At 45.4% G+C, this 70,936-nt stretch overlaps 3 protein-coding genes and 1 pseudogene across 8 annotated transcripts in view; 2 read left to right on the top strand and 2 right to left on the bottom strand.

The window, feature by feature from the left end:
* The first annotated feature begins 18,988 nt into the window (after nt 1-18,988).
* Nucleotides 18,989-20,376, top strand: TBCC (tubulin folding cofactor C). Its single transcript, XM_028097788.2, has one exon. It carries the CDS (start codon nt 19,025-19,027, stop codon nt 20,186-20,188), a length of 1,164 nt encoding a protein of 387 aa, XP_027953589.1. The 5' UTR covers nt 18,989-19,024; the 3' UTR covers nt 20,189-20,376.
* A 10,247-nt stretch (nt 20,377-30,623) lies between these two features.
* LOC114204376 (importin subunit alpha-1 pseudogene) lies at nt 30,624-32,482 on the bottom strand (annotated as a pseudogene).
* An 8,537-nt stretch (nt 32,483-41,019) lies between these two features.
* On the top strand, nt 41,020-56,887 carry PRPH2 (peripherin 2). The gene is made up of 3 exons (XM_028097889.2): nt 41,020-41,634; nt 53,599-53,845; nt 56,675-56,887. Exons 1-3 carry the CDS (start codon nt 41,054-41,056, stop codon nt 56,885-56,887), a joined length of 1,041 nt encoding a protein of 346 aa, XP_027953690.1. The 5' UTR covers nt 41,020-41,053.
* Nucleotides 56,888-61,000: 4,113 nt separating this feature from the next.
* UBR2 (ubiquitin protein ligase E3 component n-recognin 2) overlaps nt 61,001-70,936 on the bottom strand; it is a 117,904-nt gene continuing 107,968 nt past the window's right edge. For 5 of the 6 annotated variants that reach the window (XM_028097730.2, XM_028097731.2, XM_028097728.2 and 2 more), the window contains 5 exons: nt 70,432-70,488; nt 68,256-68,333; nt 67,220-67,390; nt 65,091-65,192; nt 61,001-63,221 (listed from right to left, as the gene is read on the bottom strand). In XM_028097730.2, the coding sequence (XP_027953531.1) occupies nt 63,080-63,221; nt 65,091-65,192; nt 67,220-67,390; nt 68,256-68,333; nt 70,432-70,488 (550 nt within the window). In that variant the 3' untranslated portion in view covers nt 61,001-63,079. Of the gene's footprint in view, nt 63,222-65,090; nt 65,193-67,219; nt 67,391-68,255; nt 68,334-70,431; nt 70,489-70,936 lie in introns of those variants that run through there. The other variant, XR_015768354.1, reaches the window with a different exon arrangement.

Genomic DNA, 70,936 nt, shown 5'->3' on the forward strand with positions numbered 1-70,936 from the left:
GTGGTCTGTGGCTAATAGAACAGGGCACAAGGGATTGTTTACCACTTCTGCGGGTAGGTTATAAAGGCTGCAGATTCCACCTGAGGTGCTGTCTCTGGATCACTCACTCTGGGGAGAGCCAGCTGCCCCGTCCTAAGGACACTTGGTCTGTGGAGAGACCCACTGGCCAGGAAATGAGGTCTCTAGCCAATAGAGAGGCCCCGAGGCTTTCTGCCTATTGTGTAAGCACATCACCCACTCCTCCCCGCCCCTCAGGTTACTGCAACCCCAGAGAACAGCTGGATTACAACCTCCTGAGGGACCCTGAGGCAGAAACTCCCAGCTAAACTGTTCCTGGGTTCCTGGCCCACATAACTGTGATACAATAAATGCTTTTGCTTTAAACTGCTAAATTTCGGGGGTGCCTGGCTGGCTCAGTAGGTAGAGCGTGGGACTCTTGATCTCAGGGTTGTGAGTTCCAGCCCCATGGTGGGCGTAGAGATTACTTAAAAAATAAATAAAAATAGAAATTAAACTGCTAGGGGCACTTGGGTGGCTAGTCAGTTAAGCGTCTACCTTCAGCTCAGATCGTGATCCCAGGGTCCTGGGAATCAGTCCCACATCAGGCTCCATGCTCAGCAGGGAGTCTGCTTCTCCCTCTGCCTCTGCCCCTGCCCTTGCTTGTGCTCTCTTTCTCTCCGTCAATTAAATAAATAAAATCTTTTTAAAAAAATTAAACTGCTGGGGTGCCTGGGTGGCTCAGTTGGTTGGGCGACTGCCTTCGGCTCAGGTCATGATCCTGGAGTTCCGGGATCGAGTCCTGCATCAGGCTCCCTGCTCAGCAGGGAGTCTGCTTCTCCCTCTGACCCTCCCCCCTCTCATGCTCTATCTCATTCCCTCTCTCAAATAAATAAATAAAATCTTTTAAAAAATTTAAAACAATTAAACTGCTGAATTTTAAAAAAAGATTTTATTTATTTATTTGTCAGAGAGAGACAGCACAAGCAGGGAGAGTGGCAGGCAGAGGGAGAAGCAGGCTCCCTGCTGAGCAAGGAGCCAGATGTGGGACTCGATCCCAGGACCAAGGGATCATGATCTGAGCTGAAGGCAGACGCTTAACCGACTAAGCGACCCAGGCGTCCCAAACTGCTAAATTTTGAGGCACTTTGCTATATAGCCATACATGACTCATATACTGGGTTATTCATAGTCTGGAAGAGCTGAACATTAATACCAGCATAGTAGAGTTATCCATTGTTTACCATCATTTTGTTTTTTTTCCTCAATCTATCACGTCCCATCTTCAACCTAACTAGATTAGGTAAAGGTCCATGACCTGGACCAATTGGATCCTCTCTGCTTGTGTTAGTACTTGGGACACAGAAACTGGCTCAGCTGTGGGGAGGAGACAATATGGATGGAAAGCCTAAGGGTCAAGGCTGCCATTTTGGAGCAGTTATAATGGGGTCCATGCAAGTGGATGGGAACAGGAAGGCCAGGGTGTCAGGGAGAAGAGATTCTCGTTGGGTGTGGAGGGAGGGAAGAGGGGTGGAGAAAGTGCCTGATGATATTTAAGCCCCATGAGGCCTGGCTGCCTTTCTAGCATTTGGATTGGAAGACTCTCCTTCCTTAGAACTATTCCCTATTTTACTTGCTCTCCTATGCGTGAGTTCCCTCTCTTGCAACCAAAAGAGGCTCGAATATGCTGCCCACCAGCCTCTCTCTAGCGCTGGCCTGGGGAGCAGCTCCTCCATCTGCGGCAGGCCAAGTATCCCACCAGAGACTAAGCTTTATTATTACTGCTCTACAAAAACGGCTACAGATTGAGTAAAAGGTCCTTTCAGACCATCCAACTCCTTCTGCCTTAGCTCCATTTTCACCAAGTAATCTTTTGATTATTAATGTACTTCAATTTTAAAAGTTGTGTTCTGGCCAGCTGACCTAATCACTCCAGTGGTTGGGTAGGTTCATGCCCATTATAAATTCACAGACTGGCTCTCGGGTACAAATCATTCTGGAGTAACCTCCACTTCATTTCCACTGGCCTCGTTCAAGCCCTGTCACTTAGCCAATGAACCATTGCAGCGGCTTCCAGAAGGCAACCTCCCCGGCTCCAATCCATTCTCTTCAACTTCTCTTCTTAATACACAAATCTCGTGCCTCGCTCCCTGCTCAAAACCTCTGAGGGGGCCCCCGTGCCTTTGGAATGATGACGCTGGGCCCCTCGTCCACCACATCCGTTTCTGTTCCCTCTGACTACTCTCTGCTCTTCCCACATAGTGTTGCTCCGGGTTCCTCAAATGCTACTGGTGTCGCCCCAGCTCTGCTCATGTTCTTGCCACGCCCTGGCATTCCTTTCCCCTGGGTACCTCTCCTTCCTGCTCACTTTCCCTTGGCCCTCTCTTTGGCCCCCTCCCTCTTCCCTTTGTACTTCCAAAGAACTTCCTCCCTCCTTTATAACACACACTGCAGTTGGCTTGACTTATAATTAGTCATCTTCATTTCCACCCCTGGATCATGAGCCTCAAGAAGGCGAGGACTATGCTTTGCTCATATTTATAGCCCCGCTCACCCCAGGACCAACTATAGCATCTTCCATCAATGTTCCATGCCAAAGGAACATGTCAAGGCACTTAGCTGGTTGTTGGGAGGTAGCAGGCACTCGACAAATGGCCACCAAATTGATTACAGTCGGTTGGGGCTGTAGGGACAAATTCTCCCTGGACCTAACCACTGGTAAGATGCGCACCTAGCCTCTGCTATGCAGAGCTGAGAGAGTGGAGGCAGGCTCCTGGTGACATCTGTAGTGCAGCAATGAATGAATCCCAGCCCAACTTTTTTTTAATAAAAAAGGAGGCACAATTTCTCGCATCCTGATAAACTAACGTGCCTCTCCCCTTTTCCCGTCTTTCCCCCTGTTTCTACATTGCAACTGTGACTTACAGGCACATTACAGAATGCTCACTTCAGGTCAAAAACACTGGAGAATGTGGAGGGGCTGAACCCTCCCCCCTCCAGCTATTCAGTTTATGTCTTTTAGAGAAAGGGCACATGAGTCAACCCATCAGTGACTTTATTGTAATTCTTTCAAAAGAGTCAGCACCCACATGTGAAGGCGGAAGCAGAACCTGGTCCTGATTTGTCCACTGACAATCCCTGTCCTGTCCCCAACTGTCCTTCCCTCCAGAGTTGTGTGAAGGCCTCAACTCGCAGCAAACCAGAGACAGACAACACGGAATCCTAAAGAGCAAAACCACTTCAGGTAATCTCAGAGAACTTTACACAGTCGTTCCCAAAGCCATTGAGGAAGGAGCACTGATCAATAAGCAAAAACCAAACACAGCCCATAGATAGAACAAATAATTTCTCCTCTTTTTAAGCAAACATGAAAATTTCTACACACTAACTTTCTGTCTTTCAGAGGCTATACAGTGAATGAATATGGCCTCAAAACAATACTCACCCCACAGGCTCTACAAAGGCAGCAAAGCACAGGGCACAGACCCCTAACCGCCAACGAGAGCGACCTACAGAGACCTCCAGGAGCCGCCAGATTGTGGAACGCGAGGATCTGCAGTGACTCTGGCTTTCTGGGGGAGTCACACCTTTGTCAAGAAGCTGTCTTTCTTGGTGGGGCTTCACCTTTCACTTCATGGTCATTCTTCAGATGGGAACAAACTTTTTATTACCTTACGGGAGTTATGTTCTTAAAACAAAGAATAGAGGGGCACCTGGGTGGCTCAGTCGGTGACGCATCGGACTCTTGGTTTCGGCTCAGGTCACGATCTCAGGATCGTCCCACATCAGGCTCCTGGCTCAGCAGGGAGTCTGCTTCAGATTCTCTCCTTCTGCCCCTCCCCCCAAATAAAAATAAATCTTTAAAAAAACCCCAACGAATAGAAAAAAATGGAGATGGAGGGCAGGGGGCGTGGCTCACTCATGAGCTAAAGGACTGTTTTCCTACCCACAGGCCAACTAGGATGTACTCAGCAGATTCGTGCCTCAGCACATTTCAAGTTACTACATGAGAGGGACCACTGGGGACCCTTCCAGAGAGTAGAACTCAACAACTGTAAGAGGCAGAAATGCTTCACACTGTAGCCTGTTACACACGCACATTCCGAAACTTTATGTGCCATTATTCCCTTCTCCAAATTTTTCACTTTTTATGAGCAAGCCTTCAGTATTTTTACAAATGAAAGGAATAGGAAGTACGTGCAGCACAAACAGGTTCCCACCTGACAAGGCATTTTGCAGGAATTAGCTCAGCATCCATTTTTCCTTATTGCTATCTCTTCATAATGACACAAAATATGTCCCTTCATCCATGCCGATGTATAATTTGAATACCATAATGTCAAGGCATCATTCACAAAACCATCTTATCTTTCCCTCTTTTTTAATATTTTTTTTTTAAAGGCTCCACACCCAATGTGGGGCTCAAACTCACCACCGCAAGATCAAGAGTTGCAAGGTCTACTGACTGAGCCAGCCAGGCGCCCCAACAAAACCATCTTTTCAAAGTTTTTTGACTGTAACCTATAAAAAGAAATACATTTTATCTTGCAAGTCATGTATGTGTATCCATAAAACATATGCATGTAATATAAACTCATTTATGCAACACAATGCATTCTGACATCTTTTTGACATTTTTTAAAAGATTATTTATTTATTTGAGAGACCATGAGCAGGGGGAGGGGTAGAGGGAGAAGCAGACTTCCCGCTGAGCAGGGAGCCTCACACTGGACTCGATCCCAGGACTCTGGGATCATGATCTGAGCCACAGGCAGATGCTTAACCAACCTCTGAGCCACCCAAGCACCCAACATTTCTAAAAAATATTTTATTTTTAAGTAATCTCTACACCCAGCATGGGGCTCGAACTTACAACCCCAAGATCAAGACTCAGAAGGCCTACCAACTGAGCCAGCCAGGTGCCCCTCTTTTGCCACTTTTTTAAAAAGATTCTATTTATTTATTTGACAGAGAGATAGCGAGAGCAGGAACACAAGCAGGGGGAGTGGGAGAGGGAGAAGCAGGCTTCCTGCTGAGCAGGGAGCCCGATGCAGGGCTTGATCCCAGGACCACAGGATCATGACCTGAGCTGAAGGCAGATGCTTAACGACAGAACCACCCAGGCGCCCCTCTTTTGCCATTTTTTAAAAAGATTTTATTTATTTATTTTACAGAGCGCACAAGCAAGCAGAATGGCAAGCAGAAGGAGAGGAAGAAGCAGGCTCCCCGCCAAGCAGGGAGCCCAACGCAGGGCTCGATCCCAGGACCCCAAGATCATGACCTGACCCGAAAGCAGACGCTTAACTGACTGAGCCACCCAAGCACCCCATCTCTTTTGCCATTTTTAAAAGACCACCATCCACTAAATGGATTGCATGACCTTGTTGCATTGGAACTTATGGTGTGAAAACAGTAGTTTATAGTATTTCACAGAAAAGTAGCATTTAATGGCAAATAATGAAATCCTACCTAAAGAAGAGGACCTTAAAAATTCTAGGCAGAAGAGTTGACAGGAGTAAACTTTTTGCTTCTTATTTAACTTTCAACTGCCAGGACACTTTAAAAGCATTTTAATAAACAAGCATTTCAACAAAAGCCTTTAAACAATCTCAAAAGGTTGTGGGTCACACTATTCCCTTTACTCTGAAGAAGAAAGAAATTGAAGCAGAAAAGTTACCTCCACTTACCCTCACCCCCGCTGTTCGGAATCTATATTAAAAACTCACATCTGTTCAGGAATTAAAATTCAGCAATATCTTTTACAGAATCTTAAAATTGTTGTTGCTTCAAAGTATGATGTGCAGCACAAACAGGTCCTGGCAAGGTTACCATGGAGATTAAAGGAGGTAATATAAGGGAAGTACACGGTGGCTCCTGTTATCATTCAGGTTCCTGGGTTATCTTTTCTTGGATATGTCTGATCTCTGCATGGCTAGTGGGCTCAATCACTCGCTGAGCACCTGCCCTGCTGGGCAATAGAGAACAGAGTCCCTCAAGGAGTCTACTGGCTCCATCAATAAAAATAAATATCATTAACAACTAGGATTCTATGCAAACTGGTGCAGCTACTCTGGAAAACAGGATGGAGCTTTCTCAAAAAGTTAAAAATAGAGTGGCGCCTGAGCGGCCCAGTCGGTTAGGCTTCCGACTCTTGATTTTGGCTCAGGTCATGATCTCAGGGTCATGGGATAGAGCCCCGAGTTGGGTTCTACGCTCAGGGGGGAGTCTGCTTGAGATTCTCTCTCCCTCTCCCTGTGACCCTCCCTCTCATGTGCGTTCACCCCCCCCCTCTAAAATAAACAAATAAATCTTTTTTTAAAAAGTTAAAAGTAGAACTACCCTATGATCCAGCAATCGAACTACCAGGTATTTACCCAAAGAATACAAAAATACTAATTCAAAGGGGTACATGCACCCTGACGTTTGTAGAAGCATTATCTACAATAGCCAAAGTATGGAAACAGCCCGAGTGTAGATCACTTGATGAATGGATGAAGAAGAGGGGGTGTATATACAATGGAATAATACTCGGCCAAGTAAAAAAAAAAGAATGTAATCTTGCCATTTGCAGTGACATAGATAGAGCTAGAGAGTACAATGCTAGGTCAAATAAGTCAGCCAGAGAAAGGCAAATACCATATGATTTCACTCATATGTGGAATTTAAGAAACAAAATGAATGAGCAAAGGTCCAAAAAAAAAGAAAGAGAGAGGCAAACCAAGAAACAGACTCTTCATTATAGAGAACACACTGATGGTTACCAGGGGGCGACGTGGGGGGATGGGGGAAACTGGGGGCAGGGATTAAAGAGGGCGCTTGTTGTTATGAGCACCGGGTGTCGGCTGTTGTACGGAAATGTTGAATTGCTATATGGTACACCTGAAACTAATATTACACTGTATGCTAACTAACTAGAATTTATTTTTTTTTAAAGATTTTATTTATTTATTTGAGAGAGAGAATGAGAGATAGAAAGCACGAGAAGGAAGAGGGTCAGAGGGAGAAGCAGACTCCCTGCTGAGCAGGGAGCCCGATGCGGGACTCGATCCCGGGACTCCAGGATCCAGACCTGAGCCGAAGGCAGTCGCTTAACCAACTGAGCCACCCAGGCGCCCACTAACTAGAATTTAAATAGTAACTTTATACAGATATATGATAAAAAAATAACCTTGAAAAAACATAAAAACCTTTGAACCTTGAAAAAAACATAAAAACCCTAGAATTCTAGAGTGCCTGGGCTGAACAACTCATTTATTCCTCCAACGGATAATTATTGTGAGCATCCCATGCCAGGCATGATGCTACATTCTGGGATTACGGGGTCCAAAAAATAGGAGACACAACCACAGCCCTTATGGTGTCTACAAAGAGTTTAGTGTTTGAGAAAATACTGCACATTCCATTAATATTACATAACATACAACTGTTTTACACTCCCTTATCTGTAAAGGGAGATAAGATTAGATCAGTGGTTCCCCAAGGTAAAGATTTCACAGATAGAAAGGCTGTCATAAAAGAAATACTTAAAGGGACGCCTGGGTGGCTCAGATGGTTAAGCGTCTGCCTTCAGCTCAGGTCATGATCCCAGGGTCCTGGGTTCGAGCCCCGCATTGGGCTCCCTGCTCACCAGGGAGTCTGCTTCTCCCTCTGCCTGCCACTCCCCCTGCTTGTATGCTCACTCACTCTCTCTCTGACAAATAAATAAATAAAATCTTAAAGAAAAAGAAATACTTAAAGAAAAATGATATGATTTCTTAATATAATTCTTTAAACTGAATTAATTGTCATAAAAAAAAATCACCACAGGGGCGCCTGGTGGCTTAGTCGGTTAAGAGTCTGCCTTCGGCTCAGGTCATGATCCCAGGGTCCTGGGATCGAGCCCCGCATCGGGCTCCCTGCTCGGCGGGGAGCCTGCTTCTCCCTCTCCCACTCCCCCTGCTTGTGTTCCCTCTCCCGCTGGGTGTCTTTCTCTGTCAAATAAATAAAATCTTTAAAAAAAGAAATCACCATATATCCTTATTTTTTCCTTAAACTATAAGCCAGGTTTTGTCCTGGTATTAAAGGATTCATCAGAACTTGCCCAGGTCTCTCTTTCTAGGATTCTCTGGTTTTCTTTTATAGCACTATTTACATGTAGAATCTGCCCAAATATCCCCCAGAATTGCAGAAAGGCTGGACATTGAAGGGCCTTTTCTGAGATGGTCATAATGCACATAGCAAATTCTGCTTCCACCATTCGCCTTGAGGGCTGGGAAGTATTACGGGACAAAGGTCTAGGGACCGGCAGGCAGAAAGGGACCTGGCAACAGTTGGGGGTCTACTATAGGTCTGGCCCAATAGTTGGTACTTTTCCCACACATTACTTTATTTAACATTGCAACAATCCTGGGAGAAATACATCTTTCTTTATCCCCACTTTACAGTTGGAGGAAATTGAGCTCAGAGAGGTTATGTATCATGCTCAGTATCACACAGCTAGCAATCAGAATTTAAGCTCAGATCTGTCCTCTTATTACCATCACCCCACTTCACTGACGGGAAGAGATGTAAGAGAAAGGACAGATGCAGGAAAGTTTTAAAAGATGTATATGCCTTTGCCAGAAAAGGAATTTGAAACTATATTCAAAAGACAATTTAGATAGCTGACAATAATGTCACTCTATCTACAAGTCAACAGCTTCGGTGCCTCTCAGTCTCTTTCCTGATCAGCTCAGCAAATACCCTCCTCTGCCCCTGGACTCTGTCTGTCCCTTTCCCTAGAAATGAGAACAAGAAGCCCCGACCCACTTCTAATCACAGTCCTAGGAGAGCTCTTGTTCCCAGCCCAGGTCTTTAGCCGTTAACTTGTCTATTTAACATCATTTTATCATGCACTTCCCATGTACCAGGCACTGTGCTAAGCAGACAGCATGGAATAAGACACATCCATGCTTGGAGAAGCCCAGGCTGTAGAATAAATATCTGTAAATAGACACTGACCTCACAAACTGATAGGCGTTCACCCAGAGCCAATGGAAGGGAGAATCCAGAGAGGCTTCCCAGAAGAGGTGTATAAAACAGGTCTGGTGGGAGGCAAGGGCCATCAGGTGGAGATTAAGCAGAGGATCACAGGCAGCAGGACAAGGAAGCAAGCAGCAGGTCCCAAATGGAGCCACCAGCTCTCTCTCCAAACATGCTCTTCCTGGTTCACTGTCTCTTGCACCAGGATCACGGTGGACCCAGCTCCTCAAGCCAGAACCTCCCACAACTCTCTGCCCTCCTTTATCCCTCACTTCTAGTGAGTCAGAGTCGTGTGTAGTCTTCTAAATCTCTCACACATTAACCTTTCCTTCTCTCTCCTCACTCCTCATCCTGCCCCAGGACCTCCACTTCTCCAGTAACAGCCTCCAAACTGGTATCAGGTTACTTTTGCTCCAAGAGAATCCAATCCACACAGAGCATCCAGCCTGATCCTTTGTTAAAGGGGGGTGGTGGGGAAGGAGAAAGGAAAACTAATCTGATTCTGTCATTATCCTGCTGAAATCCTTCCCCAGTTCCTAGTGCCTTCAAGATTATGCCCAAAGTGCCTGACGGGATTGACGAGACCCTTGGTGGTCTGGCCTCTGCTCACTATGCTAACCTCAACTCTGATTACCACTTCCAGCTTCAATGTGCTACAGGTCCTCTAACAGGGTGGCTTACAACCCTGGCTGCCCACTAGGACCATATGGGGAGCTTTAGAAAACACCAGTGCCTAGGTCCCACTCCCAGGGATTCCGGCCGATGCTGGAAAGCCTCCCAGGAGTACGAATGTGTGGCCAGGGTGGAGGACATTGCTCTCGTGGAACACACCTTTTTCTCATGTCCAGGTTTACTGCCCTGTCTCTGTTGCTAGAGGCAGACACCAAAGCTCTCCTAGCTTCCTGGCCACCAAGCTGGGGACTTCTTCTCTTTCTCACTGCTGGATGTCTAGCACCTAGAACGGTGCCCAGATCATAGTTGGTGCTCCATGAATATCCACAGAAAGGAACGATGAGTGATTGCTTTCCCCCTTCTCCGGGTTAGATCTCACTCATTTTTTAGGATCCAGCTTAGATTTTCTAAAGGACACCACCTACACACCCCATTCCTCTGGTTTGGATTAGGCTACCATGGGTGATCTTAGCACCCAAGATTTCCTCCATTATAGGATATATCCCACCACATTGTCTGTATCCATCACTTAGGCTGTAAGCTCAGAGGGGGCCCCTGTCTGTGTGGCCCCTCGCAGAGTGCCTAGCATATGGTGGGTGCTGATTAAGTAAGCGCGGTATGAGTAAGTGGAAGTGGGACAGCATGCTGTGTTGGTGTGTTATGGCGAGTGTCATGTGGCGGGAGTAAAGGCTGTGGTGGGAGATGGAGCTGGGGAGGTACACTTGCAACATGCTGTGAAGGGCCTGGTATCAGCACTAAGGAATTGGAACAGTATTTAGACAACAGGGAGCCAGCAGAAGTTTTCAGTGAAGTGACATGATCAGTTGAGTTTTAGGGTAATCACTGGCTGAGGCCTGGAGGGCTGGGGGAATGCCAGGAGGCACGGGGTAGGGAATCAGGTGGGAGTCTAGAACAATAGCCCAGGGAAAAGAAGATGAGGACGGGGCCAAGGCCTGAAAAGAGGGCTCCGAACTGAGAGAGACAGAACAGCACTTGCAGACCGTGAGGGCCCGGGAGGGAGAACGAGGCACTGTCACCTTCTGCTTGGGAGCCTAGCGATGTGGGTCGGAGCACAGCTGGGTGTGGCGTCACAATCAGACAGGCGGGGTTAAAAGCTTGGACTTGGGAACCAGGCTGGCTCGATTCAAATCTCAGCTCCACCAACTTACTAGGTCTTGGTCCTGAGGAAGTCACTGTCGCTTCTTCAGTTGTTCGTCTGTTAAATGGGGATAGTAGTAGTTTCTACCTCACAGGAATGTTAAGACTGAATGAGGTAATACATGTAAATGTTCAGCCATTGCCTGGCACATGGTGAATGCCACGTCAGAGTTAGCAGAACGATTTCTATGTATATAGCATGGTGGATTATCCGCAAAGATGGCTGTCAATTCCTTCCACCTCTCTAAAGGCCTGCTGCTCCACCCATCAAGAGGTGGAGTCTCTTTCTCCTTGCCTTGAATCCGCGCTGGCTTTGTGGTTTGCTTTGACTAAGTGACCGCACCAGAAGCGACACTGTACCGATTCCCGTCCGAGCCTTAGGAGGCCTAGTGGCCTCTGCTTATGCCCGGTTGGAAACCAGTCACCACGCAAAGCTTAAGTTCAACCACCGCATGCTAAGAGACCAAGAGTGAGGGAGAGGCCACCAGGAGGAGAAGCTAGGCGCACCAGGCGACAGCCAGCACTAAGGTCCCAGACTTGCGAGGGAGGCTGTCTTGGAGGCTCCAGCCCCAGCTGAGCCCACAGAATTGTGGGAAATAATAAAGTATTGTTATTTTAAGCTGGTAAGTTTTGGGATGGTTATGCAGCAACAAAGGACTGAAACCTACATATAGGAGAAGAAGGACATCACTGGGGCACTGAGGATTTCATTTTAGGCCATCTACTTCAGATGGGGCAGTTTTTTTTTTTTTAAGATGAGGTATTTTGGGTAGAAGATAGTTCCAAGGATAGTAAATAGTTACTTGGCAATATCTAGAAAGGTGTTGGCAGTTCAGGGTCGGGCTCAGTCTCGAGAAAGGTGGAGGAGGCAGGGATTGGAGGGAGGTCAGCACAAGGACACGAGTTCTAGGAGAAGGTAAGCTGGCAGGGAGGCGAGAGGAATAGGAAGAGGGGTACCAGGAGAGAATCCTGGCCTCACAGGTGTGTCAGGGGTCGGTGGAGAGAAGTCTGTGAAGGAGCCAAGAAGCATCGGTGACCAGAGATGGGCAGAGAACTAAGAACCAGGAGCCGGGCTTCGAGAAGAGGCACCGAAAAACAGCAATGGGTTTGAAGTTAGGAGGGAAGAGAGCAACTCACTTTCAAATACAGTGGCAGAGGCAGAAGTCGTATGAGAAGGGGCTAAGGAGGGATGATAACTGAGAAACCAGACATAGCAAAGGTAGGTTACGGTTTTAAAACCCTGTGGTTAAAACCAAACTCAGAGAAACGTGGAGTAGACTGTCGGCTGCCAGGGGCAGGGGGTGGAGGGATGGGTGAAGATGGTCAAAGGGCACAGACTTCCAGTTATAAGATGAACAGGTTCTGGAGATGTGATATACTGCATGGTGACTATAGGTAACAATACTGTGTTGTGTGCTGAAAGTCGCTATGAGAGTAGACCTTAAAAGTTCTCACCAGACACACACACTATGTGAGGTGATGGATATATTAACTAACCTGGATGTGTTAACTAACTCTTGTGGTGGTCACTTTGCAATACATATATATGTATATCAAACCATCACGTTGTATATCTTAAACTCACACAATGTTATATATCAAATTAAATGTCAGTAAAGCTGGGGGGGGATTAACCTAATTACCTATACCCCCTCATTTTTTTTTTTTTAAAGATTTTATTTACTTATTTGACAGAGAGAAACACAGCGAGAACAGGAACACAAGCAAGGGGAGTAAGAGAGGGAGAAGCAGGCTTCCCGCGGAGCAGGGAGCCCAATGTTGGGCTCGGTCCCAGGACCCTGGGATCATGACCTGAGCTGAAGGTAGACGCTTAATGACTGAGCTACCCAGGCACCCCCCAAAATTGTTTTTAAAAAACAGAACAGTGTAGGGGTGCCTGGGTGGCTCAGTCAGTTAAGCATCCAACTCTTGATTTCAGCTCAGGTCACAATCTTAGGGTCGTGAGATGGAGCTCCACATCAGGCTCTGAGCTGGGTTGTTGAGCCTGCTTAAGATTCTCTCTCTCCCTCTCCCTTTGCCCCTCCCCCCCCACCTTGTGCACGCACATGCTTGGGTGTGCTCTCTCTCTCTCTAAAAAAAGAAAACAGTAAAAAAACAAAAAACAAAAAACAAAAAACGGAATGGGGCGCCTGGGTGGCTCAGTTGGTTAAGCGTCTGCCTTCGGCTCAGGTCATGATCCCAGGGTCCTCGGATCGAGTCCCGCATCCAGCTCCCTGCTCAGCAGGAAGCCTGCTTCTCCTGCCTGCTGCTCGCTCTCTCTCTCTCTCTGACAAGTGAATAAATAAAATCTTAAAAAAAATAGAATAGTGTAAAAAGTCTGTTAAAGAAGGAAGAAAGTTAGAGCATCCACTTTTGTGGATGATGGGACAAACGGAAAATTGTTTTAAGTTGAGGGAACCTACTGGCTGGGATGGGATGCTGAAGAAGAGAGAGGAAAGATCCTGAAGGAAGAGAGGATGAGTTGTGGCTGAAGGTCCTAGGAACATGAGGGGGAAGGGATACAGAACTCAGGTGGACAGCTTTGCTTTGGGTGAGAAGGGAAAGACAAAGAGGTGGATCTTCACAAGTTGTAATTGAGATGGGAGGCAAGTTCAGGTTCTCATCTGGTGGGCTTTTTCCTCTGTGAAGAGTAGGTAAGCTCATCTGCTGTCAGGCAGTGGGGCTCCTGGGAAGTGACAGAACTCTTTTTCTTTTTCTTTTTTTAAGATTTTATTTATTTGAGAGAGAGAGCAAGCAAGCACGCATGTGAGCAGGGGGAGGGGCAGAGGGAGAAGCAGACTCCCAGCTGAGCAGGGAGCCCAACATGGGGCTTGATCCTGGGATCCTGGGATCATGACCTGAGCTGAAGTCAGACACTTAACCCACAGAACCACCCAGGCGCCCTGTGAAAGAAGTTTCTGAAGAGTCTCATAAGGAATGCATGAGGGACTGCCGGTGGCAAGCCTCAGATTCTTCTGGAGAAGTTGCCTGCCTTCTCCAGGCAGGAGAAGGGGGATTCCCTGCCTTCTGAGGGTCAGGCTCTCAACACCAGCTTCTTTCCTCTGGCCTGCCCCAAACCCCATGTCCCTCCCCTGAACTGGTCTCTGGGAGGTTCTCAGTCATTCCCTCATTCATTTTCCAAGTGCGTGCTGAACATCCACACCACCCAGCCCCACTTCTCTGGGCAACATACTGATCCTCTTCCCATAGAGCTTCCAAACCTTCCCCACACTTTTAGACACCCCCATCCCTTCCCTCCCATACCCAGCAGAGGACCTCACTGCCTACTTTACAGAGCACACAGAAACCATCCGACTCTTTGTACTTCTGAAACAAATAATGCAATATATGTTAAGAAAAAAAAAAGAAGAAGAAGATAGGGGAAGAATGAAGGGGAGTAAGTCAGAGGGGGAGACGAACCATGAGACGATGGACTCTGAAAAACAAACTGAGGGTTCTAGAGGGGAGGGGGTGGGGGGATGGGTTAGCCTGGTGATGGGTATTAAAGAGGGCACGTTCTGCGTGGAGCACAGGGTGTTATGCACAAACAATGAATCATGGAACACTACATCAAAAACTAATGATGTAATGTATGGTGATTAAGAGAACAATAAAAAATTATTAAAAAAAAAAGAAACCATCCGACTCATCTGCCAATTACCAAACATACAAATTTACCTACAGCTGCACCCTCTCCTGCTGATACGGCATTTTTAAACTGCAGTTTAATTTAAGAGGGCTTGATCAGTATTTCTGAAATGCAGTAAGCAGAACAGAAAATAGTATCTAGTGAACATTTTAAGAGTATTTACTGTTTCTTATATGGCCCAGTTAGCCCTCCCCAAGGAGGAAGGAGACTCTGTCTGTCTTCATTCACCTTGGCAGCCTGAGGGCATCCGTGGGCTCAGTGGGGGAGCGCAGCAAGTGCTTCATAAACTGATGCTAGATTCATAAACGGCATCGGGTGTACAATGATGAAAATCGTTCCAGAAACCTGAAGGGGGTTGAAGGTGAGGAGAGCCGGGGGGGGGGGGGCAGCAGAGGTGGAAGGAAGGGGTTGCTCCTGTCCTGCTTCCCAGACCGACCTGGAGCCTTTCAAGGACAGCACAGCCTTCATGCTGTCCTCTTTCGGGGTCAGAAAAGTCAGCAACTAAGTTGGAAAATTTGCCCAACGTTAGATACTTGGCATGTAGAGCTCTTTAATGAATGCTTTATACCCACTATATAGGACGCCTGGGTGGCTCAGTTGGTTAAGCGACTGCCTTCGGCTCAGGTTATGACCCTGGAGTCCCTGGCTGAGTCCCACATCGGGCTCCCTGCTCGGCAGGGAGTCTGCTTTGCCCTCTGACCCTCCCCCCTCTCATGCTCTCTCTCTCTCTCATTCTCTTTCAAATCAATCAATAAATAAAATCTTTATACCCACTATATAGTCAGTGTTTGCTGAAAGATGCCACCTCCTTTTTGGAACGGAGCTACAAGAAAACAGGGTCTGGACCTCTTTATTTGCCTGGTATCTCCCATCCACACAGGGTCGCCGAAAAACTCCACAGAATGGCAAGAGGCCTTATTCCTGGCTGTCCAGCCATACCCAAAGACTGTTTTCCGTGCTAAAATTCAGCTTTCATTTCCTGTGGCATTCTAATACATAAACATTCACTTATGACACTAAAAGATCAAACGAGGGGCGCCTGGGTGGCTCAGTTGTTAAGCGTCTGCCTTTGGCTCAGGTCATGATCCCAGGGTCCTGGGATCGAGTCCTGCAGCAGGAGACCTGCTTCTCCCTCTCCCACTCCCCCTGCTTGTGTTCCCTCTCTCGCTGTCTGTCTCCCTCTGTCAAATAAAACAAAACAAAACAAAGATCAAATGAATACAACAAATACTTAACATCCAATACAGAATGGAGATGCAACCAGCAAAATCCAGACTGTGGGAAACTCTACTGAACGAATGATCAGGTTTTTCCAACAAAGTAATTGCTGGGGGGTGGGGGTGGGGATTTAAAAGCGATTAAAGTGATTGAAGGAACAGATCAGCTAGACACATTGTGGGGAACTTTTTTGGATCCTTAGTCAATAAGTAACTTAAAAAGGGGGGGGAATTATAGGATAATCAAAGAAATCTGAATATAGACTAGAACTCTGATGATAATAAGAAAATATCACTACATTTTTGGAATACTGTGATGGTATGTGGTCATGTTTTAAAAAGGCAGTCCTCATCCTTTTGAGACATACTGAAATATGTATAGATTGTAGCATATGAAGTATTACAATGTCTGGGATTTGCTGTAAAATAATCAGGGTGATGGGGTGTGTAAGTGGCCAGAGTTTTGGAAGAAACCAGTCAGTTGGTAACTGTCGAAGCCTGGGTGATGAGTACCCACCCCCTTCACTGTCCCCTTTACTATGTTTGAAATGTTCAAGATGTTAAAAAGTCAGTCTCACAGGGCGCCTGGGTGGCTCAGTTGGTTAAGCGACTGCCTTCGGCTCAGGTCATGATCCTGGAGTCCTGGGATCGAGTCCCACATCGGGCTCCCTGCTCAGCAGGGAGTCTGCTTCTCCCTCTGACCCTCTTCCCTCTTGTACTCTCTGTCTCTCATTCTCTCTCTCAAATAAATAAATAAAACTTAAAAAAAAAAAAAGTCAGTCTCACAAACGGAACCATAAACCGTAAATGTTAAATAATTTTTAAAGTCTGGAACACCTTAGGATTCTTTCAAGATGTCTAAAAGAGAGCAGCAGTCCTTGATTCACAAGCTCTTTGAAAGTAGGATTTGGAGCTCTGGCACGGCTTGCCTTTTGCCACATGTCACACTGTTGTCATGAGTTACCCTCTCTCCTTGCACTGGAACAGGCTCTTCCCTCCCAGGAGCTGGGAGCCCTTTCAAGGATGCACACTGAAGTGACTGCCCTCAATTGTCAGAAAAAAGACCCAAACAGAATCTGGCACTGCTAGAGGTTTTCCACCCTCCTATTGCTTGTGAACATAGAAATGTAGCTTCACCTTCATATCCTGACCACCTAACCTTGGCTTGCAGCTGTGCGGGCGGCTGTGGAGAACCGACAAGCCCCATGCTTCATGAGGACCGCATCACTGACCCCTGGCCATTCCCACTCAGACTCCACATCAGTCTCTGAAACTGCCTTCAACACACGGGGTCAACAGGCTGACCTGTCCTCTGTTTGTCCTTTACCTCTTTTTTCTCATAAAAGTTTGAACTACCCAACTTAAAATATTCAAAACTACCAAAATCTACTGGCCTCTATGCCAAAGCCTGTTTGGGGGCAGAAATGAACTTCTTGGGAAGGTTTAACGACGTTCAATTCCACTTCTAATAACAGACACTAACCACCACCCATAGATTCACTATGGCTAATACAAAAATGTTGCCTCACGCACCTGCAGCTCCAGTAAACCTTGTTTGGCTACAAACTTTCTTAATTTGAGTGGCACAGTTTCAATTGCTGAAAAAAACTTAAGGAAGGCAGGTCAAGTTTTTGTTTTTTGTTGTTTCCCTAGCAAAATAAATCTTCTTTAAACCTTCCTTGGTTAAATCAACTCTTTATAAAATAAAGCAGCTAATGCATTCCCCCGTATGACTTAGACAAGACAACCAGCTATATTTCATTCACCAGCCTCAGAACCAAACCTCACAAAAAGCAAAAAGCCTCATCCAGCTTGCACACGAACCAAAGCAAACCAAAACCAAGAATATATACTACAAACACAAGCACAGAAAATCTTCGGCACCCAGTTCCCGCTTCCCATCCACTGCACACACATAACACACGGGACCCCCCATCCCCTCGCGCAACTTGCCGAGCGCTGTGATCTGTACTCGCTCGCTTTCAGTGGAGAAATACAGGAATTTATGTGTTGTGCTTTGTCGTTTTAAATGGGAAGGGAAGGAGGAGAGTGGGGCGTGAAAATCTGGAAATGAGTCTTAATTCTCTCGTTTCCTCCCATCTTTCTCTGCACCAAGATGCAGATATATCAGTGAAATTTCAAGTGACAGTTTCTTGGCCAAATACCCCAATTAGAAACGGTGGAGGCAGGGAACGCGGTGGAGAGCAAAACCGAAGCCTGACAGGGCGGGCGGGGTCAAAGACGCGCCCCGCGCTCGGCGGGCTGCACGGAGCACGCGAGGCGGCCACGCGCCCGCAGCCGGCGGCGTCTCGGCTCTGAGCCCGCCGCTTGCCCGGCGTTTTGCTCGTGACTGCGCCGACTTGACTGCCCACTCACACCTCCGGCTGCTCCGGACTTTCGGGTAGCCTCATTCACTTCCGGTGACAAATCCCTCCCACCACCTCTAGAAATAATGTAACATTTCCCCCTAAGGCTCTCCTAAAGACAGACGGCCCCACGGAGAGCCGCAGAGCCCGGGGCTGGGGTCTCACCCCCTCAGCTGCGGAGGGAGTGACCGCGAAGGCGGCGGGGCGGGGGGGGAGGACGTGGGAGGAAGAGGAAGGGGGTGTTGAATCGCACCTTCCCCCGCCCCCACCCCTCCGACTGCAGCAATTGGCCAAAAAAATAGTAATCCGTTTTTAGACAGCCCCTGGGCCCCCGGAACCCGGTTCCAGTGAGAAACCCAGTCTCTCCCATTCCGGTGCCCCTCGCCTACTCCCGCCCCCGTAAGTGCCTGCGGGAATCCAGGAGAGCCCAGGCCACGCCGAACTGCAGCGGCTGAGAGGGGAAGGCGGGTAGAACGAGGGTTTGGGGGCGGCAGGAATGGGTTGGGGAAGGGGGTGGTGGAAGGGAAAAGAAAAAACTAGAGGCATGCAAGCGGCTCCCTAGCCAGCTGTTCCAGCTGCCGCTTCCTCCAGCGCGGGCCGGGCGGTGCAATATTCCCCCCCCCGTCCATCTTTCTCACCACTACCTGTCCCCCCACCCACGATACGCACACATTCCCCCCACCAGTAGCGGATCTCCGGCCTGTAAGGGGGTAGTAGGGAGGAGTTGGGGGGAGGGGGAGGCCTGCGAGTTTCTAACCTTGTTCTTATAAACAAACCCACATGTGCAGCTGCCGCTGCTGCAACTCACCCCACAATCCCGGATATAAGTCCTGCCCCTTTAAGAGGAAAAAAAGCTTCCCCCTCCTGTCTCCCACCCCACCCACCCACAAGGACCTTTGTCTCCCCACCCCCCTTGTCACTCGGCCCCGCCTCATATCCCCGCCCTCTCCGACGCGGAGGAACCAATGGGCGAAGAAAATAAGGCCGGGGCTGACGTAAGCGTGTCCGGCCAATCAGAGGACGCGTTGGTGGGAGGCCTCACGGAGGGCGCGCCCGGAGGAAGCAAGGTAGGAGAAAGGAAGATTGACGTCAAGATGGAGAGTGCTGGTTGCTCCGCCGCCGCGGCAAACGGGGCCATGGGTTCGCAGCGGGACCGGAGCCTGGTGCCTGAACGGCTTCAGAGACGAGAACAAGAGCGGCAGCTGGAGGTGGAAAGGCGGAAGCAGAAGCGGCAGAACCAGGAGGTGGAGGAGGAGAAGAGCGACTTTTTCGCCGCCGCCTTCGCTCGGGAGCGAGCGGCCGTAGAAGAGCTTCTGGAGAGCGGGGAATCCGCGGAGCAGCTGGAGGAGACGGCCGCTCGGCTCCAGGGCCTGCAGAAACTTCTCAACGACTCGGTTTTGTTCCTGGCCGCCTACGACCTGCGGCAGGGACAAGAGACGGTGACGCGGCTGCAGGCGACCCTGGCCGAGCGGCGCCAGGAGCTGCAGCCCAAGAAGCGTTTCGCTTTCAAGACCCGGAGGAAGGACGCTGCTTCGGCCACCAAAGTCGACGCAGCTCCTGGCGCCCCGGCCGCGGAAGGCATCCTGGCCTCCCCACCGCCATTGAATGAGGAGGGAGGCATCGGCTCCAGCTTTGTCTTCGGCTTCTCCAATGTGGAGTCCCAAGTCTTGGAGAAGCGGGCGGAGGAACTGCACCAGCGCGACGTCCTTTTGACCGAACTGAGCAAATGCACCATCAAACTGTATGGCAATCCCAACACCCTGCGGCTGGCCAAAGCCCGAAGTTGCACGCTGCTCTGCGGCCCGGTGTCCACCTCGGTGTTCCTGGAGGACTGCAGTGATTGCGTGCTGGCCGTGGCCTGCCAACAGCTCCGCGTACACACTACGAGAGACACCCGCATCTTCTTGCAGGTGACCAGCAGGGCCATCGTGGAGGACTGCAGCGGGATCCAGTTCGCCCCTTACACCTGGACCTACCCGGGCATCGACAAGGACTTCGAGGGCTCTGGTTTAGATAGAAGCAAAAATAACTGGAACATCGTCGACGATTTCAACTGGCTGGCCCGGGATATGGCCTCCCCAAACTGGAGTATTCTTCCTGAAGAAGAGCGAGTGATCCAGTGGGACTAAGCAGTTGTCACTGTGTTCTTCACTCCTACCAAATACTTCCCGTGTGGGACCGACTCCTGCTAATGGGACCTCGGAGTTTACTTAATTGTTTTCATACTTTGTATGTTTTCAGTATTTTAAGGCTTGAGATTGTAATAAGCTCCTACTTGTGATTCCCATTAAATTCGCGAGAGGTCTAACACTTTCAAGCATTTTTGCTATTCTGGTAACGTGTAGTAGCTTTGATTTGACTATGATAGTTTGAAGCAGTAAGAGGAAAAGTGTGGGTGTTTGTTATTAGTGATTTGTGGTATTGAAAACAATGATAACTGTAAATATTTAATAAGTGAACTTAGTAGTGCTCTAGTAGGAGCCAGTTAATGTAAAGTATGGTATCAAACCTGTGCAAAATACTAGTAATTGAGAGCTCTTGAATTGAAGGTTTGACTTCCATAGGTACTACTTAGCAGGGCGGTGGAAAGACTCTGGTCTTCAGGTACGCATTAGCTTGGGCTTCTGGAATCCAGCTACTCATGGACTTGTTTGGATCCAAAGTTTTGGCATCGACCCCAGGAGGCTCATGAGTCTTACCAACTGTAAAGCCAAAATAATTATAGCTACCAGCTTTTTTTTGTGCCCTTAGAAGGTCATAGACACTGTTCTAAACACCTTACTCATGTAAAAATGACTAAGTCCAAAAAATCTTAGGAGGTAGGTTCTTTTAGCACCATTTTTCATGTGAGGTAGGTGAGTCGCCTGAGTCACACAGCTCAAGTGGACTGGGATTTGAAACCAGGTTAGTCTGGCTCCAGAGCCCACTATGTAACATAGTGATTTTGAATAGTGTTAGTTGAGTTAGAGAGCTTCCAAAGTCGTTAAAGAGGGCAAATTGCTCTTCCTAAATTCCCAGGAATAAATACGCTACATATCCTCACAAAAACATCTAGCCGAATCTTCATTTTTTCCACTCATTTTGCTATAAATTTCCACTATTAAAAATTTGGCATTCCACTCAATGTTATCACCCGTTATTCTTAAGTGGAAAGTTCTAAGTTGCAAAAAGCTTTTTTGGGTCTAGTGACGTTGTAACTGCAGACATGATTTTAATAATGACCATAAGTATTAAGGTGCTTGTAATACCTTAAGTATTTCTATGTTCTATCTTGTTCCAGAAAAGAACTTAAGGTGGCTTTTAGGGTATGTGAACAAGTGTAGAGTCACCCAGGCATAATTGAGGCCGGTGAAAAATGTGGCCTGCCAAGCTCTATTCCTTAGCTGGAGGTGAATCTGGAATTTTTTTTCCTCAACTATTGGCTGACTTGAAGCAATCCTAATCATTTCACAATTTGCAACATCTACAAAGAAAAGGGGTAAAAAATCTGTTGCTTAGGAGAGTGAATTCTGGTAATAAAAAGAGACAACGTGGAATGAAATTCTCAACCACTTGGTCACATAAGAAACTAGGACTGGTATTGTAAGGCTATTCTCCTAAAGACTGATAGTTTAACACCAAGGAGAAACACTTCAGGAAAAAAACCATGCTTACGGCACTGATGGGCTTGCAATTCCTATTTGTGGACTGAACTTTCACAGGACAGTTAAGTAGTTGCATCCAAAAAATCCCTGCAGTTTGTACTAGATAATAAAAGCACAGAATCATGGCAGTTTGAACCATTGTTGATGCTTGCTCATCTCAGCGGAGCCTTCCTCTCTCTTGAAGTTCTCTCTTCGACCATAGCTTGCTCTACCCGGTTTCTCCTATAACAGCTTTTTCCCTTTCAGTTATGATTCCAGTGATTCACAGCCCTTAAATGTGCGTGATGCCCAAGGTTTTGCCTTTAGCTTCTTTGTATGCATGTTCTCCAAAGCTGCAACTCTGAACCTATGTGTACAGTTCTGTAGCAGTGGGCTCACTTGCCTGTCAAATTCATACATTCTTAAAATCTCCATTTTCACTTCGTTCCCTCCCAAGTTCCATATTTCTTTCAAAGCTGTCACTCTTCTCCAGGCATTACGAGTGCCAAGCAGGTAACGTCAGTTAGGCTGTTGGGAGAAAGTCATTAGGGAGTGGGGGACCAGGTGACTTGGCAGACAAATTTAAGCATTTTAAAAACATTGTATGAGCCAAACAAAACATTTTTTTGTGGTCTGCATCTGGTCCCTGAGCTGGCCAATTTGTAACATCAGACTTCCAAATCATGTCAGTTCTGTCCTCAGCAGATCTTTCCTATTCATCCTGTCCTCTCAAGGCTTTCTGCCATTTCAGAAAGTTAGACATTATTATGTTTTCCCTAGACTTAAACTGTGATGGGGTTTTTTTGACCAAAAAAAAAAAAAAAAATCACACCCCTGAATTAAAAGCATTGATGGGGGGTGGGGAGGGTGCTTGGCTAGCCCAGCTGGTAAAACATGCGACTCTTGACTATTGATCTCAGGTTATGAGTTTAAGCCCCATGCTGGGCATAGAGATAACTTAAAGAAGTATTGATTAGAGTTAGTAAGTTTTTATTAAGCAAATTTCATAATAATGGTCATTACAATGCTAGCATAGTGTACCAATAATAACCATATGTTTTCATAAAAAATAAACACAGGGTGCCTGGGTGGCTCAGATGGTTAAGCGTCTGCCTTCGGCTCGGGTCATGATCCCGGGGTCCTGGGATCGAGTCCCACATTGGGCTCACTCCTCGGTGGGGGGGGCCTGCTTCTCCCTCTCTCGCTCCCCCCTGCTCGTGCTTTCTCTCTCTGTCAAATAAATAAATCTTTAAAAAAATAACACTGAGGGGCACCTGGGTGGCTCAGTGGGCTAAGCCAGGACTCTTGATTTCGGGTCAGGTCATGATCTCAGGGTGTGGGGGTGGAACTACACGTTGGGCTCCACACTCAGTGGGGAGTCTGCTTGAGATTCTCTTCCTCTCCCTCTTCCCACCCCCACTCTCTCTCTCTAAATCTTTTTAAAATCTTCTAAAAAATCGTCTAGGGAAGCAATAAAATTGCACATTAGTCAGTCAGTTTATTAAACTTCATTTATGATTGGCTATGTTAGACATAATTCAGTATGGTATTACATAATTGTATCATCACTCCAGAGTCTCAACCCCATAAGAATAGAGAAATGGCCAATTCACATAGAAGTTCTAATCCTGAAGTTCTGATTGAAATGCAAGAGTTATTGCCAAGAAAAGTTTTAATTGTATTAACTAGGAAATGAACTAAAGCAGCAAGATGTGAAGATTCAACTTCTGTGGGTAATGTTACAAGGTAATACAGTGTTTTAGAAAACATGCAATTACTCTAGTATCACAGAAATTAGATGACTAAATTGCATTTAATTTAAAAGTCTCATCACCAACTCGAAAACTCAGTCACACTACTTGACTTTTTTTCTCTTATGAAGAAAATAAGTTGGCCATTGCAATTAACATGAAGGGAGATGAGGGGTCAATTATTTACCCAGCTTAACTTTCGGGAAGGGCAGGGGCAATATGACGCGGAAAGCCATGTTCAATTCAACTGAGCTGATGTTTGAGCATGTTCAGTGCTGGGCACTAAGAATGCAATGACAAGCAAGCATGTGGTCTTCCTTTCTGGAGGGTACTGCCTAGATGAGGACGAATGAAAGAACAATCCTGATAGAGAAACTGAGAGCTCTGAATGGGTGGTGCCTTATAATCTCTCCAGTTTAGAAAAGACGTTAAGTAAGCCACTGTATCAACCTATCCAAGGGGCTGAATTCCCTGATTGACAGCTCTGCCCACTACCTACTTGGATTAGCAACAGTCACAGAAGGATGCAGGTACTATCCAAAGACCTGCCTTCCAATTTTTCAGATATTGTAGTTAGTCTGAACTTTAAGAACTGACACGGCCAGGCAAGACAGTTCAAGGCCATTTACTTACCTGGTAAACAAGCTCAACGTTCTGCTCAGGAATTCAAATGATTTATTATGAAGTAGTTTTTTTTTTTTTTTTTTTTTAGTTGACTACCTTTCAGTTGTGTTATTTCACCAAGAAAGCTATTCATAGTCTTATTTTTAGAACTAATATCAAGGTAGAAGTTTGGGTCTAAGATGGCAGTGCCGTGGATATTTTAAACATAGATAATTTATGCACAGATACAAAAAGATTAGAATAAAAAGTAAATCTCCTTTCCTTTGATCTCAGCCATTCAGTTCTCTTCAGAGAGCAACCATCCTGTACCTGTTTCCTTTATTCTTCTGGTTTTTGCATTTACAAACTTAAGTGCAAAATATCCTTTTTTCCTCCCACCCAAATAGAAGCATATTATGTAAAATATTAGGCGCCTTACCTTTGTCATTAACATTATACTTGGAGATCTTTCCATGTGAGTACATATAGTCATTTCATTCTTTTTAACTGCGGCATAGTAGTCCATGCCATGGGCTGTGCTCTACTTGTTTACCAGTCTGTAACTGATGGACATTTCAGTTGTTCCAATATTGAGCCACTAGAACAATGCTAAAATGGATAGCCTTACACGTAAATTATTTAACGTGTGTGCAATATTATCTGTAGGTTAAGTACCTAGATGAGGAATTGCTGGATCAATAGCTTATGCTCATTTACAATATTGATAGATATTATCAAATGGCCTTCCAAAGAGGTTTATCAGATTATGCCCTCACTAGCGATGTCTGAGAGCACTATTCCTCCGCATCCTTATCAATGTGCTGTGCTATCAAATCTTTGGCACTAGGGCGCCTGGGTGGCTCAGATGGTTAAGCGTCTGCCTTCGGCTCAGGTCATGATCCCAGGGTCCTGGGATCGAGTCCCGCATCGGGCTCCCTGCTCCTTGGGAGCCTGCTTCTCCCTCTGCTTCTCTCTCTTTCTCTCTCTCCCCACCTCTGTCGCTCATGAATAAATAAATAAAATCATTAAAAAAAAAAAAAGACTGCAACATCCTTTAAAAAAAAAAATCTTTGGCACTTTGCCAATCTGATAATTACAAAGTGTTATCTTCCTGTAATAGCAGTTGTAATCATCTAACTTCCCTCCCCATGTCTGATTGCTAAACTCTTCTACACACAGCTGTCAGATTAGTTTTCTTAAAATATGGCACTCCTCGTCTAAAACCCTCTGAGGTTCCCATTCCCTGGCCTGGAAGACAAGCCCCTTCACCATCTGCTCTCAGCCTACTGTTCCTACATGATGTTTTGCTGTTTCATCACACACACCTCATGCTCCAACTAGTCTGAACTAATATCCATTCATCAAACACACTGTATCAATCAGGGACCTGGCACACTCAAAATGGATAATTTGAGAAGAGCTTAATACAGGAGCTCTTTCAAAGCTGTGGGTAGAGTTTAGGAAGAGCAGTAAGAGATGGTGCAATACCTGTTAGCACTCCTAGGGCCGAAGGGACAAAACTGTTCCCTGAACCCAGAGAGAGAGAATGCTACCTGACAGGAGCTGTGGCCTTTGGTGGAGGGATGGCGCCACAGCGGGAATGAAAAACTGCCACTCTCTTCTGCTGGTGCCTTCCATTGGCTGAGCCCAACCGGAAACTGTAGGGCAAGGAAGTCTGTTGGTGCAGTCCCTAATGGTCATCTCCCAGGACGCAGCGCAGGGTGGAGAAAAGTGAAGAACGGATTTGGAGGAACCAATGGAAGATATTCAGTACAAACACCTGCCATACTTCCTGGCCGTTTCTCAAGCAGTTCCCACACTTGAGTCCATGTACACTTGCCAAAATTTTGCACAAGCCAAATGTCACCTCCTTTGGGAAGTTTTCTGGGATTTCCCTCAGTTTCTCTGAAAAAGAAGCATGATATTTTAAGATAATAGGGCAAAAAAGAAAAGTGAATGAGGGCGCCTGGGTGGCTCAGTTGGTTAAGCCACTGCCTTCGGCTCAGGTCATGATCCCGGAGTCCCGGGATCGAGTCCCGCATCGGGCTCCCCCTTCTCTGTGGGGAGCCTGCTTCTCCCTCTGCCTCTGCCTGCCACTCCCCCTGCTTGTGCTCACTCTGTCTCTCTCTCTCTATGTCAAATAAATAAATAAAATATTAAAAAAAAAAAAAAAAAAAAAGAAAAGTGAATGAGCTAGTCTTCCTGAGGTCAAGTTGCATTCTCTGGTAGGCACAGGTTTTGAGGGAAAGAGATTTGAAGAAAGTGAAAAGTGTAGGCCAATTCAGCCAACATTCATGTGATGACAACACTTTAGAATGCATATCCAGCATAATCAGATACAGAGAATCCAGTATGCCTCCAACTCAATGATTTCTGCAAAGTCATTGTCCTTTGGAAACGTTCAAGAAAAGATGAGACATCAGAGGAAACACTTCTCAGAAAGACCACAGAATGAGCTCTACAAGAAAAGAACAGGGTGGGGCGCCTGGCTGGCTCAGTCGGTGGAGCATGTGACTCTTGATCTCTGGGGTGGTGAGTTCAAGCCCCACATTGGGCGTAGAGCTTAGAGGAGAGGAGAGGAGAGGAGGGGAGTGGAGGGGGAGGGGAAGGGGGAGGGAAGGGGAGGAAAGGGGAGGGGAGGGGAAGGGGAGGGGAGGGGAGGGGAAGGGGAGGGGAGGGGAAGGGGAGGGGGAGGGGAGGGGGAGGGGAGGGGGAGGGGAGGGGAGGGGAGGGGGAGGGGAGGGGAGGGGGAGGGGAGGGGAGGGGAGGGGGAGGGGGAGGGGAGGAAATTTCTGACAAAGATGACAGGAATGTTGATGACTTTTAAGGTCATTGAGCAATGAGAATGTTTATAGACATTTACCAAAAACATTCCACTGAAGCTGCAGTTTTTTTTTTTCCCTTAAAGATTTTATTCATTTGAGACAGAGAGATACAGAGAGAGAGCATGAGCAGGGGGAGAGGCAGAGGGAGAGGGAGAAACAGGCTCTCCGCTGAGCTGGGAGCCCTATGTGGGATTCAATACCAGGACCCTGAGGTCATGACCTGAGCCGAAGGCAGGCAGACGCTTAATTACTGAGCCACCCAGGTGCCCCAAAGCTGTAGTTTAAAAACACTTAGCAGGGGCGCCTGGGTGGCTCAGTCGTTAAGCGTCTGCCTTCGGCTCAGGTCATGATCCTGGGGTCCTGGGATCAAGCCCCACATCGGGCTCCCTGCTCCACGGGGAGCCTGCTTCTCCCTCTCCCCCTCCCCCCGTTTGTGTTCCTTCTCTCGCTGGGTCTCTCTCTGTCAAATAAATAAATAAAATCTTTAAAAAAAGAAAAAAATTAAAAGAACACTTAGCAAATCCAGCTTGTGCACAAAATTTCCCCCACAAGAACAGTAACAATTTAGATTTTTTGGCTGCATACATATTTAGTTTATGTTTGTTATATATTTGCAGCCTACTCGATTTTCACTTCTCTTCATCTTCAGTTTTGGTGTTTTTATGGTATTAAATGTGTTTCCTGCATTACGGGGCACCTGGCTGACTCAGTCGGAGGAGTGTGCGACTCTTGATCTCGGGGTTCTGAGTTCGAGCCCCACGTTGGGTGCAGGGATTACTTAAGATAAAATCTGAAAAGAAAATAAAAACACAATTTATAACATTGCATCTCTAGGAAAGATGGGTTAGACTTGAAGTAGCCTGATGATGTGTGACTGACAATAAGGAACACTGACTTGTTCGGTCTGGCGGCAGCTACATGACAAATATATCTCCCTGGGGACTTTATAAAAAGTGCTGCTAGTGATTATGCAATTCAGAAATTTTCTCCACATAGCACTGTCTATTATTTTAAGTAACAATAGTGTAACAGGGGGCATTGACCATCCATCTCTCTCTTTTTATTGTGCCCCTGTGGACTATTGAAGGATATTGCCAATAGCTGGTGCCTGAGGGTTCTGGGTCCCAAGACTGTTCAAAGCCAAGTGGCTGTCTGGTGTGGCGGGTCAGAAGAGCTGCAGAATTACTCGCTGGGAGCAGCCCTCAATACAAGCCGGTCAGGAGTCAGTGAATAAATACCTGGGTTCCTTCAGCGCAGATGGGATGACTCGGAGGTATTGCCCTCCGGATTTCCCCAGGGGAGGCTGGCCTGTGAGCACACTCCCTATTGGCTGCCTTCCCTCCTGTATCACTTCTTCCCCTCCCCATTGGTGTCACGTGAACTTCCCAAGTTAACTACTTTCGCTCAGATCCTGGTCTTAGGGTGGTGTTTCTCAACGTTTCTTTCATTATCATTCCCTTAGGGAAACTTTTTAGACACTTTTTTCCCTAATCACCTCTATAACCCCCTGTCTATATAATTTTAAGACCACAGATACACTGTAGATTTGTTTCTGTGCTGCGCTTTATCCATAAAAAGTAAGATTTTTCTTTTGCCCTTGAATTGCTTATATAAGAAGAAAGTCTAAAGATGAACGAGCTAAGTGTCTAGCTTAGGAAGTTAGAAAAAGAGTGGTGCTTGGGTGCTCAGTCGGTTAAGCATCTAACTTTGGCTCAGGTCATGATCTCAGGGTCCTGGGAGGGGGCCCTGCCTCAGGCTCCCTGCTCAGCAGGGAGTCTGCTTGTCCCTCTTTCTCTCCCTCTGCTCTTCCCCCTGCTCGTGCTCTGTCTCTCAAATAAATAAATAAATAAAATCTTAAAAAAAAAAAGAAGTTACAAAAAGAATAGCAGAAAGAGAAGAAATGAAATACAGAGAAGAGGGACACCTGGGTGGCTCAGTTGGTTAAGCGTCTGCCTTCGGTTCAGGTCATGATCCCGGGGTCCTGGGATCAAGCCCCGCATCGGGCTCCCTGCTCAGTGGGGAGTCTGCTTCTCCCTCTCCCTCTGCCTCTCCCCCCGCTTGTGCTCTCTCTCTGTCAAATAAATATAAATAAATAAATCTTAAAAAAAAAAGGAATACAGAGAAGAGTCAAGGGCAAGGACATAAACACAGTAGAGAGATTGAAAAAAAAAACATCAGCTGATTCTTTGAAAAGATTAATGAAACAAATCAACCTCTAGCTTACTGGGTCAAGAAAAGAAGAGAGAAGGCAAGTATAAACCAGGGAAGAAATAAAGGGGACCTTACCGTTGATGCTGCAGACATGAGAAAGATAATAAGGGTCCATTATGAAGACTTTTCTGTGAATAAATTTGAATACCTAGATGAAATGAATAAATTTCTAAAAAAACTACAATTTGCCACAGAAGAAATAGAAAAACCAGACAGTTCCATAACTATTAAATAGTTGAAGCCATTATTGAAACTTTCCCACAAATAGAACATCAGCCCCAAATGGTGTGACAGTAAATTCTATCAAATATATAAGGAAGAAATAATATCATTTTTGCACAAACTCTTCCAGAATATAGAAAAAGAAGGAATTTACCCCCATTCCATGGCATGAGGTTACATAACCTTGATACCCAAATCAGATACGGACTTCATGAGAAAGGAAAATTATAGGCCAATCTAACTCCAATATATTTGTGAAGACCATAAATTATATCAGTAGACAAAATCCAGAGGTATGTATGAAGATAATATACCAGGGTTTATTCTAGGAAGACAAGGCTAGCCTGACTTTAGAAAAAGGACTGACTTAATTTATCACATTAAGAGATTAAGGGAGAAATTCTTATGATTATCTTAGAGGTAGAATAGCCTTCTACAAAATTCAGCATCTATTCATGAGAACACAACTTCTGGCAAAGTAGAAATAGAAGGGAATTTCTTGTTGAGGGACTTGTTAAGGAACTTCTTGTCCCTGCTAAAACCAGGTGCGCCTGGGTGGCTCAGTCAACTAAGCATCTGACTCATGATTTTGGCTCCAGTCATGATCTCAGGGTCTCCAGATCAAGCCCGAGTCCTGCTCCGTGCTCAGCAGGGAGTGTGCTTGAGATTCTCTCTCTCTTTCTCTCTCTGCTCTCCCCGCACTCACGCACTCTCTCTCTCTCAAATAAATAAATAAATCTTAAAAAAAGTATGATGATAGCATAGGGATAAATAAAATAACTGATGGGACAGAAGAGAGACGTCAAAAATAGATCCATGCATGTATGGAAACTTGATTTAGGACTGGGTAGTGCAGACCACTGGAGAAAGGACAAACTATTCCACAAATGGTGTGCTGGGATTATCTATAGAGAAGAAAATTAAATCATATCTCTTCATCATACCAACACACAAATCTATTCTGAAAACATTAAAATCTTAAAGAGAGAAAAACCTTTTAGAAGGTAATGGAGGATAATATCTTTCTATGTATGCAGCAAGGAATCATTTCTAAAACAAGCACTAACTGCAAAGGAAAAAATTGGAAAATTCTACGATTAAGAGTGCATACTAAATTTTACTAATAAGAACTTATGATCTTCAAACAATGACATAAAGAAAGTGAAAAGTCAAGTCACAAATTGGGAGAAAATAATTGTGACACGTAAAAATGCCAAAGAAAGATTATATAGAAAATATAAGAAAGTTCCACAAATCAGTCAGAAAAACACCAACAACCCAAATGAAAAATGTGCAAAAGACAAAGAACATACTTTTTTTTTTTGGAATTTAATCTTTATTTACAGGACACTGCAAGAGAGGAGATTCTACATAGAAATAAGAAACCCACTGAGGAGGAGCTTCATACAGGCTGTACAGTTTGGAACTGGTCAAGTAGAGTTTTGTTGTAAAAAGTGCTACAATAACAAAACACATTTAAAAAGAGTTCTTAGTAGAGAAACAGTAAGACAAACTTCTACCAAACAGAGTACACAACAAACAACTTTCTGCCTCAGCTGTACAATCTAAAAGTTAAAAGTCCCGGGAGTGCCATCCTGAACTTGGAACGTATAGCCTTCAGAGGTAGTTTCTGGCACAACATTCTGATCTTCCTCTTCCTCTACAGAGAAATACTTCTCAATCAAGTTTAATGAAGCCTTGTACACAGACTCATTTTCATGGTTTTGTAGAGCTTCAATTTTGTCCAAACCTCCACATTCTTCAATCATTATACTAAGTTTCTCAGTTTCACCTAGTTTCTCAGCAGCCTGAAAGATGTTTGAAATGGCATCCAAAATAACCAGAATAATTTTGGTGTCTTTTGCAGTTAAGAGGTTCATCAATGGTTCTATTATGCCACAATGAACGAGGTATACAATCTGTTCAACTGTCCCACCACTTGTATAGTTGGTCACAGCCCAGACAGCTTCCTTTTGTGTCTTAAAGTCTGCCTTAGAGAGAACACCAACAATGAATGGGACTAATCCATGATTCACAACTTGCTGTATCTGGTCCTGGCGACCAGCTGTAATGTTTGACATTGTCCACGTAGCTTCCTTCTGAATATTAGTTTTGGGGTTCGTTAGGAGGCTGGGAAAAACAGCAAGTGCTCCTGCATCTATTACAACCTGAGTCTGTTCATCCGTCCCAGTAACGATATTTCCTATGGCTCTTAGTGCAGGAGTCACAATGGGCAATTCAGTAGCTCCTAGAAGCTTCACAAGCTGGGGCACAACTCCTGTTTTCACAACCATTTCAATCCGTTCATTTGGACCATCAGTAAGGTAGGAAATGGCCCAGCAGGTATCTGCCAATACTTCTGGATCATCATGATGCAGGAGACGAACTAAGGTAGGAAGAATCTGCTCAACAGCATCTAATGGGGGTGCAGGATTCTTGTTGCGACAGAGGTTTGAAAGTGTCCAAGTAAGGTTACGTAAGTAACCACATGCTAAAGATGACGTATCAGGAACTGCAAGGAGAGCCAATAGTGGGTCAACTGCACCATACTTGATAAACCAAGTCTCGAAAAACTGAACCATCACCTGCAATGTTTCCTAGAGCCCATACAGCTTGTTCACTGATGTGGGCATGGGAAGATGCCAACAGAGAAATGAATGCTGGGATAGCACCTCCATCTACCACAGCCTTGGTCTGTTCTGACGTCCCAGAAGCAATGTTAGTGAGAGCCCAAGCAGATTCAAACTGAATGGGACTACAATCAGTTCTGCCCAAGAAGGACACAAATTTTGGAATCAAACCAGCCCAGATTATGTTGTCTATGGGGGGCTGTTTTTCCCTAGAAAGCAGTTTCCTAGCAGCTTGAGTAGCCTGGAGCTGGCTTTCCAAATTGTTGCTATTTATGCCTTTGACAATGTCATCAACAGACCAATTTACAGTGCCCTGGTTGTTGCGGTTTTCCTGTAGTGGAGAGGTAGCCTCGTCAGGAAACGAGCTTACGTTTCTCCTTTTCAGCATCTGGTCATCCTTCTTAGCTTTCCTTAGCTCCACATTAACTTCTATTCGGCGCCGCCTCATTTCTCTACTGTCTTTCCCCTTGTTCTTGAATCTGTTAAGGCGAGCAGCTGGTGAATTAGCATTCTCGTTGGTGGACATGGTTATGAGACAAAGGGAGAAAGAATTTGTTATCTTTCGTTCGGTGATGTTCTTTTCCGATGCTGTGTCACAGCCAGCCCTGGGCCTACACAGCCGGCTCAGGCTTCCACAGGAGGCGGTCCGGGGCGCGCGAGCCGCAGGACAGCTGCCCTCAAAACGTCCACCACAGATCACCCCAAAGACGGTGTCGACAAAGAACATACTTTTTACAGAGGAAACACAAATGACAATTTATGACAAGTTATGTCAACTCATTAGTGAATAGGGAGATGCAAATTAAGGCCACAATTAAAATCTGAGAAGCAAAAATGAGTAAGTCTGACTCAATAGCGTGGATTGGAGAGGCTGTGGGTCATATATTCACCGACTGCTTAGGGAAACTACCTGGCATTACTGCATAAAGGTGAAGATTCAAACACCTTCCTCCTTAGCAGTACTCTTATGGTTATGCCCCAGAGAAACTTCTGCTCAGCAGGAGACATGTACAAAATGTTAAGAGCAGCTCTGTTCATAAAAGCAACACCAGAAAGCATTAAAAAAAAAAAGGGAAATCACCCATATATCCACCCCCAGGAGAACGGCTCATGTGTAGGATGATCTATATATGTAAAGGGACTATAGTTATATGCAGCAACATGTATGATTCTTAAAACATAATGTCGAGTGGGCGCCTGGGTGGCTCAGTCATTAAGCGTCTGCCTTTGGCTCAGGTCATGATCCCAGGGTCCTGGGATCGAGCCCCATGTTGGGATCCCTGCTCGGCGGGAAGCCTGCTTCTCCCTCTCCCACTCCCCCTGCTTGTGTTCTCTCTCTCTTGGTGTGTCTCTCTGTCAAATAAATAAATGAAATCTTTAAAAAAAAATAATGTTGAGTGAAAAAAAAGTCCTGAAGGCTATGCATGGCATGAGTACAACTTTGCAAATCGCAAAAATATGTATGCAGGGAAACACTACATGGTTTTTATATGAAAAAAAAGTTAACATATCCAGAATATCTTGAGCAGGAGGGAAGGTGTCTTAGTCGGCATGGGCTGCCGTAACAGAAGACAGATTTCTATGAAATCTCTCTTCTGGCTTTCCTGCTGTGGCCTCACATGGTCTTTCCTCAGTGTGTGTTGGTGGGGAGGAAGTTCTGGTTTCTCTTCCTTTTCTTTCTTTTTTTTTTTTTTTTTGAAAAGGGAACTAGGGGGCGCCTGGGTGGCTCAGTCGTTAAGCGTCTGCCTTCAGCTCAGGTCATGATCACAGGGATCCCAGAGCCCCGCATCGGGCTCCCTGCTCCGCGGGAAGCCTGCTTCTCCCTCTCCCGCTCGCCCTGCTTGTGTTCCTGCTCTTGCTATCTCTCTCTCTCTGTCAAATAAATAAATAAAATCTTAAAAAAAAGGAACTAATATTTATTGAGCACCTATTAAGTACTAAAGAGCTTTACACACATTATTTCTTTTTTTTAATTAATGTATTTTTATTTTTAATTTAAATTCAATTAAATACCATATAGTGTATTATTAGTTTCCGAGGTAGAGTTCAGTGATTTATCAGTCTCATATAACACCCAGTGCTCATTCCATCCCGTGCCCTCCTTAATGCCCATCACCCAGGTACCCCATCTCCCCAACCCCCTCCCTTCCAGCAGTCCTCAGTTTGTTTCCTATGATTAAGAGTTTCTTACAGTTTGTGTCCCTCTCTGATTTCATCTTTTTTATTTTCTTATAAGGACCCCAATCTTATCAGATTAGAGCCCCACACTTAAGACTTCATTTAACCTGGGGCATTTATTTATTTATCTATTTATTCCTATGCTATCATTAACCTAGCATGATCTCAGGGTCCTGGGACTGAGCTCTGTTGTCAGGCTCTGCGGTCAGTGGGAAGTCTGCTTGAGTATTCTCTCCCTCCCCCCACCACTCTCTTTCTCTCAAATTAATAAATAAATCTTAAAAAAAAAAGACTTCATTTAACTTAATTACCTCCCTATAGGTAACACATACAGTCACGGTGGGAGTTAGGGCTTCCACATATGAATTTTCAGGGGACACAATCAGTCTATATCAGAGATGAGAGGAGAAGTGATGAGAAGAATCATATGTAGGTGCAAGTTACTTGTGAAATTTGACTTGGGTGATGAATATTTAATTTATTATTATGATTTATATATCTTACATGTATTCTTTGTATCAAAAATTATATTTAGGAGCACCTGGCTAGCTCAGTCAGTGGAACCTGCGACTCTTGATCTCAGGGCTGTGGGTTTGAGCCCCATGTTGGCTGGGTGTAGAGATTACTTAAAAATAAAGTGTTAGATGGGCGCCTGGGTGGCTCAGATGGTTAAGTGTCTGCCTTCGGCTCAGGTCATGATCCCAGGGTCCTGGGATCGAGTCCCGCATCAGGCTCCCTGCTCCTTGGGAGCCTGCTTCTCCCTCTGCTTCTCTCTCTTTCTCTCTCTCTGTCTGTCATGAATAAATAAATAAAATCTTAAAAAAAAGAATTAAAAAAAGTGTTAGAAATTATATTTGGGGGTGCCTGGGTAGCTCACTCAGTTAAACATCTGCCTTTGGCTCGGGTCATGATCCCGGGGTCCTGAAATTGAGCCCTAAGTCGGGCTCTCTGCTCAGCTAGGAGTCCGCTTGCTTCTCCCTTGCCCCCTGCCCCTCCCCCAACTCACGCTTTCTCTCTCAAATGAATAAAATATTTAAAAAATTATATTTGAAGATGAAAAATTAATGAACTTAGAGCTGTATATTAATGTTGATGAATTCAAATGAAAAATTTAATGCTGATTGATCAAGCTGTACATTTATAAGATGTGGGCTTTCTGGAGGTATGAAAAAAAATTTTTAAAGGTTCATTTATTGGGGCACCTGGGTGGCTCAGTCATTTAAGTGTCTGCCTTCAGCTCAGGTCATGATCTCTGGGTCCCTGGATTGAGCCCCACATCAGGCTCCCAGCTCAGTGAGGAGTCTGCTTCTCCCTCTGCTCTCTCTCTCTCAAAAAAATAAAAAAAAAATAAAGATTTATTTATTTGAGAGAGACAGAAAGAGTGCTCATGCGAGAATAGGGGGAGTGGCAGAGGTAGAGAATCTTCAAGCAGACTCACCAGTGAGCCTGGAGCCCAATGCAGGGCTCAATCTCATGACCCTGAGATCATGACCTGAGCCGAAACCAAGAGTCAGATGCTTAACCAACTGAGCCACCCAGGTGCCCCTGGAGGTCTGAAAATTTTAAATGCAATGTTTGGGTGAAAAAAGCAAGGACAAAAAAAGAATATATGATTCTATTTATGTCAAGTTCAAAGACATGCAAAACTAAACGATATATTGTCTAGGGCGCCTGGGTGGCTCAGTTGGTTAAGCGACTGCCTTCGGCTCAGGTCATGACCCTGGAGTCCCGGGATCGAGTCCCGCATCGGGCTCCCTGCTCTGCGGGGAGTCTGTTTCTCCCTCTGACCCTCTTCCCTCTCGTGCTCTCTATCTCTCATTCTCTCTCTCTCAAATAAATAAATAAAATCTTTAAAAAAAATAAAAAACTAAACGATATATTGTCTAAGCATTACATGTATAGGTGGGAACACTAAAGAAATTTAAGAGAAGGATAAATACCAAACTCAGGTTACCTCTGAGAATAAAGAAGGAGGGGCACCCAGGCTACTTCACTGGTATTGGTGATATTGTTTCTTATGTAGGGGAGAGGATATCGACGTTCATTTACATACTATCCTTTTCTCTATGTATGATATATTTAACAGGAAAAGTGAAAGGAAGGAAGGAAAGAAGGCAGAAAGAGAGAAGGAAAAAGAATAGAAGGTAAAGGGAACTAAGGATGATGATCAAAGGAGAGAGGTTAAGAAAACAAGAGTCAGTTAATTATTCAAAGCGCCAACCTGTGCCTCATTCCTCCTTGGTTGAGAAGTCCAGAGAGAGGATCTCTTTGGTTCCCTCATTATTTTTTTAATCGCATACTTTTGTTATTTTCATTTCATTATTAAAATAGCATTAAAGGAATTCTAAAAAGGAAAGATGAATCAGCCTTAATTCCATTAACCTATTCTATTACCTAGATTGATAGAATCTAGACTCACATTCATTGGTCCAATGGGGGAGGGAGCTGCCTTTCCCCCATCCTCCAGCAGAGATTCATTATTCCTTCCTCTGCAGTCTACGTTTCTCTGCTTTATCCTCACCATATTCTGCCTTGCTTCTTCCCTGAAAGGTTTGGCCAGGGACATTTTTGATATCTGTTCTTTCTCTTTTCCTTTCTAGATAATAATAGCCCATTCTAGCCTGAAAGGGGAAATTCCCCTTTTCCAAACACTGAAGCCATTATATTTCTGGCCACGAGGGGGCACCCACAGACTAGCCCTCTGCTCCTCATGCTGTACAACTGGTCAATTGAGGAGAAAGAAGTCCTTGGCTAATGGGGTTATCCCGGTAGAGCTATTTTTAAATTTTTGTTTCTGGCTTCTACATCAGATTTTTTCTTCCTCTCGTTCCTTCTGATTTCCTCTTGTCCACATGCATGTTCCAAAGAGGTTCTCTGAGATAGCTTCACAGTCACCCACACCCCTTTTTCTCTCAGGATGGTTGTCTTCAGATTCTGGGCATATGAGGTCTGAGTCTGGTCATGCTTCTGGTTGTCTGAACATTCTCTCTTGGGAAAAAACAAAAACAAAGCCAAACTCCAGAAACTGCAGCACATTTTTTTTTAATATGTTCATCACCATACATTACATCATTAGTTTTTGATGTAGTGTTCCATGATTCATTGTTTGCATACAACACCCAGTGCTCCATGCAGTAAGTGCCCTCCTTAATACCCATCACCGGGGTCACCCATCCCCCCACCCCCTCCCCTCTAGAACCCTCAGTTTGTTTCTCAGAGTCCACAGTCTCCCATGGTTCGTCTCCCCCTCCGATATCCCCCCCTTCATTCTTCCTCTCCTGCTATCTTCTTCTTCTTCTTTAATATATAATATATTATTTGTTTCAGAGGTACAGGTCTGTGATTCAACAGTCTTGCACAATTCACAGCACTCACCATAGCACATACCCTCCCCAATGTCTATCACCCAGCTGCCCCATCCCTCCCACCCCCCTCCACTCCAACAACCCTCAGTGTGTTTCCTGAGATTAAGAATTCCTCATATCAATGAGGTCATATGATACATGTCTTTCTCTGACTGACTTATTTCGCTTAGCATAACACCCTCCAGTTCCGTCCGCGTCGTTGCAAATGGCACGATCTCATCCCTTTCGATGGCTGCAGCACATTCTTTTCGATCTTTCTTCAGATGGTGAAGAGTTGAAATCCTTTGAAGATCCAAAGCTGCTTAGAAGCCAAGTCTTGGCTATTATTTTTTTTTAAGATTTTATTTATTTATTTGTCAGAGAGAGAGAGAGAGCACAAGCAGGGGGAGCTGCAGAGGGAGAGGGAGAAGGAGACTCCCTGCTGAACAGGGAGCCTGATGCGGGACTTGATCCCAGGACCCTGGGATCAGGACCCGAGCCGAAGGCAGACGCTTAACCAACTGAGCCACCCAGGCGTCCCCAAGTCTTGGCTACTAAGAGAGTGAGCACTCTGCATAATGTTGTTTTTGACCCACAGTATGGTGCGACGATAAAATAACAAGACTGGTTTTTCTATATGTCTTAGAACTGGGCCTTGGCCACTCCCAAATTGGAGTGCAAACTTGGGTGGAGCAATGAAACAGGTGTTTTGTTCTAAGGTGACTGCGCTGGAGGGGAAAAACTCATTGCTTTGTTCCCATAACTCCTCTATTTGGAGAAATACTCCTTTGATTCTACTTAGTGATTTGGAGATCTTAAAGAGGACCACGGATCCAAAGCATATGAGGGAAGAAATGAGGTTCCAGGTTGGAGACCTGACCCACTTACTGCCTTGAGCTCATGCGCAACATGAAACTTTTTTTGGCATTAGGTGGACATGAATTCGAGGACAAAATTGGTTTGTTCCTAAAATTCCTCGTGCTTATATGCACAGGTTGAGAAGTGGCATGAACCACTGGGAATGTGAATTTTAAATTTTAATGGAGGTAAATTACTTTCCCAAAATTTACAGTCTAAAAACCCCCAAGCAACTGAGTTAAAAAGAGGGCAAAAGTACTGGACAGATACTGCACCAAAGGCAGCATATAAACACATGAAAAGATGCTCCACATCATATGTCATCAAGGAAATGCACACTAAAGCAACAGTGAGATGCCTAAAATCCAGAATGCTAAGAGCCACATGCTGGCAAGGATGTGGAGCAACAGGAACTCTCATCCATTGCTGGGGGGAATGCAAAATGGTACAGCCACTTTGGAAGATAATTGGGCAGTTTCTTGCAAAGCTAAACATAGTCTTACCACATGACCTAGCAACTGTGCTTCTAGATATTTACCCAAATGAGCTTAAGACTTATGTCCACACAAAAACCTGTATACAAGGGTTTATGGCAGCTTTATTTATAATTGCCAAAAATTGGAAGCAACCGTGATGCCCTTTAATAGGTGAATTGATAAATAAACCATGGCACATCCATTTTAATGGAATATTCCTCAACAAAAAAATAGGGATGAGCGATCAAGTCACAAAGAGACGTGGAGAAATACCAAGTGCCTATTGCTAAGGGAAATAAACCAGTCTGAAAAGACTATAATTCCAAGTACATGACATACTGGAAAAGGTAAAACTGTAGAGCCTGGTTGCCTGGGGTTGGACAGGGAGGGAAGGTGGCATGAATGGTGGAACGTAGGGATTGTTAAGAGCAGTGAAATTATCCGTATGATTCTGTATGCTCTGATAAGGGTGGATGCATGACATTATGCATTCGGCGAAGCCCACAGAATGTACAACAAGCAAACCCTAATGTAAACTATGGGCTTTAATAAATAATAATAATAATGATAATAATACCAATATTTGTTCATCACTTGAAACAAATGTACCACACAGATGCAAGATGGTAATTATGGGAAAAACTGGTTGTAGGAAAGGAGTATATGGGAACTCTGTACTTTCTGTTCAATTTTTTTAAGCATTTTTTAAAAGATTTTACTTATTTACTTGACAGAGAGAGAGAGAGACAGCGAGAGAGGGAACACAAGCAGGGGGAGTGGGAGAGGGAGAAGCAGGCTTCCCGCTGACCAGGGAGCCCGATGCGGGGCTCGATCCCAGGACCCTGGGACCATGACCTGAGCCGAAGGCAGACACTTAACGACTGAGCCACTCAGGTGCCCTCTTTTTAAGCATTTTTAAAAAAGACTGTATTTATTTGTCAGAGAGAGAGAGAGCACAAGCAGAGGGAGGGACAGAGGCAGAGGGAGAAGCAGGCTTCCCGCCGAGCAGGGAGCCTGATGCGGGATTTGATCCCAGGACCCTGGGACTGTGACCTGACCCGAAGGGAGACGTTTAACCCACTAAGCCACCCAGGCGGCCCCCAATTTTTTTTTTGTAAACCTTGAACTGCTTTAAGAAATAAAGTCTGCTAATTAAAAACATAAAAAATAGGGGCACCTGGGTGGCTCAGTTGGTTAAGCGACTGCCTTCGGCTCAGGTCATGATCCTGGAGTCCCGGGATTGAGTCCCACATCGGGCTCCCTGCTCGGCGGGGAGTCTGCTTCTCCCTCTGACCCTCCCTCCTCTCATGCTCTCTCTCTCTATCTCATTCTCTCTCTCAAATAAATAAATAAAATCTTTAAAAAAAAACATAAAAAATTTACAGACTCATCAAGAGTGTACATCTCCATTTCTATCTTTGTTTATACTGCTTGGTGACAAAATTTTGACAGATGTTCAGTCTGCTGGGTCAAATTTGGTCTTTTATTATTATCTTAATTGCATTTCCCTGTGTTCTGCTCGGACTGGATATCTTTTCCAGATCGGACTTTCCAAGTTTGCCTCTAAATCTCCTGTTCCTCTTACCTGTTTCCCAATTATTGATCTTTTGATTGTGGGATTGTGGGAGTATTAAAAAATGCTTTTTTTTTTTTTTTACATGTTGTAAATGTTTTCCCACTATCTGTCATTTCTTTTTCAACTTGGATAAAAATGTCTTTTGTCCTACTGAAAGTTTTAAATGTGAAGGAGTTTGGCCTGCACACGGACCTCTGGGGAGCCACGCGATCTGAGCCAGCCCTCAGGGAGAGCCCGCTCCTCTGGCCAGTCCTGTTCTTGTTCCTGATTCCTCAAGCTGAACCCAGAGCTTTCTTCTGCAGTGTGTCCGTCTGGGCTCCTCTTGGCCATGTTCTGAAACTGGCACAGCTTTGTCTAATGGGATGAGCCTGGCTAAAGAGATTAGCGAGATGTCTTGTGGTCCCCACTTTTAATCTGTGGCGTTCCGGCTCTCCCTGCTTGGCTGGGAAGGAAGCTGCAGGAACATCGCGGAGACCTGGCCCCTTCATGAGCTGAGCCTCTGCGGCCCCTGTTACCACTACTAAGTTAACGGGGGTCCCAGGCTAAGGGGCTCAACATGGGCAGTTCCCAGGGAAGCTCCCTGCAGTGTGGACCATCTGCTTCCTTCCCAAGGCCCTGAGTTTGCAGCCCCCGGGCTCACGAAGGTCAGGAGTGAGAGTTGTGCCGAGGGAAGCTGCCTGGACTGCACTCGGCAAGCATGGCGCTGCTGAAGGTCAAATTTGACCAGAAGAAGCGGGTGAAATTGGCCCAAGGGCTCTGGCTCATGAATTGGTTCTCCGTGTTGGCTGGCATCATCATCTTCAGCCTAGGGCTGTTCCTTAAGATCGAACTGCGGAAGCGGAGTGATGTGATGAATAATTCAGAGAGCCATTTTGTGCCCAACTCCTTGATAGGGATGGGGCTGCTGTCCTGTGTCTTCAACTCTCTGGCCGGCAAGATCTGCTATGATGCCCTGGACCCTGCCAAGTACGCCAAGTGGAAGCCCTGGCTGAAGCCATACTTGGCTGTCTGTGTCCTCTTCAACATTGCCCTCTTGCTGGTGACCCTCTGCTGCTTCCTCATGCGGAGCTCACTGGAGAGCACCCTGGCCCATGGGCTCAAGAATGGCATGAAGTACTACCGAGACACAGACACCCCTGGCAGGTGTTTCATGAAGAAGACCATCGACCTGCTGCAGATTGAGTTCAAATGCTGTGGCAACAATGGCTTTCGAGATTGGTTTGAGATTCAGTGGATCAGCAATCGCTACCTGGACTTTTCCTCCAAAGAAGTCAAAGAGTGAGTGGTCTCCGGTCCTGGGATCAGAGCTAGATGGGGACTCGGAGGCCCATGGGGGTGCTCTGTGTGCGCAACTTAGTACTGTGTGTGTGTGTGTGTGTGTGTGGTGAGGCTGGATTCAGGTGGCCCATGTGAAATTGCCAATATGCTAACATTTTTGACCTATAAAGATGGCGATATCATATGCTCCACCTAATGTCTGGCTAAGGAATGTCTGGGAGGAAAGTGTCAAGTTACGTTAAGTTGCTTGGATAGGAGTCTCCAGGGAGGAAGACCCAGCCAGGAAAGTGTGCCTGCTTCATACGGTAGGGATGGGGCATTCATAGATCACATATACTGAGATGTTATTTGGCTCTTTGTCTTATTCACTCAAAGTTTATGCATTCAGTCCCAGAAGCTTAAATTTCCTGGTTAGTTCCCTTGTTTTCCAACCTTCTGAGTCGGAGCATCTCTAGGTATTTGTCCTTGGGTGTGGTGGAAAGAGCAGAGGACAAGGCAGTCAGGAGGTCTAGGCTATAGTTTGGGCTGTGTTGTAAATTAGCTTGTGACCTTGGGTGAGTCACTTGCCACTCTGGTACCTTGCTCGCCCATCTTTTAAACGAAGGCACTGGAATAGATAATCTTGGAGGTGACCTCCTAGCTCCGTCTAGAGCCTGGCATACAGCAGGTGCCCATTAAATATGTGCTGGTGTTTACTTCTTGAATCACGGTAGTATGACACAAATACGTATCTAAAGTATTTGTGGTGTGTATAAAAATAAAATCCTGAGCTGCAACGTAGGGAGGTACTGGTGAGCCAGAGGTGGAGGAGACAGCGGCTGACTCTGGAACACTGCTCTTCCCCAGAGACCCACCATTATGGGTCTCAAGTCATTTTCTAGGGAAAGGGCAGCCTGCCCTGAGCCCGTGGCTCATCCTCACCTCTTCTTTCTGTCCCATCCAACCCATTCCCTGGCTGAGGCAAGGGGTCAGCTGTTCATTCAGGGTTGTCCTGGGTAAGGCTGGTGAGTCCAGGAGGACTTGAACGCAGGGTGCTGGGCACACTGGCAGCAGGACACGGCTGACGCCCAGATGACACCCAGGAACCCCAGATGACGGAAGGGAAGTCAGACTGAAGGTCAGTGCTTGGGGCTTCTATTTTCTCTGTGGGTGGGGATTACTGCTACAAATCCCTAGTTAAGAAGAGGCTGGTAAACCACTTTGCCCTTCCGAGGTGACAGGTCTAGCAGGGACAGCACAAGGTGGCAGGATTTACACAAGGTGCCACAGGAGGGACAAGCAGAATTCCTGGGGATGGGAGTGAGAGAAGGGGAGAAGCTGAAACAGCCTTTGTGAGCAAATAAGAAAGGGCTTTCATTTTTTCCTGTCATTTTCCTTGATTGCCTTCTGCACAGAGTTAGTCATTGGAGAGACTTACAAAGCCTCCCGGTAATCCCCAAATCTCCTTTTGTCCCAGAGCAGAGAAATTCTCCAGGTTGTTCCACTCCCAGTGGTTGGCATATCTAAATTTTCAGGCAAACAGTAGGCTTGATCCAAACCACCTCAGTGCTTCATACCAACTTGTTGGGAGTGAAACTATCCTAACTCCACTGACTTGAAAAAAGTTTCTCAGTCACACACACACACACACAAAATATAGTGACAACATTAAGAGAAACAAAAACAGGAAAAAGAATTCAAGCCAGATTCTCACCCACAACTGACTAATGGCTTTAATTTTTCCCCATTTGGTTTAGTCTTGTTAACATTTACATAATAAATAGTGTAACCATGGTATAAATACAACTGAGCACCCCATTTTGTAATTTGATAATATAGTATTTGCGTAATGTTCAGAACAAATATATTCCCCCCCAGCTTTGTTTAAATATAATTGACAAATAACATTGTGTACGTTTAAGGTGCAGAACATGTTGATTTGATACACTTACGTATTGCAAAGTGATTACTATGGATTACTATGGTCGCATTTGCTATAACACCTGCATCATGGCACATAATAGCCATTGCTTTTTTGTGGTGAGAACTTGGCAAGTTTCAAGGATATAACACAGTATTGTTAACTATAATCACCGAGCTGTAGAGGAGATCCCCAGAACTTATCACTGGAAGTTTGTACCCTTTGACCAACATCTCCCCTTCCCTCTCCCCGCCCCCAGCAACCACCAGTCTAGTCTGTTTCTGTGTGTTTGGTTTTTTTAGATTTTACATGTGAGTGATATCATCTGGTATTTGTGTAAAGTGATCATGTTTAATTGGTGCATCATATTACACTTCCTGAATGGACACACTTAGGCAGGCATTTAGTTCGTTCTTATTTGCTTCTATTGGCCACACTGGAGTAGGCTTCTTTGAGGCTTTTGCTTCTGTCTCTTTGTCTCTGTCTTTCTCTTACTTCCCTTAGGCTGTTTCCAGGTGGAAAATGTATCTGTTGGCTGTCACTTTCCACAAAGCTGGTCTTAAGACACAATGGTAGAACTGAAATGCCTGTCTCCTTTCCCAAACCTCCCATGATGTCACACTCCTGTGCTGCTAAGGGCACAACCTAGTAGAGAGAGGACCACATCAATGCTTTCCACAAATTCTCACTCTGATGACCAGTGGACAACACCTGTGAGCGAGCGGAGGCTCCTGGGGCATGGGGTGGCACTTCCTCCCTTTCCAGAGGCTCAGATTTTTTTCATGTCTTGACTGCTTTACTTAGGAGGACTGTTAAGTTTTCCTGACAAAGCTGGCCCCTGCAAATCCTCCTCTGAACAATCTAAAGTGTATTTATTTTTTTGAGGCCAAGAGCGGGAAAGTGGTAAGCATTTACGTTTTTCTGGCTTTTCTCAGCAGCACCCTCAGGGCGAGGATCCAGAGGCAGCAGAAGCAGAGAGAGGCGGGCGTGGGGCCTGGCAGGAGGGCAGGACCAGGGAGCAGCGTCATCTTCCACCAAGATTTTTTTAAAAGGAATTCTTTACCTTTTTCTCTTTTTCCTTTCCCTACCAAATTCAGAGAAGCCAATAAAAAGGCTGGGGTGGGCCTCAGTCTCCTTGACCCTGACAACTCTGGGAGGGGATCCTAGGAGCAGTGAGCTGGTTGGAGGGGGAGGGTGGGAAGTCTGCAGAAAATGCACCGAGCTCCTCCAGTGACACTGGTCCTGGGTATGGGCAGTGTCTAGTGCCTAACTTCTGGTCCTTTCTGCAGGCTCTGCCCCTGGAGCATCTCTCTCCATTCCATACGATGTACACCTTGCTGGACTGGGTTACAGAAAACATTTCCAGTCTGGGTCCTGAGAGGTGGAACTGGGTTCCTGCACACAGGGCTCCCCGGGAACCTCCCCAGCTATGCCCCTGCTCCAATGGTCCCCCAGGAAACTGAGCACAGAGCTTGGGGTCCCAGCAAACATGGAGGGGTGGCTGGTGGTTGGTGTTTGGAGATTTCTTAGGGGGATCTTTAAGATCAAGGACTCTTTCCAGAAGGCTCCTGGCCTACACAATATCAATTGAAGATTTTTTTTAAAAGATTTTTTTTTTATCCACTTGAGAGAGACAGTGAGAGAGAGAGAGAGACTAAGCAGGGGTGAGGGGCAGGGGGAGAGGGAGAAGCAGACTCCCCACTGAGCAGGGAGCCCAGTGTCGGGCTTGATCCCGGGACCCGGAGATCACGACCTGAGCAGAAGGCTGACGCCTAACAGACTGAGCCACCCAGGCGCCCCACCTCAGATTTTTATGAATTTAGAATCTCCCCACCCGCACCCCTGCCCCACCCCAGCCGTCCAAGCAAATAGCCCACTGGCCACACCCCACCCCCAGTCTGCCCCATCACTATGTTGTCAGGTCCCACATTTATTCTGCACAAAACCCCTCCCTGGGGGGTTTAATAATTCTCTTAGTTGTTGTTATTCTTTTAGGTGTTGTTTTTCTCTATTTTATAGATGAGAGATCTGAGCCTCAGGTTGGATCTCACAGCAAGAAGTGGGGGCTTATTGAGATGATTTACATTCCTTACAACTCACCCAATGAAAGGGGACAGTTCAATGGTTTTTGGCATGTTCACAGAGTTGTGCTACCAGTCAACACCACAGCTCACCTTAGAACATTTCCATCATGTGGAAGGGACACCCCGTACCCTCTGGCTTTCACTCCCTAGCCTCCCATGGCTAAGGAGTGAAAGCTACCCTCCCTAGCTCTAAGAAACCACTAGTCTCCTCTCTGTCTCTATACTTCTCCCTCTTCTGGATATCTCCTTTGAAGGAAATCATATAATATTGGTCCTTTCGGGCCTGGCTCTTTTGACTTAGCATAATGTTTTCCAAGTTCAACCATGTTGCCACATTTGTTAGAACATCCTTCCTTTTTACAGACAAATCATATCGCGTTGTATGGGGTGCCGGGTTGTAATTCTGCTCCTTCCACTCGACTTGCGCTGCTTGCCCGTGATGTTAGGCACCTTGTACAGCTTCAGTGTCAGATGAATCTGTGCCCTGACTGAAGCTTTGAATTATCCAGGCCACACTGTCCTCTCTCATCCTGTCTTTCTCTGTCTTCTTGTCCTCCGTGCCACCCTCCTCCAGAGGGACAGTGGAAGGTGTGGGCGGAGATGACCTAGGCTTGAGAAACTTCTAGGGATTATGACTGGATTCCAGTTCTTCTGTGCCCGGGTCTCAGATAATTGTGAGACGGCTGCACAGAAACCAGAGAAACCGCCCAGGCTCCCTGTGGCCTGTGGCAAGTGAGGCTGGGTTCTGCTCTACCCTGTGTGTTTACCTTCTCACTGGCTCTAGCCTGGTGCTCCTGAGGGTGGGGAGACATGTTCCCTTATGACTGGGGGAGGCCCTCCGAGGGAGGAGCAGAGTCCAGGGATGCTGCCTCCCTTAGCAACTGAATCTTCAGAGCAAGTTATTCGGACATAGGTTTGTAGTTCTCAGCCAGTGCTTCTTTTATTTTACTACATTTTTCAACTTTCATCATGGAATATTTCAAGCATTCACAAAAGTAGAGAGATTATAATGACTTTCCATGTACACTTCTCCTAGCTTCAACAAATGCACACATTTTCGCTTTCTTGTTTCATCTATACCACCCTCCCAAACACACATTATCCCCTCTGAGTATCTTAAAGCAAATCCTTTCACCTGTAAATATTTAAGGAGTCATTTCTAACAGGTACAGAGGTTTTGTTTTTTGCCTTTTTGTTTTTGTTTGACATAAGCACAATAGTAATCATGCCCAACAAAACTAGCAGCAAGATCATCTAATATCTAGTCTGTTGAATTTTCTCTGATTGTCTCAAACTATCTTTTACAGTTGCTTTGTTCAAATCAGGATCCAAACCAAGCCCACATTGTGCATTTGGTTCTTTGATCACTTTTGCTTCTTTTACTCTATAACAGTTATTGTCATGCCATATGTGTATTGAAGGAACTGGGCTATTTGTCCTGAAGAATTCCTCACATTCTCAATTGGGCAATTTCAGCCAAGTGGTGTCATCTAACTTGTTCTTCTGTCCCCTGCATTTACCCATAAGCCAGTAGTTAGGGCTGAGGTGTGCTTGGATTCAGGTTTGGTTTTAGCAAGAACACTTCCTAGGGTGCTCTGTGTATCTTAATGCATCACATGAGGAGGGATAAAGTTTTCAGCCAGTTTATAACAATTCCTTTAAAACTTTCCCCTGCTTTTAGGATGAACAGAGCTTTAGTGTCTTGGGGTGAGAGGCCTTGGCACGAGGAACTGTCAGCCAGGAGGGCTTGGCCTGAAGCCCTCAGTCTGAAGGAGAAGTGGGCACCAAGCTCTCTCACTTGCCCATCCCACTCAGGGAATCCACAGGCTACAGGCTTCTGTTCACTCTTTCTGAACAATTTACAGACATCTCAAGAAGACTAGACTATGGCTAGGAGCTCCCTGAGGGTAGGACTGAGTCTCCCCTCAGACTGGGGTTCCTTGAGGGCTGTGTTGTGTCTCCCCCTCAGACTGGGGCTCCCTGAGGGCAGGGCTGTGTCTCCCCCCATCAGACTGGGTCTCGCTGAGGGCAGGGCTATGTCTCCCTCTCAGACTGGGACTCCCTGGGGGCAGGTCTGTATCTCCCCGCTCAGACTGGGGCTTCTTGAAGGCTGTGTGGTTCCTCTCCCTCAGACTAGGGTTTCCTGAGGACAAGGCCCAGGACAGAATGGCGTGGAGGGGGGGCAGGCCTGGCTTGATGAAGGCTGGGACTCCCCTGGGCTCCCAGCCTGGGATCTGTTGGGGTCCCCTATCTCTGGAATTAGCCCTCCATCTCCTCTAGAAGCATCACCTTGTTTACTTAGTGCTTGTCCTGGTTACAACCACAGATTAAGGCCCCACTCACCCTCTTAAGACAAAGCCAGGCAAGGAGAGCTCCTTAGGTGGTGAGCTGGCTATTTATATCAGAGTATTTCCCAGGCTACAAATCTTGCTCTGCTCAGGGCTCACCACGGAAGGGTCTTGATTACGAAAAGACCTGTTTCTAGCATACTCTCCCATAGCCAAGTCATATATGACTTGGGAAAATGATCATGTCAGAGTTTTCCTGGAAAAACCAACATAATTCAGGAGGTAAATCAATAAATCAACAAAGAAATCCATATGGAAATAAACAGTGGAGGGGAGTGGGGAAGGCAGGGGTATAACTGATAATGAGTCACTCCCCAACTGGAATGCTAGCTGAGTGACACTTGTGGAACCTTGGCAATTCACCTGACTTCTGTCAGACTCAGTTTTCTCATCTGAGAAATGACATGACAGGGGTGCGGTAGAGAGTAAGTGGAATAATACACATAGACCAGTTGGTATATAGCAGTACAGTATTAGTATTTCCTTGAAGATTTTTTTTTTTTTTTGAGTAGTTACTGGATATAAAGTACTGCAGGTGGTGAGTGAGGGAAGACAGGGGAGACACAATCCCCAGTTGGGGACTGACTCATGATCAGTTATACCCCTGCCTTCCCCACTCCCCTCCACTGTTTATTTCCCTATGGATTTCTTTGTTGATTTATTGATTTACCTCCTGAATTATGTTGGTTTTTCCAGGAAAACTCTGACATGATGATTTTCCCAAGTCACTGTCTCCCCAGTGTGAGGGGAGACATGGCCCTGTCCTCAGGGAGCCCCAGTTTGAGGGGCAGAAACAGCCCTGCCCTCAGGGAGCCCAGTCAGAGGCGGGAGACACAGCCCTGTCTTCAGGGAGCCCCAGCCTGAAGGGGAGACACAGTCCTGCACTCAGGGAGCTGCAGTCTGAGGGGGATACAGCCCTTCCCCCAGGGAGCTCCAGTGTGAGAGGCGGGAGACATAGCCTTCCCTCAGGGAGCCCCAGCTGAGGGGGAGAGACAGTCCTAACCTCAGGAAATCCCAGTCTGAGGGGAGACATAGCTTTGCCTTAATGAGGCTAGCAAGGCGACTTCTCCACTTGGGGGAGTGAGCTAGGTGAGGTGGGAAGACAGGGGCTCTCCAGAAGGCCAGCCTGCAGAGTGAGGGTAGCTCAGAGCCTCTACTGGCCTCAGCTCACAAAACTGCAGGCCTGGCCTTCACTTCAGATACACCGTAGTATGTATGAGGCAGGTCCATAGGCTTTACCCTAGCTTAATATACCTGGAGAGTGCATAATGAGTGAGAATCGTGGACAAGAAAGGGCTTCTGGGACAGGGAACAAAGGAGGAGATCATGCTTTCCCAGGAAACTTAAACAGAAGAGCCAACAGACAGGAAGGACCCGAGAGACTCTGAAGCATCTCTGAGGGGAGAAGTGGGCAACTGCTGTGGGCTAGTCTTCCACTTGTTGTTTGGCTTTGAGTGAGGCCCTGCCCTGCTTGGGCACCACTTCTTCCTCTGTAGAACAATCTGGTGGATTGCAAGGTCCTTCCCAGGTGGCCATAGGTGGGCATTCTCTGAGGGCCTGTGTCAAGTGCACCCCACACCCTGCCTCATTTAGAGCTCCCCACAGCTCCCAAGAGGGTAATCCCCACCTGACACAGGTCCAGAGGATGAGGTTCCACAGATCAGAAATGCAGATTTGGGACTCAAAGGCTGGCTCCCTCTACAATGCCCCCTCTTCTCATGGGGACACTGGGAACGGTCCAGGTTGGATGTTGTGTTGGTGGGAGCAGGCTCAAGGGACAGCCTGCAGGTCAGGAAGAGGGACAAACAGCATTTGAGTTCAGCCTCAAGGAGACTGGGGGTGGGAGACTACTGTCTGCTCAGTCGTGCAGGTTCAAGAGGGGGACAGGAATCCCAAACTGAGGGCCTTTCTGCTTCAGTCCTCCCACCGTGGACCACCCAGTCCCACCACCAGGTGCTGAGCGGGGGCTGCAGGGGGAGAGCAGAGTGGTTTCTGCTCCCACTGTGCTCTTGGTGCACTCAGTTGAGCTCAAGCAACAACTTCAGTAGCAACCACTTCAGTCAGTGACAAGTGTCTAGCAGGGCTTGCCTCAGGCCAGTGGTGAGCTCTGCTCTTGCGGACACGGCTGCTGTCCTCACAGAAGACTCTCATACTCTCTTCTTCACCGTTGGCAGAAACCCTGCCGCCTGCTCACAAGTGACTATTGCCCAGTGGTGTTGAGTGGTCTGTTCCACTGTCACAGTTGTTTCCTGAGAGCACACAGAGCATATGTGAAGGTTCTTTCTCCATCACCCCGCCCAGGCGTGGCCATGAGTCCACGCTTATTGTGCACTTACTGTGTACCAGCCACTCTTCTAAGACTTTTTACATGCATCCCTTCATATGATCCTCATGTCAACTCCATTTTACAGATGAGGAAGCTGAGGCCTGGAGAGGTGAAGGAACTTGTCCAGAGGAATGAACTGGGAGTAAGTTCAGGTGGTCCGGCTCTTATCACTGTCCTGGATCCCCTGTGTACCCAGGGCCACCCATTCTCTGGGCAAGGGACTAGGAAGTAGAGGTCAGGGACTGCAGAGCGTGTGGAAATATGGTCACCATAACCCAGGTGAGGACTGTTCTGGAACCAAGGAGGCCACATTGTGCAGAACCTTCCTAAAGTCTTAATCATACTGATCAACAGATAGTTCACAGAAAAGGAACCACAAATGACGCTTCAACATATCAGAAGACACTCAATTTCATTCATAATGAGAAAAATGGAAATTAAAACAACCTTGAGATACTATTTTCCATCCATCAGGTTGGCAAAGGCCAGAAATCAAACCTGTGTGGGTAGGGCCACGAAGGGTAGGTTGTCTCATGCATGTCTGTTGGGGGTGTGATTGTACAAACTCCAGGGAGAAATATGGTAGGGATCTAGGCCAATCACAGATGGACCCACCCTTTGATGCAGGGATACCTCCTCTAGGAATTGACACTCTAGATATATTCACAATATCCAAAATGTTTGTATTGACAGGAGACTGGGAAAACCCTAAATATCCAGCAGTAGGGAACTGACTACTACCCCATGGACCATCTGTACAATGGTGATACCACACAGCTCATGAAAAACCTGGAGAACACTCTCCACTGGTAGACATAAAAAGATCTCTAAGATATTGCTAAGGGAAAAAAAGAAAGGTTCAAGACAGTACATTACCATTTGGGTAAAAGACAGGAAGAGTAAGAATATTTGCACAATCTGTGTTTGCTCATCATGTATGCAGTCTTTTTATTTTTATTTATTTTATTTTTTAAAAAGATTTTATTTATTTATTTGACAGAGAGAGACACAGCAAGAGAGGGAACACAAGCAGGGGGAGCGGGAGAGGGAGAAGCAGGCCTCCCGCTGAGCAGGGAGCCCGAGTGGGGCTCGATCCCAGGACCCTGGGATCATGACCTGAGCCAAAGGCAGACGCTTAACGACTGAGCCACCCAGGCGCCCCACAGCCTTTTTAGAAGGACAGACAGTTGGCTACAGTTGGGGGGACCTGGAGGTCAAGGGACAAGAATAAGTGGGAGACTAAACATGGACATTTAGAGCTAAACATTGAAATTATCATTTCAATGAACATTGTTGAAACAATTTCTTTTTTTAAAATTTTTTCTTAAAGATTTTATTTGAGAGAGAGCGTGAGAAAGAGAGAGCACAAGTGGGGAGGAGGGGGAAAGGGAGAGGGAGAAGCAGACTCCCCGCTGAGCAGGAGCCCCATGCAGGGCTCGATCCCAGGACCCTGGGATCACGACCTGAGCTGAAGGCAGATGCTTGACTGACTGAGGCACCCAGGTGCCCCTTGAAAACAATTTTTAAATTAATTAATTAATTTATTATTGAGGTATAGTTGACATCAACATTGTATTAGTTTCAGGATACAATATATGATTTGCTGTTTGCATAAAATGGAAAGTGATCACCACAATAAATCTAGTTAGCATCCATCACCATACATAGTTACAGAATTTTTTTCTTGTGATAAGAAACTTTGAGATTTACTCTCTTGGCAGCTTTCAAATAGGCAATGCAGCATTATTAACTGTAATTGCCATGCCGTATATTACATCCCCAGGACTTATTTATTTATAACTGGAAGCTGGTACTTTGGTCACCTTCACCCATTTTACCCACCCACCTCACCTGTCTCTGGCAACAACAAATTTTCTCTGTATCTATAAACTTGGTTTTTTGGCTTGTTTTGTTTTTAGATTCCACATATAAGTGAGATCAAATGGTATTTGTCTTTATTATTTCACTTGGCATAATGTCCTCAAGGTCCATCCATGTTGTTGCAAATGGCAAGTTTTCTTTTTTTATAGCTGAAGAATATGCCATTGCATGTGTGTATCAAAGTTTCTTTATCCATTCACCCATTGATGGACACTTATGTTGTTCCCAGGTCTTGGCTTTTATAAATAATGCTGCAATGAACACAGGGATACATATATCTTTTTGACTTAATGTTTTCTTCTTTCAAGATTTTATTTTTAAGTAATCTCTACACTCAATGTGGGGCTTGAACTCACAACCCTGAGATCAAGAGTCACATGCTCCTCCGACTGAGCCAGCCAGGTGCCCCTTGAGTTAATGTTCTCATTTTCTTTGAATACCCAGAAGTGGAGTTATAAGTGGAATTATAATTTCTATTTTAAATAATTACATGCTTTCTATTCTTATGTTGTAAAAGCATCTATTATGTACAGCATTGTTCATGTTCAACTTAAAAAAAAACTTTTTCTCAAGATAACATGCATACACTCAGGTGCATAAATCTTAAGGGCGAAAGCTTGATGACCTCTGGCACACAGACACCTGGGTAGCCACACTCAGGTCAGACAGGACATACCCGGATGCCTGAGGAGGATGGGGAGAGCCTTCACTGTAAAGATGTCTCCCTTTTGAATTCTCAACCCACATGAATGTGAGGTGTGTGCTAACCAAATACATAGTAAATATAGAAGTGCCAAAGTAATGTGGGCCGCATCCTTCGGGTGAGTGAGGAGATCCCACCTGGCTAGGGGCAGAGTTCCCTGCCCCCACACAGGCCCTGGGTCAGAGCAGGACTTCTGGAAACATCCCTGAACAGAACTGATCTGGCCCGAGGGGCCTTGGTCCCTAGGGACTCGTTATTGGGGGGCAGGAAGTCGGAGAGGGGGCTGGGGGCTACAGGCTGTTGGCCATGAATGCCTGGCACTCTTGTCCCAGCCACCACCCGTCCTGCTCCTCTTCCTACCTGCCTGACATGCTCCAGATGATCACTGCGGGCCAGGGCCTGGCAGTACACAGTGTGGTTGGATGCATTTCTACATTCCTTATTGACTTTCTTCTTGGTTTATCATCTGTCTCAACCCTCTAGGACCTAAGCTCTAGCAAGGCAGGGACATTGGTTCTCTAGGGTCAACTCTCCATCTTCAGCTCCTAGAACAGTGGCTGGCACACAGTAGGTACACAACAAATATTTATCGAGAATGAACGAACGAATGAATGAACAAATGGATGAATGAATATTATAGCTTTTCAGAGGCAGGGGCTGGGGGGAACTGGCCCCTGGTGAGAAATCCAAGAAGCCCCTCTCAAGCCATCTTTCTCCTCTAGTCGCATCAAGAGCAATGTGGACGGGCGATACCTGGTGGATGGTGTTCCCTTTAGCTGCTGCAACCCCAGCTCACCACGGCCCTGCATTCAGTACCAGCTCACCAACAATTCGGCACACTACAGCTATGACCACCAGACAGAGGAGCTCAACCTGTGGGTGAACGGCTGCAGGGCCGCCCTGCTGAGCTACTACAGCAGCCTCATGAACTCCATGGGCGCTGTCACGCTCCTCGTCTGGCTCTTTGAGGTAGGCTTTGGGCCAGGTGGGGGCGAGGGAAGAGGGAGTCACCTGCTCCTTTTGGATTTGATGGGTGGGGCCTGGCCTGGAGTGCTTGTCTCTCTCCTCGGAACCAGCCTTCAGCTTAGCTGTGGGTCAGGCAGGCCTAAGTTTGAATACGAGCACCTCCACTATTTTTTATTTTTTTCCTATCACTCAAAAAATAGTTTATTGAGGTGAGAATCATAGAACTTAAAATTAACCATTTTAAAGTGAGCAATTCAGTGGCAGTTAGTACATTCCACAATGTTGTGTAACCACCACCTCTATCTAGTTCTAAAAGATTTCCATCACTCCCAAAGAGAAGCTTATACCCATTAAGCAGCATACTCCCCACCTCTTTCCCCCCAGCCCCTGGCAACCATTAATCTGTGCTCTGTCCTTGCGGATTTACCTATTCTGGACACTTTATATAAATGCCATCATAATATATGACTTTTTCTGTTTGGCTTCCTTCACTTTGCATGTTTTAGAGGTTCATCCTGTGCCTTCATTTTTTCAGTCTGAGGCCTTGGAAAGTTATTTAATCTCTCTATTATAGGGGGCCGACAGCACTGAGCTTTGGGACTCCTGGGGGGCAAAAGGAGATAATACATTGTGTTCAGGAAATGGGAGCTATTTGGATTTGTGCTTCCCTGGAGACTCTGGTAGCAATTTGCCTGTTATTCTAATTATTAGTGGGTTCATCTGATCTCACCTGTGAGGCTTAATTCCTCTCTGTACAGAGTTTGGGATGTAGCCATTCATTCATTTATTGAAGAGTTAGTTCTTAAACACCTAACCAGTACTAGGAGCTGTCCTGGGTGCTGAACGAGAGCAAGTGTTAGTGAGTGGTAAACCAAGGGGATTCAGAGGGTGACTCAGGGCCTCCTGCTTTGAGCTGACAGCAGAAAATCCAGACCCCAAAATTCAGAAGTACAAAGCCAGAAACCTTAGGTGGGGAAAGTCTGTCCATTAGAGAAGATTCACTGAAAGTTTCCTTTAAGTAAGCTGCTCTCTTAGTGCTATGGAAGTTCAGACGTGGCGACTACTTCTAACTCACCACCTCACACTAGAGGTACTATACAGTCTGGGGCAGGGGTGGGCTGGGAGGGAAGGGAGGGCTTCTTTTGATGTCGAGGCAAATTAATGACGTTTTATTGGTCATTGACTCCTTGAGGCACAGTCTTGGGAATGAGTGGGTAGAGAGATGAGAAGCTTACTGCTAGAGGGGCAGAAGGTCATGTTCCTTGAAAACCCATGAAAAGAAGACTGAAAGGATAACAGAATCAGTGGGAAAATGGGATTCCACTGGTTGCCTCTCAGTTTGCTCACGTTTCCAGGAAGCTAGTGACTGCATGAGATGAGGACCAGTTCACTGGAACAGGGAGTAAGTGCCCTTGACTTTTAGTTGAGGCCTTTGGTTAGCAGAGCTCTGTAATGGGCACAAGGGTGGCTCTGGCCTGGGCCTTGCCCTCCTGGGCCTCACAATCCAGTTAGGAGGTGACATCTAACTCATGAACCAAAGGGAGAACCATTTGCATTAAGTGCAAAATTAATAATGCAGCAGTAAGCCTCCTTCAGGAAAGCAGCAGGGGATCAGAGGAGCATGCACACCAGGAGGACTTCCTGGAGGTGAGTTTTTCCACCATAAAAATATTTTATTGAACTTTCAATAGACAATGACAATAACAAAAACCTAAAACTATTAGTTACTAATGTCATCTACTACTGCAATTATAAAATGCTCCTTGAGCACTGATTCAATAGATGTTTACTGAGCCCCTACCACCATGGGGTGCTGTTTTAGGGGCTGGGAGACTGAATGAAAAAAGATGGATCAGGGGGTTGGACATTCTCTATTAGCAGGCCTCACCACCTCACAGAGTTTGCTATACCATAAAAGGAGAAGTGTAAGAGAGAGTAAACCAGGAATCTGTGTAGAAACAATTGGGTAACACAATATATTAGAGCAGTGAAAACAGTACTTACCACATTAATAACCAATATGGCTGACACATCTATTCATCCTTTCGGCGCACCACGTACCGTGCTCTACACCTACTGACATGTCACAGCATGCACATGAGGCAGGAGACACTCCATCTGAAAATTTGTAAATCATATGAGTAAACTGAGGTTTCTTAGTCACATGGCTGGCTAAGTGCCAGGGCTGGGGTTTGAACCCAGGCATTTTGGCACCATAGCCTGCTGCAGTGACTGCTAGTGAACAAATCCAAACAAATCACCCACTCATCCCCACACTAATCAAAACAACAGAAGTAGAGGAAACCACATACGATGATACTGTTTGCTGAGAAGGGGGTGACTTTAATTTTGTCTAGCAAATAGTTGCCCAACACCCAATATGTGCCAAGCACTGTGCTAGGAAGGGGCTAGGGGCATGAGGAGGAGGAGCCTAGGACTAATGCCCCCAAAACGGGTGAGACCTGAGAGGAAGAGGGAGAATTGAGTAGCAGGGGCCCTCACCGAGGGCTGAAGCTGAATTAACAAGTGAATGTGTAGAGGAACAATGTTCTAGGCAACCAGCAAATGGTAAAGACCCGAGGAGAGAAAGTGTGGATGGGACCCTAAGAAGCCCAGGGTGGCCAGAGAGGAGAATGGGGCTGGAGATGAGGCAGCTATCTTGAGTACCACAGGCCAGGCTAGTGGGCAGGCCCTCACCAAGCCAGACTCAACAGATCTTGCCACACTTGAAGGCCCCGGCGATGAGGAGGCTGGTGGCTTGCATGGTTTCCTAATAGCTCCAGCCCCCAGCTCCTTCTCCCAGACCTCCTCTAAGTCTCTTCTCCCCACCAGGTGACTATCACGATTGGCCTGCGCTACCTACACACAGCACTGGAAGGTGTGTCTAACCCTGAAGACCCTGAGTGTGAGAGTGAGGGCTGGCTTCTGGAAAAGAGCGTGTCGGAGACGTGGAAGACCTTTTTGGAGAGCCTGAAAAAGTTGGGCAAGAGTAACCAGGTGGAAGCCGAGGGTGCAGATGCAGGCCAGGCCCCAGAGGCTGGCTGATGGCCCTGGGGCCCCCTCCCCTCCTGAACACTGAGAAGTAGTGGACTCCAAGAAAGCGGATAACCCCCCCCCCCCAATCTAGTCTGAATCTCCCAAGGAGGGCGGCCATCTTACAGAGACTCTTCTTGATGGTGGGATTTAAAGTTTAGGATCCCTAAAAGCATTTGGCAAATATTTGTTAAATGACTGACTTAAAAATGAATGAGCCCCTGCTAAGGCCCACTATTTTTGGATATGCCCTCATGGGGGACTCAGGGGGCCTCTCAGTGAATCACTCTTCATAACACATGAATTCACTTCCATCCCGAAGCTACTGGCCACACCTGAGAGCAGCTCCCCTTTTAAGATTCTGTCATTACAAGCTCCAAGTTGCTTCATTCTATATCCAAAGTGTCACTTGGTGCATAAGCATAGGAGTCTAAAAAATGTACTGGCCATGTTTTTTTTTTTTTTTTTAAGATTTTATTTATTTGACAGAGACAGAGATCGCGAGAGCAGGAACACAAGCAGGGGAAGTGGGAGAGGGAGAAGCAGGCTTCCTGCCGAGCAGGGAGCCCAATGCGGGGCTCGATCCCAGGACCCTGGGACCATGACCCCAGCCGAAGGCAGACGCTTAACGACTGAGCCACCCAGGTGCCCCTGTACTGGCCATGTCATTTTTTTTTTTTAAATGCCAAGATCAACAGGTCAGCCATTTTATTTGTATAATTGTGTAAGGAGGGGAACATTGTACTTTTCTAAGAGTAATGCCCTCTCCAAAGCACTGAGGGCTTCACAAGAGGAATTCTTCAATCATGGGGCAAAATAACTTAAAGACAGGGGATTATTTTCCTCACCAAAAACGTAGTTAAAGGCTACTTTTGTATCACATTCCCATGCCCTCACTTAGCCTGGAGTGAGCCATGGGCTGAGGAAGTCAGGTTGTTGGCACGTTCCAGCAACATCCCACCCAAGTGCCAGCTGCCCTCCTTTGGCCTGTCTGCGGAAGCACTAGGTGAGGTGGCTGCCCTTTGCTGGAAGAGGAGCAACAATCAGCTAAGAGTCCAACCTTTGGAGACCGGGCCTCACCTCTTGGAGGGCCCAGGAACACCCACACAGGTGGCCATGACAGCCTCCATGGACAACACCAATGGTCTACAGTGGAAGGCAAAGTGTCCTCTGGGAACTTCTTCCTGTTTCTTTCCCTAGACACCCATCCTGCAAAGCAATATTTCTGGAATGCCTCTGTATTAAAGAAGATTCCTTGAGACAATCCATCTTCCCGAGCTAGTGATGGCAAGAGAAATTTTAACTTCTCTCCCAAAAGAGAAAAAAAGGAAGCCGTTAGGGGAAGGAGAGAATGACTTCATTACTGTTCTAAAAGTGTTCAGTGGGGAGAAAATAAAGACTTCTGGTGCTGCCTGGGGCATATTCTGGGGCTCTAATTCTCCCGGGCGTAAGATCAGATCAAAGATATTGGGACACTGTCAGACCTTGGTCCCAGGTTTAATTTAATTAGACTTCTGAGTCTCCTTGAGACCAAAGAATGATCCACAGTGAAAATGCTGAGGGAGTCAGCCCCCTCTGATGAGGGTCCTGGAACTCTCTCCCCTGAGGAGTACTGAGAAGCATCGTGAAAGTGCTGCTCTAGGCTCATGTGTAACTATGCTGTTAACAGATGTACGATAGACATTAAAAATTATATTGTGTGAAAATCACTTGTGTTAAATGCCTATCTTAGCCGATTTGACAGTACGTTATCACAGCATCCCCAACTCTAGCTAGTATTTGTTAACAAAACCAAATTGCACTTGACCCTAAAAGGAAGCATGCTACCCGTCAGGGTAGCTATGTTTCAACAAGATGGGTGCTACTTCTCTCCCTCTTACCATCTCCTGTCTGTAACAACAGTGATGATAATAACCTTAACATTTGCTAGTTTAGACCAGAGCTGAATTCATTTAATATTTTAATATGTGGAATCTTAGTTTAGTGATTTAAGCAAAAATTCCAAACCAGCTTTTTTCCTGCTCTGATCAAAACTTATTTTCCCAAACAAGGAAATATGAGTCTCTATGGGGCGAGGTTATAGGGCAGATGTAAATCTGAGAGCTGCTGGGAGGACCAAGGGTGAACTGACCCTACAGTGAATATCCCCGGTTGGTTCAGAGCAGACTTAGGGAGAGTCGCATTTATCAGGTCTTCTCAGGTAGCTGCCGGCAAGACTCCGTACCAGGACTTCCTTGTGTCTAACCTTAGTCTTTCCTGGGACCAGTGTAAATTCATTTCTCCCAAGGGACTCAGCCAGGTTTTCAAGCCTGGCAGGCCCAGCCCTGGAGTAGGATGAGAGGTAAAGGCAGCACCTTAGGCCTCTTACACTTTTAAAACAGGTACTAGGTAGGTACTAGCTGCTTATTTTTGAACATTTAGGAAGACAAGTATCCTAGAATCTGTGGCTTCAGTTTAAGATCCCATAGCCTTTTTTTTTTTTTTTTTGCAACACTTTTGAGACCAGGACTGAGCCACCAGCAAATAAACCCCAAGTAACCTCAATACAGGTTAATGAGATTAAGCGCTTGCTCTGCAGGCTCCCCTGCCCCTCCTTGTCCGGATATCTGTAATGCTAGGCCAGCAGGTTTGCAGCTTAGCCAGGAGATGGGGGTGAGGGGAGAGGGGCCAAGACAATTAGGGCCTCTGACCTACTACTGGATAAGAACATGGCTTCTGAGGACAGTGCAGCCAGCAGCACAGTATGTTAGGAATAGGAATGTGGCGGTGGGGGGTGGGGCCAGTATGTAAGTCAGGGAGAGAGGGGATGCCTTCCTGGTCCTCAGTGGACAGGAGGCTGGCTTGAAGGGAGGAAACATCAGTCCTTAACTCCTGATGGTATGCTTTGTCTTTCCAAACAGAGGATGAGTATAAACAGCAAAGTTAGAGAATGTTGTACAAAGACGGTATACAGTAGGTTAAGATTAAAGGAGCAACTCCTAGCTATTTACCCAAGGGGAATGGAAGTGTACGTCCACACAAAAACCTGTGCATTAATGTTTTCACTTTTTTCATATCACCAAAAACCACCCGAATTTCCTTCACACCTGGTAACTGCATAAACATCTGCACAATGGAACGCGGCTCAGCCACCAAAAGGAACACGGATGATTCTCCAATGCATTAGTCTTCTTAGTGAGAGAAGCCAGTCTCAAAAGGCTACATGTGATATATAGTTATCTAACATTCTGGAAGAGGCAAAACAAAGGGACAGATTAGTCGTTGCCCAGGGTGAGGGGGCGGGGGGGGAAGAAGGTGACCACAAAGGGGCTTGAGGGAGTTTCGTGGGGAGATAGGACTGTTCTATTTGATTGCAGTGGTTGTTAAACAACTGTATGCATTTGTTAAAATGTGTGACTGTCCACTAAAAATTAGGATGAATTTTACTATGTGTAAAATAAACCTTAGTAAACGACTTAAAAAAACAAGAGTAAGGACAGAGCAAGGGAAGTGTCAGAGGGCTTAATGAGTCAGAGGGCCTAATGCTAACATTAGGACCAGGGAAGGGAGTAAGCCGGGGGTAGCATGAAAGGCTGGGAGATAGGGAAAGCACATGCAAACCTTGCTTTCTTAGTTTATACCTTCCATTTTAAGGCAATTTTGAGGGAAAAGCACAGCAGAGCTCTTATAGGCATTAACTCTCCTGTAAATAAAGGATATAGTTTCCTTCCTATATGTGTCTCTCATAAGCAGAGAGTATCTGAGGAGTGTGTTAAGAACAAGGACCTGGAGATTACCAGGAAAGAAAGAGCAAGAGTATAAACCTGGAGACAGGTCTTGTTGCTGGGAGGGACTTTGAGTGCTCTGTTACCCCAGTGATTTGAGGTCCAAAATGGTTCAGAAGGTCACGAGCTGTCATAGCCAATGAATATGACGCTTAATCAGCTGAAATGATGACCCAGCTATTTCTGGGAAGGTCAAGATGGTTTGGCTAATGGCCATAATTGACACTAATAATATAAGCATCTTAATTTTCAAGCTAATACAGATGTCCCACTTTATTTGTAACAAGGTGACATGGGGAACATTTCCACAGCACTTAAATGTGTGAAACAAAATGGAAAGAAAACGTAGGCAGACCCAAAGTAATGTCAACACCTAAAGCATTTATTTGGATATCTTTAAACTTTTTACATATGATACATTCCAAATTTTACAAGTTGTCCACAGATATTAAAGTTATAGCCAATTTATTAAACAGATATGATTTTCCCTGATATGGAAAGCATGTTATATAAACATTTCTACAATAAACATAATACATGCGGAACAAATCATAAAAACTAAGATGATTCATTAGGTAGGGAAGACAATTAGCTTAATGATGCACACATTAGAAGATAAAGGGGGTATGTGTGTTGCTATTTCATAGAAGTTCATCTTCTCTCAGATTCCCCGACATTTTCAGAGAATGAAATCCAGGGACACCCTCTGCTAACAATGGATTTCTATGAAGTCATTTCTGAAAGCCAGAGTATTGCTATGATTTGGTAGAAATGTTTATAATCCATTTACAGAGGGAGAAACCTAGTCCTATTTTAAAATTTAAGCTTGGTGAACATATGGAGAAAAGCCAAAAGAAGCTGGGCTTAAAAGCTAAAGGAATGGGGATGTGACAAAGGCCAAAATAAACATTAAAATCATAATGCCATTAACAGCCCCAGGTCTTATGAATGGAAGGAAGGCCAGAAAAAGGAGTAGAGTACCGGGTTCTAATTTGGATTTTCTTCCTGTTGGTCCTCCTCTCAGCTGGTGAGCCAGTCCTGAGCAAGAAGGGCTAAGGTCATCTTTTCAGAGGAGGGGGTCCTGTCACACACTACCTTTGAGAAGCAGCAGTGAATGTGGCTTCTGCATTCCCACTTACTTTAGCCTAAAGTCTGGATTTCTGACCTTCCTCCCGGGTTTACTGCAGTGTATGCAAAGCTGAGTGGAAGAGAACTTTTAGATGCAGTTCAAAAACACGGAGTGAAAGGGTTACTCACATTGGCTAAAAAAAATCCAAGAGCTTCTTCTTATTCATTTGTCCCTTAGCCCCACCTTAGAGAGGCTCAGAATTTATTCCTCCACTAAATCTGCAATCACTCTGTGTGTGTATTCAAGCTCTCAGCACACACATATCAAACCAGAGTGGCTGTGTGGTATGTAACAGTTAAAAGCTATTTTACTAAGCGGCTATCATTCTAGGAAGGCACCTCTTAGTAAGAACAATAATGTTTAAAAATAATAAAAAGCCTGGGCACACAGGCTGTCCCAGGAATGTACTAAGTGAGCCAGCAGGTAAACAGCCATTCATCTAGTCCAGGAAATGCTAGAAGGGGTAGGAGAACCTCAAAATACCGAGTTCTCATTTTTTCTTCTAGTGTTTGGTATTAGATGCATACAATCTCTCAGTTTAGTCTTAGAAATGGGAATATACTGTTTGAAAAATTAGGATACTCTAAGTTTTCAAAAAGCCCTTTAAAATGAGTTTTTTCCCTCAAAGCCAAAAGTCTTGCAAAAAAATAAAAAATAAAAATAAAAAAATAAAAATCCAACTTCTATAGCCCTGAAAACCACCAGCATATGAAGCAACCAGGCTCTCCCCCTCATCCCACAGGCTCCTCCTGCACATGTGCCCCAACCTGCTCACAGCCAATGAAGACTAGGGATAGCCGCTTTCACAATCCACTGCTTTGCTCTTAGAGGTAGGGTCCTGCCAGCAGAGGGAACAGCAACCCAGTCCCAGTGTTGAGAGTCACTGAAAGGGATCAGGAAGTGTGACCCCCAACAGACCACAGAGACTGTTTCCTGCTGCTGTCGAATCAGCATTAGGCCTGGAGTTCCTTGTGATCAGTAACATAACATGGCTCAGACTACTGGGAACGGTCAAACATAGTCAGACGCCCACAAAGGGGCTGTGCTCAGCCTGGGAAGAGAAGCTCCTCGCTGGATCCTAAAACTCAAGCAGTTACATTTGAGGGGCACAGCAAATGGTGCAAGAAAATCCACTGATGGAAGATGATTTTCATGAGTCCCTGGAGCCAGAAACTATGAAAACAAAACTGAGAAGAAAAGCTTAAATAGAGAATTTATTTCCAAATTCGGCAGAATTTATTTCCTATTCTCTTTCTTGAAAAGCCAACTGGGTTACAAAAATCCAAGTTTATGTTTTTGGTAGTGAAGTAACTATAAATGTTGCCAGTCAATGCCAACCAGTGTCTGATTTGCTTCCTGTGCATGTCCAATTTCCTCCGTGATACTGTGCTGGTGCCAAAGCTTCTGAATCTTCTTAAATCGCTCTTTGCACAAATGTAAAGGATTTCCCCGTCTAGAAGGAAGACGCATGTCACTCAGGATGCATTCTGTTTATTCATCTATTATACCCCAACCTTTGCTGATTTAGGAAAAGTTACAAGTTACTGGTTTAAGATCCTCTGCAAAATTCCTGTTCGGCACGAGACTGTGGCTATTAACACATTAGTTCTGAAGGCTGGCTAGGAGCAGCTGAAAGGAGTAAGTGCTGAAAAGAAGAGGAAAATGTACACAAGCTACACTTACTCAGACTGGGGTGAGGGAAGAGAGGGTAAGGTTGAGCAGGAAGGTCTGGGTGGAGAGGTTAAAACTACCCATTCATTGTTCACTTCGTTGGTAAAATGTAAGAAAGAAGGGAGGAGGCAGGGGAGAGGATGCAAGGAAAATTGCAGGGGTAAAAATGTTCCCCAGAGTGCTGTCTTTCAGCCACAAAGTAGAAGCAAAAGCAGCCAAATATGAATAACTTCCAGGTCTAATTTAATTAAAAAAAGGGGGGGGGTTTGGTAAGTTCACGCTGGTAGACTTTCCTCTTGATTCAGAGCACATCAATCCTCTTACTCTCTAACCAGGGCTCTTCCTCCTAAGAGCCCAAAACTCCTCAGGGCAATGGGAGAACCATTAGCAGGTGGCATATGCCTGTAACCTTGCAGCCGAGCTCCTGGGGCAGCCCCCTACTGATCTTGCCTTGGTTTCCAGGTCTTCTTTTTCTGTTCCCCAAGGCTTCTATCTAGGTTAAAACTTTCACCACCTCTGGGCAAAGAGAGGGTCTAAAAGAAGTTAATAATGCTTGAGGGAACTGCTGTTACCTTTTTCTCATGATATAACAGAAGCAGCCAGAGTAGAAGTGATTAAGTCTCAAATACTGTTGTATTGCTCTATATGTTCTAAATCTTTGTCCCCAGACTCTTAAGTTAATAAGATAAGCACATCTCTCTTTTTTTAAAGTAGGCTCCATGCCCAATGTGGGGCTTGAACTCACGATTCTGAGATCAAAAGCTGCATACTCCAGTGACTGAGCCAGTCAGGCGCCCCAAGCACATCTCTTATCAATTAAGATTTGCTCTTTTACATCATCTGAACAGCACTGGGTCTCCTCATACAAAGCAACACAAATCACAACAGACTATCCCTACAGTGTTCTGATGCTGTGGATGCCACGTGGCAATTTCAATGGTTCTCTGGAGTGATAAATGGAAAAAAAATTGCACTCTCTCCAATTCCTTTCCCTTATCTGTCCTGATGGCCCTCATGACTTTTTTTTTTTTAAGATTTTTTAAAAAAAATTTTATTTATTTGACAGACAGAGAGAAGACAGCAAGAGAGGGAACACAAGCAGGGGGAGTGGGAGAAGCAGGCTTCCCGCTGAGTAGGGAGCCCAATGTGGGGCTCGATCCCAGAACCCTGGGATCATGACCTGAATCGAAGGCAGATGCTTAACAACTGAGCCACCCAGGTGCCCCCCTCATGACATTTAAAAAAATATTTTATTTATTTGAGAGAGGAGAGGGAGAGAGGGAGAGAGAGAGAGGGAGAGAGAGAGAGTACAAACAGGAAGAGGGGCAGAGGGACAAGCAAGACTCCCCGCTGAGCGGGGCTCGATCACAGGGCCCTGAGATCATGACCTGAGCAGAGGTCAGATGCTTAACCAACTATACAACACAGGCGCCCCCACTCATGACATTCTGAGGGCTGGGAAAGAGAATGCCCAATGAGGCAGTCAGGGTGCCCTTCTTGGAAGAGTCCATCTCTGCCAGAACAGAAGGTCTACAGCCCCCAGGCTAGTTAGCAGGTAGGCCTCACTCACAGGCTGATCACATTCACTGTGTATTGAAAGCTCTGAAGGCCCAGGGTCAGCCAACCCAGCCCCCCCAGGATGGGCCCTTACCTGAGTCCTTGGTCAGTCTCCCCATAGTCATCAAGGTAAGGAGGAGAATAAAAACAGCCTTTGGTTTTGCCAGCTAAAAATAGCACCTGACATTCCCGCACTCTGTAGAGAGACCATTTATACATTATAGATTAGTAACCAATGTTTGGGTTCAGTTCCTAATGGACTGAAGCTTATAAAAAAATAAACACCAGTGTTAGAAGAAACAGCATTTATAGCAGAGACACTTCAAGTATCAACACATCTGCCCAAGTTTTAAAAATAACTAAAATGATTGAATTGTAACCAATAATGATTGCATTGTACATCAATATAGTGAGGAAGAGGAACATTCTGGATTAGGAATCAATGGCTCATGTAATACTAGCATTTAAAAAATTATGAAGTGTCAGATAGTTAACTTTTTTTTTTTAAGATTTATTCATTTGAGAGAGACAGAGACAGAGAAGCAGGGGGAGAGGCAGAGGGAAAGAGAGAAGCAGACTCCCTGCTGAGCCGGGAGCCCGACGCAGGGTTTGATCCCAGAACCAGAGATCATGACCTGAACCGAAGGCAGAGACTTAACCATCTGAGCTATCGAGGAACCCTGATAGTTAACTCCTAAACATAAAATAGTTACCGATATTTTATCCATTATTATGAGGAAGCTGTTCATTTTAAAAAAATGCACAAAAACATCCTGAATTAGGTTGATTTGAAACACAAAGCAACACTGTACATGACTGAAAGGGTTTTGAAATATGTGAGACAAGAGAAACTGCTTTATTTCTCCTAAGGCCTATTTAAAAATGTGTCTCCTGACCCCTTTGAGAAGTTTGCCTGACCTTTTCTGGGTATTAATAATTTGGTTCATTTATTGAGAACATGTTATATACAAGAAAATTGTCAGGCACAGGGGACTAAGGTACCTAAGATACAGACCTAATTTATGCCTCAGGGGAGCTCAAACTCATGTCACTTCTCTCCTTCAAACACTGAACTGAGTTCTATCTCACTCAGAGATGTGACCAGAACATAGCAGGCCCCAGGACACCCCCCTTGTGCACACCACTCCAGTGACACGAGCCTCACTGCTGTTTCTTGAACATTTTACAATTTTACAATTGGCTGTATCCTGCCTACAGTGTTCTCCCCACTTCTTTCAGTGTTTATTCAAAAGTCATCTTCTTGGTTCCCTAACTAAAATCCAACTCCCCATCTGCCATCTCATACTCCTCTCCCTGCTTTATTTTTTCTCCTCTGGGTGTATCACTTTCTAAATTCTTATCAGCCTTGTTTATTTTTTATCTCCCACACTAGAAAATGAGCTCCACAAAGGTAGAGATTTTTATCTGTTTTGTTGACTACTGTATTCTCAAAGCCCAGTACACAGCAGTCACTATTAAGTATTTGTGCTATGTTGTCCAATATATATACAACCATAGTTGACCTTAGAACATGGCAGTTAGAGGTGCTGACCCATCTCCCCCACCACCCCTGTGCTGTTGAGTATCTGCATATAACTTCTGACTTCCCCAAAACTTAACTACTAATAGCTCACTGTTGACTGGAAGCTTTACCAATAACAGACAATTGATCACCACACATTTCACATGTTTTATGTATTATGTACTGTATTCTTATAATAAAGCAAGCTAGAGAAAACTGTTAAGGAACTCAAAAGGAAGAGAAAATACATTTGCAGTACTATACTGTATTTACTGAAAAAAATCTACGTATGAGTGGACTTGCATATGGTTCCAAACTGTGTTATTCAAGGGTCAACGGTATACACATCAGCCAGTGATATGTACGGATCCCAAACCGTTAAGGATACAACAAAAGAAGTAATTTTGACTGGATCTGGGCAGAAAATCAAGGACAACTGGAAGTTTCACATTAGAATGAGGCACAAAGAAAGTAGAACTGAATTGTCATGGAGGTGGGAAGGATGACAATGGAAGAAGCAGCAAAGAGACAGCATGAGCCAGATATGAGATGTGAGGAGAAAAGGGTCCCCTGTTCCTTGAATGAATAAAAGGAGAACAGCAGTGTCAAATTTCTTTGCAACATAGTAGTTTCTTGTGCTATCCCTCAACATGCATATACAATGGCAGATGCAAAGTAAAAAGCTCTGGTCAGGGCCTTACCTGAGGAAGATGCCCACCCCAGAACCACAGGAGTAGGTGTGAGCTGTGCAGGCTCCCACGTCTTCCCCTTCCAGTTCAGTCTGACAGCAGTAGCTCTGTGAGCACAGCAGAGTTCCACACACAAGGCACAGAGTGGGGGCTCTGCTCTTATCACCACCTGATTTGGGGCACCTCCATGGGATAAAAAAATGCTCAAGTCATTGCTCTAAAAAGAGCTGATGGTGGTGAGCCACCCTGGAAAAAATTCTGCAACATCACGTAGAGTTGAAGATGCTTAGATCCTACGGCCCAGACAAATTTACTTCTAGAATTGGGAACATCTCACACAAACACCATACTGGAAATATTCAATCAACAACTGGAGAAAAGGTAAATTAAAATCAATAGGAGAAAAAAAAGTAAATTCTGCTCTCATGTGGTGAAATACTACACAAGGTGAAAACTGATGAATTAACAGTTATGTATGATGAATGTATAAAAAAACCCCTGACAAACAGTGCTGAGTGCAAGAAACTGTAGAATATGTAGAGTGCCATTTTAAAGCTTAAAACAGGCAAAATATGCTGCTTGGGAATAAAACATTTGTTGCTAACGTGTAAATGCAGAGAAAGTTTGATAGTTTGTGTAAAGCGGAGGGTTTCTGCAGGGGGAGGAGGAGGGCGCATCAGAGAAGAGGTACACAAGGCAGCTTCAATTGCCTTGTTAAGGTTCCAGTTTTTACACTACTGACTATTCTTACGCAGTTTCTATGTCAAACATTTACAAATATTACTAAGGGCTCTTATTAAACTGCAAATGGTTATTTAGATAACCTGTAATGAATCAAATTTGTCACTTGTCAGCCTGTTTCCTGTACCTTATTCTGAAGCATGCTGGAATGGTGCTGTTACAAGACGGGCAGTGAAAAACACTATCGAAGTTGTAATTCCCCCCACCCAAACAAAATGGAACAAAAACAATGTCCCTTCAATTCTGTATAGAGCAGTGAGTGCTTCCAGTGGTAAGAAATGCTCAACACTTGAATGTCAGAACTTACGAGAAATTAGATGCTTGATTAATGAGGCTGCTGTAATCCTCTGGAAGGTCTATTAATTTGTTGGATTCTCTTGGATAGCTAAAACAAAACAAAACAAAACAAACCAACAAACAAAAAACCACATAGAAAACCAGTTAGAAGTCATATTATAAAAATGACCGGTAACTCTTAGTTAAAACAAAGGAAGACTGAATCTGAGTAACTGGGTATTATCACAGTGGTAAAAGAAGCCGTAATAAGAGATTAAAAAGGCACTCTCTTTTTTTTTTAAGATGCATTATCTTTATTATTTAAAAATTTTTTTAGGTAAGCTCTATGCCCAACATGGGGCTTAAACCCACAACCCCAAGATCAAGAGTCCCATGTTCTCCCACTGAGCCAGCCAGGCGCCCCTAAAAAGGCACTCTTAAATAACACAGGGCCCTAGGGCTTACATTTTCACTTGAAAAGCTCAGAATACATTATCAAGACAGTAGACAGTACTTAGTATCTGTCCCATTTAAGTGAAAATCTGGTAGCTCTGGGAAGAAGGGAGAGATTCCTCCCTGGGCTTCTATGGAAAACAGTGCATTAATGGAAAGTCCACCCACGCCAACTCAGGGTAAGACAGAAAAGATACACTTACTAAGGGTGAAATGAGCTGGGAGGAGAGAAGGCAGTAGAAGAACAGATAGATTTTCTTTAATTAGAGACACCAGGCCATGTTGATTCTGTGACAAGTTAATTCATATAAAATGTAGATCCAAATTCAACTGGTACGTGAGGATCTGTTCTCAGTGCTCACATATGCCCACCGTGAGCTGTGTGATGTGGCCTGCCCCTACTTTCCCTGAGGCAGGGACACACAGCCAAGGGGGAGTGACTAAGACAGCAGATCTTTTTTTTTTTTAAAGATAGAGAGGGAGTGGGAAAGAGAATCCTAAGCAGGCTACAACGCCCAGCATGTGAGTCCAACCCGGGGGCTCAATCTCACCACCCTGAGATCATGACCTGAGCTGAAATCAAGAGTAAGACACTTAACTGACTGAGCCACCCAGGTGAGAAACAGGATTTGGTAGGCAAGTCCTGGGTTTTGTTTAAGATTTTTTTTTTTTTTTAGAGATTTTATTTATTTATTTGACAGAGAGAGAACACAAGTAGGCAGAGAAGGCAGAGGGAGAAGCAGGCTTCCCACTGAGCAAGGAGCCCGATGCGGGGCTCGATCCCAGGACCCTGGGATCATGACCTGACCCGAAGGCAGACGCTTAACGACTGAGCCACCCAGGCGCCCTTAAGATTTTTTTATCTTTAAGTAATCTCTATACCTAATGAGGGGCCCAAACTCACAACACCAAGATTAAGAGTCACATGTTCTACTGACTGAGCCAGTCAGGCACCCCTAGGCCTGAGTATTTTTTAAAAGTTTCCAAAATTATTCTGATGTAGACCTCAAGTATAGAACTACTGTTCCACATGAGTTCTCCGACTTCAGAGTTGAATCATATGAAACTGGTGATATTCAACCACTTCTGACTTAAATTAACTGGAATTTCGTATGGTTCAAGTTAATACAAGTAGGGTGCTATCATTTCTAGATTTGGGACAGGATGTGTATAAAATCAAATAAATAGAACAGATAATCTCCTCTGGCCTTCTGAGTTTTATGGATGATGTATTTAGTAGAACCAAGGAGAGATTTAACAAATGAAACACATCTGTTATCACCAGGATAGCATACTTTCCTGTGGAATCAGAATAGAGCTAATGTCAAAAAGAAGAAGAAAAAAAAAGGCCATGATTTGATAATCACTGAAACTGAGTAACAGGAACGTGGAGCCTTATTATATGATTCTTCATACTTTTGGATAGTTTAAATTTTTCCATAATAAAAGGAAAAAAGCAGAGCTAAGAAAAATCTGGTAAAGAACCTACATTTTTAAAAAGCAAACTTTCCAAAATAAAATAATTTTGTTATTTGTCTCCTCTGCCAAGAATAATGTACGTATATACTTATATTCATAATGCTTATTTTTTAGAAACTCTCATCGTTAGACTAAGAGAAAAGTATGAAGGCAAGATGTTCCTCCTCTTGGAATCACTGAATGCCTGGGAAGTCAATTTTAAAGGAATTGCACACTTACATCCTACTTCCTCCCTACCCTCCGCCCAACCAAATCTTTGATAATCTTTAACTTACCTTATAGCATCTCTTTCACCTTCTAGATATCTTTTAACTTCAATGTTATGACACCAACTTCAATGTAAATGGAGAAAAAAAAACCAACAAAACTTAACTTTTGAAGGGTTAAAATAGAATTTTTTCCTCTCTATTTCTCTATCCAGTAAGAGAAAAACAAATCTTCTTGGCTTAATATATTTATAACATCAAAAGGAGGAAGACATATTTTGCTACAATTTTTAAATCAGAAGAATATGACCTGTGATTTCCTAAAAGCATACACTATTATCCCACTAATTTGGACACTCTGGAAAAGCCAGTATGAATTAATGACAAGATCTTACTATTTAGAGCTAGAATATTCATTATAAAAAAATTTTTTTGTTTTTTTAAGTTTTTTTTTATTTGACAGAGAGAGACAGAGAGAGAGGTGAACACAAGCAGGGGGAGCAGGAGAGGGAGAAGCAGGCTTCCTGCCGAGCAGGGAGCCCAATGGCGGGGCTCGACCCCGGGACCCTGGGAT

Source organism: Eumetopias jubatus, unplaced genomic scaffold, assembly GCF_037043125.1.
Source record: "Eumetopias jubatus isolate StellerSeaLion01/CBP00866 unplaced genomic scaffold, mEumJub1_p1.0 scaffold_6, whole genome shotgun sequence".
Taxonomy (NCBI): Eukaryota; Metazoa; Chordata; class Mammalia; order Carnivora; family Otariidae; genus Eumetopias; species Eumetopias jubatus.

Bases quoted from the DNA above. Each gene is read 5' to 3' on its own strand.
- TBCC (XM_028097788.2), top strand. From the start codon at position 19,025: ATGGGCGAAGAAAATAAGGCCGGGGCTGACGTAAGCGTGTCCGGCCAA.
- PRPH2 (XM_028097889.2), top strand. From the start codon at position 41,054: ATGGCGCTGCTGAAGGTCAAATTTGACCAGAAGAAGCGGGTGAAATTG. The intron at 41,635-53,598 runs GTGAGTGGTCTC...TTTCTCCTCTAG, and splicing joins TCCTCCAAAGAAGTCAAAGA to TCGCATCAAGAGCAATGTGG. The intron at 53,846-56,674 runs GTAGGCTTTGGG...TCTCCCCACCAG, and splicing joins TCCTCGTCTGGCTCTTTGAG to GTGACTATCACGATTGGCCT.